Source organism: Cibotium barometz, chromosome 62, assembly GCF_041138505.1.
Source record: "Cibotium barometz isolate CiBa-2024 chromosome 62, ASM4113850v1, whole genome shotgun sequence".
Classification (NCBI taxonomy): domain Eukaryota; kingdom Viridiplantae; phylum Streptophyta; class Polypodiopsida; order Cyatheales; family Cibotiaceae; genus Cibotium; species Cibotium barometz.
Genome location: NC_141107.1, coordinates 24,521,519 through 24,593,607, shown reverse-complemented (window position 1 = coordinate 24,593,607; position 72,089 = coordinate 24,521,519).

The window sequence follows — 72,089 nt, the reverse complement described above, 5'->3', positions numbered from 1 at the left end:
CGTGTTCTAGCATGATATACTAGGTTACTGGCGAGTTGTGATAATGCACCTCAATGTGCTTCGTGTTCTAGCATGATATACTAGGTTACTGGCCAGTTGTACACTACTCATGTTGTCACAACCTTCTCCCTCTCACAAAGTGATAATGCACCTCAATGTGCTTTGTGTTCTAGCATAATATACTAGGTTACTGGCCAGTTGTACGCTACTCATGTTGTCACAATATATGACAACTGCCCTATCCACGAGCTCTCCCATGTCACCAAGTAGCTTCTGAAACCAAGCTACCTCACAAGCTGCCATAGCAGCACCCGTGTACTCTGCCTCTACAAGGCAACTGTTGGCTGCTTCTTACTGCTCCAACTCACAGCAGCACTCCCAAATGAGAACATAAAACCATTGGTAGATCTCTTGTCTGCAATACTACCAGCCCAATCAGCATTTGTGTACCTATGCAACTGTATCTCTGTACCAGCCTCATAGAAAAGTCCATAATCAATTGTGGACTTTATGTACCTGAGGATCCGTCTAGCCGCATACAAGTGTGGCTTCCAAGCCATACTGCCTCTGCAATAGCAAAATGCCATGAGGTGATCTCACCACTTCTATGCCCAAGAAATATCGCAGCTCAAGATTGTTTGTTGACAGAGGATAGGCTATATAGATTGGCAGCTAGCTTGTTGCCAAATAACCACACAAAGCATAGATTTTGGATATTTTTATTAATGGTAATTTGCAGAGGTTGAAGGATTCACAAATCCCTTAAAAGTGTGTAATAATTACTTTTCCTATCTTCTTTGATATTTACAAAGCACTCTATTTTATTTGAATAACAATTTCAATGGCAACATAACAAATGCAAGTCTATTCAGGGATTGGGTTTGAAGAGAAATCATATGACATGAGATTGGAGCGTAGGGTGTAGTCTTCCTTTTAGAAGTATCTAAAAAGTACAAGGTAATTTTTCCAAATACATTCTTGGATGACCTCACGATCTTAAGAGACTGTATTTTGGGAAGTTGTTTGAGGAAATTGTGGGATCCCTAATAAAGAAACAAGGTGTAGATTCCTCCTAGTTAACTATCATAGAGATACATATAAGTGTCTCTTTATATTTTATGTATTGGCAAAATCATAAAATTTTTAAACTTTTTTAAGAACGTTCTGAGGTTAAAACAACTATTCGCTAGAACTCTCTCTACAATCTCAAAGGCAATAGTCAAATAAATGGAATGTTTATAGCTTATATAGCTAAGCACACCAATATTGTAAATTGTTTAAACGTGGTAACACACTCAATGAGATTAAAAGAGAAAATTTAGAGAATTTTTTAATGTGCTCTCTCTCTCTCTCTCTCTCTCTCTCTCTCTATATATATATATATATATATATATATATATATATATATATATATATATATATATATATATATATATATATATATATATATAGCTCTCGCTCTCTACCTAGCCAACCATACAATAGACACACAAAAATGCCAACAAAGAAATCAACCTCAAGTTGAACAGAGAATTGGATTCGAATCACCAGCTTTGATGCTATCGTCCTTGTGCTTCCTTCTACACAAATCACACGAAAAAACCAAAAATAATAATAAACTTATGATCACTCTATTTTTCTAATCCAAATACACAATAAAACGTAACAATAACTATTTGTGTATTACATGATTGTATGGGACAAAGAGAGAGAAAGATAAACAAATAGAGAGGGAGAGAGATAGAGAGTGAGAAAGAGACATCCATCAATAATCTAAAAGCTTATTACATTATCTTTACCAACTTCCTTAATGGAATGCACTTTAGAAGTTCACAAAAAATGAAACGCTTTTCCTCGGAGCTCCTACATCTACTACCCACAATGTAAAAGCCATCTAGTAATCCCAATGCCTCTTTGATTAAGAGGAGATTGAGATTGTCATCTAGCCTATAAGGATCCAAGACTATATAAATATACCGAGGATTAACATCATCATCAAATCCAAGGACTTCCCATTTTAGGCTAGGCTGGCATCCAAAAAAGCCTAAATGTGGCATCTCCTCAAAGAAGACAGTATCTGACAATTTATTATTATCATAAGTCAACTTTAAGATATTTAATGACATGTCTCTCCATAAAACATAATCAAACTATACATTAATAATAACAATCATGAACTTTTTTATATTTAGCAAAGGGAGATTATAAGAAAAGAAAGAAAAAATAAATTCCATTCAAATACAAAAAGCAATCTAGAACCGAATCCATTCAAGAAGAACGCAAACAAATTTATTTTTGGAGGAGCTTATGCTTTGGGATACATTTAATAACTTCATCAAATACTTGTCGTACTTGATCTCTTTCAACATGGACAATAGAGTCTATTTCATAACGATCAATCAAGCCGAGGATTTCTTTAATAATCATAAGCGTAATATTTTCATCTAATTTATCTAAATCTAAACGTATTTTAATTTGATAAACATCGTTCCATCCAACAACTTCAACCAGCCATGGTCCAGACCAAGTTGGACTATGAAAAAAATGATGCTCAAATTTAGTAGCCAAATTCACCCTCTCCTTAAAGGAAAGAGTACTCCTCATGTGCTCAAAAAATATGCAAGTAACTTCTTCCATCTCTGTCAATCATACATACATACATATAAGTAGATGCATGACTACTATGTGCGTGAGTGTAAATTTTAATAGTAACTAATCTATACATGCACATCGGTGGTGTAAATAAACAAATTGCAACTACTATGTGTATGCACATGTGTGTTTGAATTAATACATGTAAGTTAAATCCTTTCCTCGGTGCATGTGTGTGTATAAGAAGTTAAACTACTAATACATATACATATAAGAACATAATTGGCACAATGTATACTACAAAGTTAACGCACATACTAACTACATGCAATTCAAATCACAATCCCACACATACACTTCCACCCCCACCCACGCTTTTTCCATTTGGATGACTAAAATATTTTAAAACATTTCCACTCTATCTCTTTCTCTCTCACACACACACTCACACACATCCACACAATGTATATAATAGGCCTTGTACCTACAACAGAATTAATTTAAAAACACACACACACATACACACACAAACTTTTTGTATTTGAATAACTAAAATATTAGTGTCTTCCAAATATACACTTGCTATTCAAATTATTAAACATTCTGTAAGATTCCTCCCCCAGCCCCTCAAGATGTCCAATCTCTCCCCTTGTAATCATTCCCCTTGTCAAAATATTAACAGATCTTGTTTCTACCTATTTTGGCTTAGAGAGAGAAAATATTCTAGAGAGAGGTAATTCAGTTTCTAGATATCTTTGGACGAAAAAATATCCCTTCTTATTAAAATGATTTTCCCTGAAATAGAAATTTAAAAATAATATTAACAGAATATTAACAGATCTTGTTTCTACCTATTTTGGCTTAGAGAGAGAAAATATTCTAGAGAGAGATAATTCAGTTTCTAGATATCTTTGGATGGAAAAATATCCCTTCTTATTAAAATGATTTCTCCTAAAACAAAAATTCAAAAAGAACTTTCCAGTGTACAATTGGAATAAATTAAAAATAGGTAAAAAGGACCTTAGCCTGAGGGTCCAGATTTTTTTGAAAATTTTGGATTAAGGTTCCTATGGACCAATAAGATTAATCCAAATATAGGGAGGACACATAAGATGAAGAGTTGACTAAGGACAAGGTTATTAGTTAAAAAAAGAAGAGATATTTAGAGGAAATGATGCATTTTTGACACCTCAGTGTGGGGGAATTCCCCTCATGAAGGAGACTCCTATTTCACATGTGTGGATGAGTTTTAAACTCACAAACAATGAGATATTTTCATCTCTCCTCTCTCCTATTTTTCAACTAGAAGCAAAAAGTAAGCTAAACTGAACTAAAAATGGTCAAAAAGTGACCAAATTGATTTGAAAATTTCTAGAATTAGTTTGCTTGGTTAGAGGCTCACTTTTTCCTATAAATAGAAGTCTCCTCCTTTGTAAAAGCTTAATAGTTTTTTATGCACTGTTACTCTACTCCACCCCAGAGCCAAAAACATTGAATTCATTAATAATTCACTTGTTTTTGACTATTTCCTCTACAAAGAATTGGTGGCCACTCTTGATCCAAGCAAGAGTTTTTCTAATTCTATTCTATGGTTTTATGATTTCTTGCTTCTTTTAAATTGAAATTGGATGTTATGCCTTGATGGAAAGGCTTCCCCCTTCTCTTCATTGAATTCAGCCCTTCTTTATCCAAGATGTGTAATCAAATAAATAGAGTTAAACTTTTCGTATTGTTTTCTCTTAAAAAATGGGAATTGATTAAATTAGAGTGCTAAATTTATCTTGGGGTAAATTCGAATTAGATTTAGAATGTAAAAATTGAGAAATGATCAGCCATACAAAGGAGGTTATGGCAAAATTTTCTTAAATTTTGTGGAAATAAGTTTTATTTTTATGTTATTCAAAAAGAGTAATCACCTCCGTTTGTGTATTCTAAAAGTGTTATTTTTATTCTATGCATAGAAAGATACATATTGGAAATATTTTTATTATGAAAGTGTTATTTTCATTAGAATTAATTTCTATGCATAGAAAGATGCATATTGGACATATTTTTATTATAAAAGTGTTACTTTCACCAATATTGATTTTTATGCATAAAGTGATGCATAAAAGAATTTTTTTATTAAAAAAGTGTTACTTTCAGTAATATTGATTTTTATGCATAAAGTAATGCATAAAAGAATTCTTATTATTATAAAAGTGTTACTTTCACCAATATTGATTTTTATGCATAAAGTGATGCATAAAAGAGTTTTTTATTATTATAAAATTGTTACTTTCACCAATATTGATTTTTATGCATAAAGTGATGCATAAAAGAATTTGTTTTTATTATAAAAATGTTACTTTCACCAATATTGATTTTTATGCATAAAGTGATGCATAAAAGAATTTTTTTATTATAAAAGTGTTACTTTCACCAATATTGATTTTTATGCATAAAGTGATGCATAAAATAATTTTTTATTATAAAAGTGTTACTTTCACCAATATTGATTTTTATGTATAAAGTGATGCATAAAAGAATTTGTTTTTATTATAAAAGTGTTACTTTCACCAATATTGATTTTTATGCATAAAGTGATGCATAAAAGAATTTTTTTATTTTATAAAAGTGTTACTTTCACCAATATTGATTTTTATGCATAAAGTGATGCATAAAATAATTTTTTATTATAAAAGTGTTACTCTCACCAATATTGATTTTTATGTATAAAGTGATGCATAAAAGAATTTTTTTTATTATAAAAGTATTACTTTCATAAAAAATGATTTTATGCATAGAAAGATGCATAAAGAATTTATTTTTATTTCAAAAGTATTATTCTCATTAATTTTGATTTTATGCATAGAAAGATATATAAAGGAATTTATTTTTATTTCAAAAGAGTTATTCTCATTAATTTTGGTTTTATGCATAAGAAAGATGCATAAAGGAATTTATTTTTATTTCAAAAGAGTTATTCTCATTAATTTTGATTTTATGCATAGAAAGATACATAAAGGAATTTATTTCTATTTCAAAAGAGTCATTCTCATTATTATTATTTTTGCATAGAAAGATGCATAAAGGATTTATTTTTATTTCGAAAGTGTTATTTTCCTTAAAATTAAATTTATGCATAAATAAATGTATATAAAAGGATTTTTATAAAAGTGTTATTCCCACTGAAGTTGATTTTTATAAAAGAATGAATGGATGGATAGATGTGAGGTGAATCAGATAAATGTTAATGAATGGATGGATAGATGTGATGTGAATCAGATAAATGTGAATGAATGAATGGGTGGATAGATGTGATGTGAATCAGATAAATGTGAATGAATGGATGGATAGATGTGATGTGAATAGAAGTGATGAGATGTCATGCGAATCAGGATGTGATGTGGATGTATGTGAAAGGATGGATGTGGATGTATGTGGAAGAATGGATGTGGATGTATGTATGTGAAAGGATGAATGTGGATGTATGCGAAAGAATGGATGTGGATGTATATATGTGAAAGAATGTATGCGAAAGAATGGATGTATATATGTGAAAGGATGGATGTAGATGTAGGTGAAAGGATAGATGTGGATGTGTATGTGATAAGTATGGATGTGGATGTATGTGGAAGAATGATATGGAATGTGAATGAATGTGATAGCCTGTGAATTGGAATGTGAATGATAAGGGATGTGAATGAATGTGATAGCCTATGAATTGGAATGTGAATGAATGATAAGGGATGTAAATGAATGTGATAGCCTGTGAATCACGATGTGAATGAATGATAAGGGATGTGATGGCATGTGAATCGGGATGAGAATGAATGGTATGGGATGTGAATGGTGATGTCATGTGAATCAGGATGTGAATTATGATATGGGATGTGAATGGATGTGATGGGATGTGAATCGGGATAGATGTGAATGAATGTGATGTGGTCTGAATGAGATGTGACGTGAGGAGATGTGATGTGAGTGAATGTGATGTGGTCTGAATAAGATGTGATGTGAGTGAATGTGATGTGGTCTGAGGATGTGACGTGAGTGAATGTGATGTGGTCTGAATGCGATGTGATGTGAGTGAATGTGATGTGGTCTGAATGGATGAGATGTGAATGAATGTGATAAATGTGATGTGGATATGGGTAAATGCGAGTGGATGAGTAAATGCGAGTGGATGAGATCTGATGAGGATCTGATGAGGATATGGGTAAACGCAAGTGGATGAGTAAATGCGAGTGGATGAGATCTGATGAGGATATTTGAGGAAAGAAGTGATGAGATGAAAAATGATGTGATGGATGAGAATGGGAATTTATATGAAATGAATGTGGATTAAGTAATGTTGATTAATGTGGAAAGACGAGAGTTCGTTATAGAAATTGTATTTATGACCTATTTTTAAATGACTGTTTTATGTCAAGAATGCTGGGGAAGAATTTTGACCGTCTTGTGAAAGAGGTCGTGGAGACCTACCTGATAAAGTTGCAACAGCTGACGGAGAGTCAACGGAGGACGTCTCACGTAGCAAGGTCGGTCGAGGTCTTGACCAGCCTCGGTTTGATTTAAATGATGAGCTTCCGGTATGGTGGATGAGGGACCAAGGAAACGGCCTATGAGTGAAGCGCTAGGTGACCTGCGAAGGATCCTAGAGGGTGCTAACCATACGGTGCTCGGGCTCTGGGCTGTCGAAGATACCCACAAGTATGTCAGGAAAGATATTGAATAAGTACGTCGGGGAAGATATTGAATAAGGAGTAAGAGTTGTTTTCTGAATTCGGGCATGGATCTGGTTGATTGACCTTGCTGGTCCTCAACGGATGAGTCTATGGTTCTTTTATATGGATCCGTTGGTTGGTCTTGCTGATCTTCAACGGAGATTCCATTTTGATATGTGAATATATTGCCGGTTACTATGAGCTAGGAACTATCCAAAAGGCCCCTGAGTGAATAGGTGGAGCATTCTGGTTGCCAATGATGCCATAGGTACACCGATGAAGGAATGATTGGAAATAAGGATTTAACCAGAGATTTTGAGGATTATGATCAGTGACACCATGGTTTCATTAAATGATTGTTTTTAAAGATAGTGAAAAAGGGAATTTCATATTGGGTGTGTAAGTGGTGTGACTAGTTTAAGTTTACATGAATATCCGGCTAGGGGGCCTGGGAACTCTTTTCCCTGGTACCTAGGACAAAACCTAACCAAATTCCTAATTGGATCCCATCACTACAATGGTTGGGTGCTAACCCATGGGACTGGACGGGGTTAGACTGATGGATTCCTAAATTGAGACTCAATTCTATTATGGTACGATAGATGAAGTAAATCCCGGACAAAAATTGTTCTATGGAAAAGAATCAACGGCTGTGCCTCTCAATGAGGAAATAAGCATTGGTCTCTATGATCCAAGTGCAATCTTTTCCCTAATCTGACTATGGGACTTACAGGCTCGTTCAGATTAGTTCAGTTAATTAAGGCTTTCGACTACGTTAGAGAAAAGTTATCCTGGAGGAATCGCCCGTGCTTTTCGGGCAAGGGAAGTTTTTCCGGGTTCGGTTTTGGAAGAATCTATGGATTAGTCTTATCCGACTATCCGTGGGCGAGGCCCCGAGTGTGGGACCCTGCCCCACGCAAGAAGTGCTACTTCCGCTGCTAGCACCCCTGAATTCGTTGCGCGGTGGGGATAGGGATCTCACACATTCAAAACACTTTCAACATCAATATGAGGACTCTCTCAAACACACACGGCACACACATGCATTGAACTCTCTCTCTCTCTCTCTCTCTCTCTCTCTCTCTCTCTCTCTCTCTCTCTCTCTCTCTCTCTCAGTATAAAATTATGGAGCCTCAAAGCAAGGCTTATCTGTGAATGTGTGGGAGAGGTAGGGCTTGTGCTCTTGGGCAGGTGACTCGTCCATGCACTTGGGTTCAGGCTCTCCTATCTCGAGGTTAGGAGTTTCTTGTCCCGTTCTAGGGTGGTCTTTGCTTTCACTGGTGTTTTCCAAGATAAGCATTGTTTGACTCCACGCGGTATTAACCAATGGGTCTGATCTTATAAGCAAGGGAGCTTTGGGAGAGTTCATGTCGTCAAAAAGAGGGTTGTTTTGCACCAATTTACTCGAGCATAGGTGCATGGAAAAGTGGAATTACTATGTAGAATCCTTGTGTGAAAAGTTTGTTTTGTGTTTTTTTTTGTGGGAATGGTATGGTCGTACGCTTTGAGAAAGGTACGGATGTACGCTTTCTAAGCTGAAGGGAACAAGCGTACGCTTCTCAGAGGGAAGATGGCACATACGTTCACTTTTTGAAGGACACGGGTGTGGCTTCACAAAGGAAGGGGCATGCAATTTGAGATGGAGAAGGTACGAGCATGGAAGATGAAGGGTACAGGTGTGGCAAGACTACCACGGGTGTATGCTTCAGGCAAAACAACTAATACGGGCATTTACTTTGGACAGGACAAGTGGTATGAGGGTGGCACAAGTGGAATGGGCGTACGCTTTTGAAGCTAGTGCAAAAGAGAATGGCACGGGCGTGGCAAAACTTATACGGCTGTGGCAAACACAATGAATGCTCTGGGGGGGAACATGCGTACCCTTCAAGATCTTCCCAAGATTTGGCCAGATTAAAGGCTGGAGATCTTCCCAAGATTTGGCCAGATTAAAGGTTGGAGATCTTCCCAAATTTGGCTTGTAAAAATGGAACGAGTATGGCACAAGTGCCATGGTCATAGCACGTAAAGGAAACGGCCGTTCACTTCTCAGAACTACCTTCATAATGTGATTTTCGCCTAGTTTTTCCCTTAGATTCCTAGTGATTGATGTATCTTCTCACTAATTTTTTGGGGCTTTGATTCAATAGAGAGCTAGAGCTAGTCTCAAGCTATCTATTGATGCCTACAATGTTTAATGAAAACTAACTAATTAAGATTAATTTTTTAATTAAACTAAGGTGAAAACTTGATGAACAAATAACAAAAAATCAAAGAGTTGCATGAATGTCAAGGGCAATGTTTGAGCACTTACTTGCTTCTCCCATGCTCAATAAAGATCTCAATGCTACAATGCTCGATAACCTCACCCTCAAACGGTAAAGCGGGCCAATGGTTTAGGTCCTTGAAAGTTGAGGAGACAAGGCCACCTTTGAAGCCTTGAAAGAGGCCTTCAAGATAGGATATTCTCACCAAGGTACCAGATGGAGTCCGATGGAGCAATTGCACAATGTCAAACAAAGGGATGGTAAAACCATCCGAGACTATCTCAATAGAGTCAGATATCTCCATTCTCGCTGCAGTGTCAGAGACACATTCTATGATTAAAGACTAATCAGGAGAGTCTTGGATGGTCTAGATGGCGTATCCTTGCACAATTCATTATATGCCATGGCCCATACTTCCTTTGAGCAATGTTGTAGGAGTGCTATGGACTTTTGAGGACAGTTTCAAGGGAACACATTTCCGAGAACTTCATGAGGAGAGTTTCAAGGGAACACATTTTCGAGAACTTCATGAGGGCACATCAGAAGCCCCTTTCAAGACACTACAAAATCTAACGGAAAGAGCAAGGAGTCCACAAGAAGACAACAAGTTGAGAAGTTGGCTACTACATTAATGTAGCAAATGACCCAACATTGGAGAAGTGGCCAAGGTTGGCTGGGAAAGTCAGCCAACCCCATCTCTATCCAAAGAGGGAGCTTGTATGGTGCCCTGCTCGCCACAAAAAATGTGGAGTGGATGGAATCTTGACTTCCCTCTTCCCTTGAGTCTCGAAGCTCATGGAGGGGGATGGCTTCTGCGCTTGCCTTCATAGCAGTGAGATCATAAGCATTGGCCTCTTTCCAGAGGGGCTTTCAAAGGGGATCATCCACTTTGATTCCCTAGGAGGGTGGAGATTAGAGATACGATAGTGGTGCCCATCACCAATGCCTACTAAATCATCTGCAAAGTCATCAGCATTGCATGCAACCTCACCTCCTAGATTTGATTCATGGCATGTAGATAGGCTTCATCTAGGATAGGAGCATCCTGGATAGCATATTCACTTTTTGGGAGAGGTGAGTGTTTGGAACGCTTTGAGTGGAGGACTTAGTTGTGCTACTCCCTGAATATGAGAAAGCTTATATGACAAAGTGGATTGGTGGGCTTTCCTCGAGGGAAACTCCCCACCACCAGAGGACTGGGCTACAAGGCTTTTGTCTCGCAACACCCTAGTTAGATACTTGGGTTATCAAGCACCCTAGTTAGATACTTGGGTTATCAAGCACCCTAGTTAGATACTTGGGTTATCAAGCAGGGATTGATAATTTGCCACAGCAACAACTTTCCCCTCTTCTTGAGCATTCTAAAGAAGCTTCTTTACTTGAGTAGCATGACTCTTCCTTGTTGGGCGAGTGGTGGGGTCCAACTAGGTGATCTTGGCCACCATGTGGTACATTATTACTTCTTACTAGGCATTCTCCCATGGATGGCTTCAGACCAAGTGCAAGGTTGATTTATAACTTTCTTTGGGTAGGGACACACGGCCTGCTGTTTTGTGAGGGCCAAGGTGGCCTAAAGGTTTATTATTTAACTCTAGCATGATGGTGGGTTGGCCATCATTGATCTATCTATTCAGATCAAATCCCTCTTAGACAAGTTGGTTGTTAGAGACCTTTAGCTAGGGGGTGAGCCTTGGTAGGCTTTCCTTCTCGCTCGGATCTGGGCCCATTGATCACCTCCAAGTGAGCCTTCTAGCCAGAGCTATGAATCATCATTTGCCAGCCGCTTTCTTGAAGCATGGAAATCCCTTGTTATTAGGAAGAGTGGTGAGAGAACCCTAGAGGTGTGTCAATCCCTTTAGTTTGAGCCTTCAATCACCCTCTTCAATCCTCCATGACATAGACCATAGCTATGCTAGCAAGGTTGAATCCATTCCCCACTCCTAATCCAAGCATTTACAAGCTACTTAAATGAAATCAAGCATGCAGAAATAAACAGCACACACAAGAAATCCATCACCACATGCACACAAGAAAGCACAAGCAAGAAAGTAGAAGCTTTAGAGAAGAAGGAAGAAGGTTGTTCACTAGAAGATGTGTTCTTCACATTATTTGCCCGATTGCCCAACACTTATAAGGTGCCCAAAAAAGACTTATCATGTATATACAAGCCTTATATGGCCAGCAGCCTTCGGCCACAAGCCTAATGTAACATGAGCCACCTAAGCTAGGGTGGGGAACGACAAAAATGCAGATGAGTATGGATTAAGGGAACATCCCCCTGCACCTAGACGTACTTCTATCCTTGGAAGCTTCACCGCATTGCTAGTAGGGTGAGTAAAAAGTTACAGATGGCATCATGTTATAGATAAGATTGTTGTAACTGAGGATGTCACCATTGCAGAGGAGGTTGAACTTGTCTTCTCTTGACTATGTTTGTTCCTCATCTGAACTTTCTTCACCTTCACTTTTGGACTGTTCAAGGAGAAGGGTTTGCTAGGGAATGGGGGGCTTGGGCCAAGGATTTGCACTCGTAAGAGATGCGTGTGGGTAGTCTATATTTCTTTATCCATGATTGGTGCTTTTGTTGCTTCTTCTCCGGCTTCTTGAGCTCCTGTGCTAGGTCTTGTACCTTGATCTCTACAGTCTTCTTTTTCTCTTTAGTAGGTCTTGTACCTTGATCTACAGTCTTCTTTCTCTCTTCAGTTGCCTATTAGTTTCTTTGTTTCGTGGAGACGAGCCCACTAGATTATTGACCTTGGCATTGTGCACCTTTGTCTGTTTCTCTACATCTCCATCTTTGTCCTAGGTGGTCTCATCCTTGTTGGCCCCCGTGATCCTCCATCCTTATCTTTGTCTATATCCTTTTGTGGTTTCACTTCATCTTTCTTATCATCTTCCTTTGCTAATATGGCACTTGGTCAAATTGGTGATCCAAAAAAATTGATCGTTTACGGATTGTTGTAGATTCAAAGATCAGATTAACATCGGTTGGATCGCGAAACAATTTGAGGGGTTTTGTCATCGATCGAAGGTTGAGATGATTGGCAATGTGAAAGGCAAATTATCGCTCTGAGAGTTATCAAAGGTTTGAATTGATGAACAATTTGAGACGTAGGATGATGACGGCGGCAAGCCTTTGAGGGGGGTTCAGCGGGATCATAATCTTAGAAGTGAGATCGCACGATCAAGTTTCTTGGAATAGTTGTTGAATCACCATAATTTAGTTGCATGAATGATGGCAAGTGCACTAGTAAAAACAAAGTGTGCCTATTACATGTGCCTTGTAATATGACACCTTGAGATCCATAAGAGGATTGATTAAAATAGATATGCGATGCAAAAAAGAATTAAGTAGGGAGTTCTCAGGTGATGGGTCATACACTAGGCTAAGCGTAAAAGTACAACTCACTAGTGTCCCCCTATCTAGAGATGAAGCTAACTGGATTTTAGAGTCAAGAATTCTCCTTTTGTGAAAAGTGTGGTTTTAAGGACCATTTCGCCACTCCTTTGACTTGACTTAGACTTGATATTAAGGAGGTTATGGGAAAACTTTCCATAATTTTATGGAAAAGAAAGTTTGTTTTTATGTTATTCCAAAAAAGTAATTCCCACTATTTTTGCATCTAAAAGAAATATTCTAATTACTCCATGTACATATTCACCTATGAATATGCATGGATATCACTGATATTAATTATTAAAATTGATTTCTATGCATAGAAAGATGCATAATGGAAATTTTTTTATTATAAAAGTGTTATTCTCATTAAATTTGATTTTTATGTATAGAAAGATGCATAAAGGAATTTTTTTATTACAAAAGTGTTATTCTTATTAAAATTGATTTCTATGCATAGAAAGATGCATAATGGAAAATTTTTTATTATAAAAGTGTTATTCTCATTAAATTTGATTTTTATGCATAGAAAGATGCATAAAGAAATTTTTTTATTACAAAAGTATTATTCTTAATAAAATTGATTTCTATGCATAGAAAGATGCATAATGAATTTTTTTTTATTATAAAAGTGTTATTCTCATTAAATTTGATTTTTATGCATAGAAAGATGCATAAAGGAAGTTTTTTTATTACAAAAGTGTTATTCTTTTTAAAATTGTTTTTTATGCATAATGAAATTTTTTTTTATACAAAAGTATTATTCTCATTAAATTTGATTTTTATGCATAGAAAGATGCATAAAGGAATTTTCTTATTGCAAAAGTGTTATTCTTATTAAAATTATTTTCTATGCAAAGAAAGATGTATAATGGATTTTTTTTCAATTATAAAAGTGTTATTCTCATTAAATTTGATTTTCATGCATAGAAAGATGCATAAAGGATTTTTTTATTACAAAAGTGTTATTCTTATTAAATTTGATTTTTATGCATAGAAAGATGCATAAAGGAATTTGTTTTATTATAAAAGTGTCATTCTTATTAAATTTGAGTTTTATGCATAAGGAAATTCTTTTTTATTTTAAAAGTGTTATTCCTATTAAATTGGATTCTATGCATAAATAGATACATAAAAGGATTTTTATTTTATATAAAAGTGTTATTCCCATTGAAGTTTATTTTTATGCATAAATAGATGCATAAAGAATTTTTATATCAAAATTAGAATTCTCTTAAATTCTATGTTTAAATTCTATGAGTATTTGATAAATGAATAGTTAAATACTCTAAGAGAGAAATTTCTATCATTTTATATTCACACGGATTGTAAGAAGAAAATGCAAGAAATATATCAAGATAGAAATATTCAGATAAATGATTAATTTATTCCTCATTGGAATTCGTATCTAATTTAGAAATCAGTTAAGTGAATATTAAAAGAAAGAAATTTAGTAAAATAGTAACTGAATTATCAAACCTTTTCGAGAAAGATAGGTCAGGAAAAATCTTATCAGACTCGAACCTTGAATCAGACTATGACCAATACCAAACTCTTTCGTCAATTTCAAGGAAAGAAGGTCAAAACTCCCATCAAATCTGAAACTAAGTTTCAGACCCTTCGAAGTGATCTTTGGATCAAGGTTATAGAATTAGAGGAATTCTGGTACGAAATTCAGAATTTCGATTAAGAAGTTTTGGAGATACTAATTCAAGAAATACTTCTTGTAATCAAAAGAAAATCAAACTGAAAACTTGTATAGAAACCGTGTTTTCTTAAAGGACTGTCTTATGCCTGAATGGATGTGGATGTATGTGAAAGAATGGATGGATGTATGTGAAAGAATGGATGTGAATGTGTAAGTGAAGAATGGATGTAGATGTGTATGTGAAAGAATGGATGTGGATGTATGTGAAAGAATGGATGTGGATGTGTATGTGAAGAATGGATGTGGATGTGTATGTGAAAGAATGGATGTGGATGTGTATATGAAAGAATGTGATGTGATGTAAAGAGAGGTGATGTGACATGAATATATGTGGATGTGAAGTGATAGATATGAATGTATGGATAGATGTGGGTAGTCGTACATGTGAACGATTGGATGGATGTGGATGAATGAGATGAGATGTGGATGAATGAGATATGATGTGGATAGATGTGATGTGATGTTATGTGGATAGAATATATGTGATGGGATGGTGATGTGAATGAATGAGATGTGATGTGATGTGAATGGATGAGATGAGATGTGATGTGAATTGGGATGTGAATGAATGAGATTTGATGTGAAATGGATGTGATGTAAATTGGGATAGATGTGAATGGATGATATGTGATGTGAATGAATGTGATGAGATGTGATGTTAAACGGGATAGATGTGAATGAATGAGATGTGATGTGAATGGATGAAATGTGAATGAATGTGATGTGGATATGGGTAGATGCGAGTGGATGAGATCTGATGAGGATTAAATGAGGAAAGATGTGATGAGATGAAAATGATGTGATTGGATGAGAATGGGAATACATATGAAATGGATGTGGATTAAATCATGTGGATTGATGTGGAACAATGTGGAAAGATGAGAGTTCGTTATAGAAACTATATTTATGACTTGTTTTTAAATGACTGTTTTATGTCACGAATACTCGGAAAGCATTTTGACCGTCTTGTGATTGATGTCGTGTGGAGACCTAGCTGATAAAGTTACAACAGTTGACGGAGAGTCAATGGAGGACGTCTCATGTAGCAAGGTCGGCCAAGGTCTTGACCAGCCTTGGTTTGATGTGGATGGTGAGCTTCCGGTACCGTGGATGAGGGACCAAGGAAGTGGCCAATGAGTGAAGTGCTAGGTGACCTCCTGCGAAAGATCCTAGAGGGTGCTGACCATATGGTGCTCAGGCACTGGGTCACCGAAGATACCCACACGTGCGTCAGGGAAGATATTGGAAGAACAAGGAGTAAGAGTTGTTTTCTGAATTCGGGCATGGATCTGGTTGATTGACCTTGCTGGTCCTCGACGGATGAGTCCATGGCTCTTTTATATGGATATGTTGGTTGATCTTGCTGATCTTCAATGGAGATTCCATTTTGATTTTTATAAGTGAATATATTGCCGGGTACGATGAGCTAGGAACTATCGAAAAGGCCCCTGAGTGGACAGGTGGTGAGCGTTCTGGTTGCCAATGATGCCATAGGTACTCCGATGAAGGAAAAATTAGAAATTAGGATTCAACCGGATATTTTGGAGGATTATGATCAGTGATACTATAGTTTCATTAAATGATTGTTTTAAAGACAGCTGAATCTGTGAAAAAGGCAATTTCATATTGGGTGTGTAAGTGACTAGCTTTAAGTTTGCCTGAATATCCGGCTAGGGGGCCTGGGAACTCTTTTCCCTGGTACCTGGGACAAAACCTAACCAAATTCTTAAATGGATCCCATCACTACAGTGGTTAGGCGGTTGGCTAAGAGAAGCCGAAGGGATGGTGATGACGATGATGTCTTGTATACCTCTATTTTCTCAGATGCATTTCTGGTTACCACGGATGATGGTATGTCACAAGATTGGATTATTGACTCTGGAGCATCCTTTCATGTTGCTCCACACTAGGAGTGGTTTGCCTCTTATGATGCAGGAAGGAAAGGATGTCTGCGGTTGGGAAATGATTATGCCTGTGACATTGTTGGAGTGGGAGATGTGTATCTTTCACTTGCAAATGGCTTAGCTCTTGTGCTCAGGAATGTACGGCATGTGCCTATGCTTAAGAAGAGCTTGATCACAGCACTGGACAATTGGATGACAGTGGTTACCATGTTTTCTTTGGTAATCACTCATGGGAAAATCAGCAAAGGGTCTCTTGTAGTTGTTGGAGGTTCCAAGTCCGGAACTTTGTACTCTTTGCATGTGTCTGGTGTTAAGGATCATGTGATTGCTGTAACTGAGCTGCCATCTGTTTCATTGTGGCATCATCGGTTGGGACACATGAGCATGACAGGAATGAAGATACTTTCTGGTTTACAGTATGTTCCTGTGCTTAATTTTTCAGATTTTAGCGTGAGCATTGCATGTATGGGAAGCAAACACGGTCTTCACATTAAAAAATCTTTAAGCAAGAAGAGGCTTGAACCATTGGAGTTGGTTCACAGTGATGTATGTGGACCTATGCCTACTGCCTCATTGGGTGGTGCTTCTTACTTTGCTACTTTCATTGATGATGTTACACAGAAAGTGTGGGTCTATCCTCTTCGGCAGAAGAGTGATGTCTTTGATGCATTTCAGAAGTTCTTAGCATTTGCTGAAAATCAGTCGGGCAAGAAGCTCAAATGCCTGCGTACTGATAATGGAGGAGAGTATACCTCTCATGCATTTAAGAATTTTTGTGAGCTACATGGCATCAAGCGGGAGTTGACTACTCCTGAGAATCCTCCTTAGAATGGGGTTGCTAAGAAGATGAATATAACTATTCAAGAAAGGAATATAAGCATGCTTTCTAATGCCGGTCTACCTCATGGCTTTTGGGCTAAGTCTATCAAGACAGCAGTGCATCTTATCAATAGATCGCCTACCAAGGCACTAGATGGGCAAGTGCCACAAGAGGCTTGCTCAGGCAAGCCACCATCTTATGGGCATTTTCGTGTTTTTGGTTGTGAAGCTATGTTCCTAAGGAAAAATGCAGCAAGCTTGATCCCAAGTCAAGGAAGTGCATTTTTCTTGGATATGGTAATTCAAGCAAGATGGGATACCGATTATGGGATCTAGAGGCTAGGAAGATAGTACGCATCCCCATGATGTTATCTTTAATGAGAGGACAAGATGCACAAGAAGCCATAGAAGACTGTTGAGATACGCAGAGTGGTGTTTCAAGAGGATGGATAGCCACCATATGCGAGGCATGAACAGCCTGTTCCACATGATGCAGGGCATGGATAGCCAATAGATCGTGAGGTGGGAGAGCCACAGCCAAGTGAACAACCTCAGATTATGTAGGATATGCAGTTGGGACAGCCAGGAGCTCAGGTTGAGCTAGTGTTGAGACGATCTTCTAGAGTCTCACGTCCTCCACAAAGGTTTACACCATCTCTTGACTATGTCATGTTGACAGATTGTGGTGAGCCTTCATGCTATACAGATACTATGTCTCGGGATGACAAGCATAAGTGGGAGAAGGCCATGAAGTCAGAGATGGACTCCTGGATGAAGAATGCAACTTGGGATTTGGTTTCATTGCCCAAAGGCAAGCATGCATTGCCATGCAAATGGGTGTATAAGTTGAAGATGTCTCCAGCAGATGCATTGCCTAAGTATAAGGCAAGATTGGTTTCCAAGGGTTTTAAGCAGGAGAAGGGCATTGATTTTGATGAGATCTTCTCACTAGTGGTGAGGATGACTACCCTTTGTACAGTGCTTGCATTGGTTGCCAGAGAGGACATGGAGCTTGTCCATATGGATGTCAAGATAGCTTTCTTGCATGGGGATCTTCATGAGGACATCTTCATGCAGCAACTAGAGGCTCTGTTGTGCAGGACAAGGAATGCATGGTATGTAAGCTTCAAAAGAGCCTTTATGGTCTGAAGCAAGCTCCACAGGAGTGGTACCATAAGTTTCATGCTTTTATGCGATCCCAGGGATATACCAGGAGTGAGACATATCATTGCCTCTACACTAAGAAGGCATTGGGGATGGCAGCCTTATGATTTTGATCCTTTATGTGGATGATATGCTAATTGTTGAGAAGTCTACTCATGATGTGGATGCTTTGAAAAAACAATTGCATGAGCCCTTCGACATGAAGGATTTGGGTGATGCCAGTCACATTCTTGGTATGAGGATTGTCAGGGAGGACAGAAGCAAGAAAGTGCTCTCTCTGTCACACAGAAGGAGTACATTGGCAAGGTCCTTGAGCGTTTCAACATGGAGAGGAGGAAGCCCATAAGTACTCCGTTGCCTCCATATGTGAAACTCAGCCCCAAAAGGACAGCCCTAAGTGTCAAATGATGAGAGGGCTGAGATGGCGAAGATCCCTTATGCATCTGCAGTCGGTAGCTTGATGTATGCCATGGTAGCTACACATCCAGATATTTCTTTTGTAGTGGGAGTTGTTAGCAGGTATATGGCTAACCCTGGCGAGAAGCATTGGGAGGCAGTGAAGAGTATCTTGAGATACTTGATTGGTACAAAGGATTTGTGCATTTGCTTTGGGAGGAAGGATAAATCTATCCTTGGTTATGCAGATGCAGATTTTGCAGGGAATGTAGATAATAGAAGGTCTACGAGACAGGATATGTTTTCACATTCAGTGGAGGTGCAATTTCATGGGTCTCTTGTTTTCCAGCCTTGTACGGCTTTGTCTACCACACTGAGGCAGAGTATGTTGTAGCCAGTGAGGCATGCAAGGAATCTATATGGCTTACATGTCTAGTGGGAGACTTGGGCATTACAGGAGAGGTTCCAGTTTTGCACAGTGATAGTCAAAGTGCCATCCAGTTTTGGCACGGAATCCTGTCTTTCATGCTAAGACAAAGCATATTGAGGTGAAGTATCACTTCATTAGAGGATAAGTGCATTAGGCTTGTCAAGGTTCATACAATTGATAACCCTGTAGATCTTCTTACACGAAGAGTTTATTCTCTGAGCAGTTTGCACATTGCAGACTATTGATGGGCATCCGATAGCATGTCCACTGGGTTTTCTCCCTTAAAGGCCCATTGGCCTTTAGAGGTTGTTGGGGTTAAAGGCCCATGTGGCTGGAACCTCGTGTATAGTTGGATGTACCATTCATTTATATAGTGAATAGCCTGAAGATAAGGGTGATTGAGCACCCACCAAACGATGTGTTCTCTCTCTCTCTCTCTCTCGCTCTCGTTGCATCTCCAATCCATAAAAAAAAAGCATACCTTAGGTTATGACCCTAGTCTCTACACACTATCACATTAGTGAAACCATTTCTAGCTATTATATCGGGCATCGTATAAATGAAACCGCTAAGTAATGATTCCAAGATTTGCCTTTTGCTTTTTTTAAAATTAAGTTTTAGAAAGAACTTGATAAAAATGAAAAATTATGGCACCACTCTTGAGAGACCCAAGCAATGGCCTAGAGATCGCATACAAGAGTATCTAAGAACCACTAAAAACCTCTACAACGATAGTTTTTTTTTAAAGCTCTTTGTTTGTAGGTTTTTAGCCACAAGGTCCCATCCCATGAAGATCAAGGATACGTTCCCAAGTCTCCATCACTAAGAGCCAAAAGTGATACCTAGATCCCACATGGTGATGGTTATCTTCTTGGGTCGTCTTTTAAATTATTTTTATATTTTTTATATTTTTGGTTTGTTTCTTGTTTTTTGTTTTTTATTTAAACTACTTTCACTTTCACAATTTACTTAGAGGGCTCTATTCTAACTAAAGAGGGCTCTATTCTAACTAAAGAGGGTACACTAAGGAAGGTGGAGTACATGGCATACTCCTTTGGCATACTTTAAGGTTGATCTAAGAAAGGATTGAATTAGGACCAAATCTGAATGGCTATCCAAGTAATAACTAGAAAAGTGATAGAGAAATTAGAGAACAATGCAAGCAAGCACTCAAACAAAAAATGCAAGCAAGCACTCAAACAAACAATAACTGAAGAATAATAAACAAGATTGAAATTGAAAACAATAGTATTAGTTGAGGATGGGTTTATAATACACCTAATTTGTTATTTGGTTGGAAAGTCAGTCTTTCAAATTGTACTTGTGTTAACCACTCTGGTTAACATTACTTTTCAAGCATGGCTACGCTTATTGTATTCATCTTTTATAACCGCACAACGCACTTAATGGAAAAGAGACATGGGATGACCAAGCTTACCGTTTGTGTAACACCGGTCATGAGGAATAGTTGTACATAGACCTAGGAAGACTAGTTTTGGGCCCCCAATTGTAAATAGAGGCCAGCCATTGTAACTATGAGCTCTTGTATATAAGACATTTTATGAAATATGAAAAGGGACAATCCCATTAGTCTCATTGTAGTCTTGTCCCTCTCTTTGTCTCTCTCATGAGCTTGTGGTTGTATGCTTGCTTGTTGTGCTTGTATGCGTAATTGTTGGTGTGTGCTTGTGGGATGGTGATGCTCTAGCTTCTCTCTTTCTCTCCCCTCTCTACCAAGTCCCTCTTGCATGCATGTGGCATGAGGTGAAGGTTGAGCTTTTTCCATAGCTCCCTCCTTCTTGCTCTCTACCTAGCCATTGAATCTCTACTTGGGTGTGACACAAGTAAAGGTGGAGTGAGCCTCTAGCGGGTTCACATCGAGGAGTTAACCCTTATTAGGTTTGGCTAAGTGAAACTCTCCAGACTCGACCCTTGCATGTTTTCTCTCCTCTATTCTCTCTCTCTCTCTCTCTCTCTCTCTCTCTCTCTCTCTCTCTTGTGTGCAAGGTAGTATGTTAGGATTAGCATCTTTGGTGTCGCTACCGGGGAAATGCATTTAGCTTAGGGTCCTCTGCTTTGTTCATTTGCTAGAGTCATTATTTGAACCGGTTGGAGTGCAAATCCACCGGTTGGTTGCTTGGTTTCGTGCTTGTTTTTGTTTGTTGATGGTGATTCCATGGAGCAATGGAGGTTTATTGAGCATTGTAGCATTGAGATCTTCATTGAGCATGGGAGAAGCAAGTAAGTGCTCAAACATTGCCCTTGACATTCAGGCAACTCTTTGATTTTTTGTTATTTGTTCATCAAGTTTTCACCTTAGTTTAATTAAAAAATTAATCTTAATTAGTTAGTTTTCATTAAACATTGTAGGCATCAATAGATAGCTTGAGACTAGCTCTAGCTCTCTATTGAATCAAAGCCCCAAAAAATTAGTGAGAAGATACATCAATCACTAGGAATCTAAGGGAAAAACTAGGCGAAAATCACATTATGAAGGTAGTTTTGAGAAGTGAACGGCCGTTTCCTTTACATGCTATGACCATGGCACTTTGTGCCATACTCGTTCCATTTTTACAAGCCAAATTTGGGAAGATCTCCAACCTTTAATCTGGCCAAATCTTGGGAAGATCTCCAGCCTTTAATCTGGCCAAATCTTGGGAAGATCTTGAAGGGTACGCCTGTTCCAGAGCATTCATTGTGTTTGCCACAGCCGTATCAGTTTTGCCACGCCCGTGCCATTCTCTTTTGCACTAGCTTCAAAAGCGTATGCCCATTCCACTTGTGCCACCCTCATACCACTTGTTGTCCTGTCCAAAGTGAATGCCCGTATTAGTTGTTTTGCCTGAAGCATACACCCGTGGTAGTCTTGCCACACCTGTACCCTTCATCTTCCATGCTCGTACCTTCTCCATCTCAAATTGCATGCCCCTTCCTTTGTGAAGCCACACCCGTGTCCTTCAAAAAGTAAACGTATGTGCCATCTTCCCTCTGAGAAGCGTACACCTGTTCCCTTCAGCTTAGAAAGCGTACATCCGTACCTTTCTCAAAGCGTACGACCATACCATTCCCTCAAAAAAAAAACACAAAACAAACTTTTCACACAAGGATTCTACATAGTAATTCCACTTTTCCATGCACCTATTCTCGGGTAAATTGGTGCAAAACAACCCTCTTTTTGACGACATGAACTCTCCCAAAGCTCCCTTGCTTATAAGATCAGACCCATCGGTTAATACCGCGTGGAGTCAAACAATGCTTATCTTGGAAAACACCAGTGAAAGCAAAGACCACCCTAGAACGGGACAAGAAACTCCTAACCTCGAGATAGGAGAGCCTGAACCCAAGTGCATGGACGAGTCACCTGCCCAAGAGCACAAGCCCTACCTCTCCCACACATTCACAGATAAGCCTTGCTTTGAGGCTCCATAATTTTATACTGGGAAACACACAGTCGGAAGAGCTGCAACCTAGGGCAAGAGGTGTGGACCATCCACAAGAGGGTGAGCCCACACTGTCTCTAGATCCTAGAATGGAAATAAGGTAGAGCGAAAGCCATCAAACCTAGACTGAACCACCAGTTTGGAGAGCCATGCCTATTTCAGGAGTGGTTGGTTCTTACAGGGCCCAAAGACCTTTACAAAACCTAGGGCCAGGTCCATCTTCTCAAGGACCATAAATGTCATACCAACAGCGAGAAAGGGTCTACATAGGCCCATAACATCAACCCAGTCCACCTGTATACTAGCTGTACCCACCACAAGGAGCATACCCTAGGTACCACATAGGACCATAAGGGGCACAATCTAACCCACCTATGAGACAAGGGCCTCTAATGGTATATTATCCTTGTGGCCCTGCTCCTCTCCCAACCTTTCCTCAACCTACACTTGCTCCACCAGCCATGGCAAGGCTAACACCAGAAATGTTAATATTAGCCATGGAAATAGGGAGGGGGTGGTTGCAAGCATCATGCCCCAAACACCACATGGGACCACAAGGGGCACAATCTAACCCACCTATGAGATAAGGACCTCCAATGGTATATTATACTCTTTTCCTCGCTCCTCCTCCAACCTTTCCTTAACCTATACCTACTCCAACCATGGCAGGGCTAACCCCAGAAATATTAAGATTAGCCATGGAAATAGGGAGGGGGTTGGCACAGGCAACTTGCACCTGCACCCAGATTAGAGCAGAACAAACCCACCATCTCAAAGCTTTACTAAATTTGATGTGACTTGAGATCCCATCCCACATTTGGAGATGTTTAATCAAATTTGTGAAGCCTTTGGCCATGTAGAAGATCAGGTTAAGGTGAGTGCCTTTGGCCATGTAGAAGATCAGGTTAAGGTGAGTGCCTCACCCTCAAACGGTAAAACGGGCCAATGGTTTAGGTCCTTGAAAGTTGAGGAGACAAGGCCACCTTTGAAGCCTTGAAAGAGGCCTTCAAGGTAGGATATTCTCACCAAGGTACCAGATGGAGTCCGATGGAGCAATTGCACAATGTCAAACAAAGGGATGGTAAAACCATCCGAGAATATATCAATAGAGTCAGATATCTCCATTCTCGCTGCAGTGTCAGAGACACGTTCTATGATTAAAGACTAATCAGGAGAGTCTTGGAAGGTCTAGATGGCGTATCCTTGCACAATTCATTATATGCCATGGCCCATACTTCCTTTGAGCAATGTTGTAGGAGTGCTATGGACTTTTGAGGAAAGTTTCAAGGGAACACATTTCCGAGAACTTCATGAGGGCACATCAGAAGCCCCTTTCAAGACCACCACTACAAAATCTAACGGAAAGAGCAAGGAGTCCACAAGAAGACAACAAGTTGAGAAGTTGGCTACTACATTAATGTAGCAAATGACCCAACATTGGAGAAGTGGCCCCAAGGTCGGCCGGGAAAGTCAGCCAACCCCATCTCTATCCAAAGAGGGAGCTTGTATGGTGCCCGATCTGTTGAGCGAACCATACTAGCACGGAATGTCCACATTTGGAACCCTGTCCCAGCATCTACTGCACATATTGCCAAAGATGGGGTAATCAAGAAGCTACAAACTGTTATCAGTAGAGGGCTACTCAAGCCCGTGCTCTATCTCAGGGCCTTCCCAGCCAACCCAAGGCAACCACTAGCTTTTCTAGCACCTGCTCATCATAATGCACCTCAACCAGGCCAAGAAGTGGCCCAAAGAGAATCATTAGGTACCTGAAATGACGTTACCAGTCCCGGTTCTCCCACCTTAACCCCCCTTGCCAAGAATCACACTAGTACATTAGTTAACCTTGATATAAATCTTTAAAGAAGGGGACGAGGGGGAAATTCCAAAAGTTTCTAACTACGAAACCCTAGAGCCAACAAGCCCACCCTCTTAAATTCTAAGTCACTATGTTATGGAAGGAGACCAAGTGTACCTAGTGTACTTACCCGCCCTAATGCCTAGGGCTAGAGACATGAATACAATGGCAAAAGACCACCTATGCAGTGCTATCATTGTGCAGGGCCTCATCTCGCGTGACGAGTAGTTGAGTGTCCTATCAAAAAGGGATGACGAGTACCTATGTAGGTGCTCTTGCATTAACTCCCTTGTGTGTTGGGTGTGGAATTGACCATATGTATAAATATTGTCCGCTAATACTTGGAACAACAAGGAAGGCTCGTGAAGCCAATCCAAACACCAGGATTGACTTGGTGAGTGTAAGAGATGGCTTCATCTACACAGTCCCTCTCAACAAAGGTCTCACAATGGGCAACCAGGGACCTCTTTTGTGATGGTCCCCAGCCAAGGTCAAAGAGATAAACCTGGCAGGCCCAGGTGAGGACCCGAGGGGCCAGTATACATTGTGAAGACCTCTCTATAGAGGAAGAGACCGAGCTCATCACTTTGCTTACAGAATTGCAGGATTGCTTCACCTGGAAGTACACATATATGAAAGGTGTAGCTCTCAAAGTAGTCAAGCACACCATCCCGATGGTTGATGGAGTAAGGCTGGTCAAGCAAAGGTCATATCCTATGAATCTAAAATATTCCAAGATAGGTCGTTACACTAGGTTTGATTGCTCCTTACCTTAGAGTCTTGGTTTCTTCTCCATATAAGCCAGACTGCCAATGTCAAGGGGGGTCGTTACACTAGGTTTCTAGAGAGTGCTAATTCAATATTGAGATATTTTTGGATATATAAATTCTACAAATATCAAAAATATATTTCCCTGAAACAGAAAATCAAAAATAAATTTTGCAAAGTGCATTATGAATCAATTAAAAATGATTTAAAAGACCATTAGCCTAAGGGTCAAGATTTTTTAAAAAATTTGGATTATGGTTCAATAAGGTTCCTATGGACCAATAAGATTAATCCAAGTGTTGGGATGAGATAAATCTAATGAATAAAAGAAAATACCCAAAAAGGAGTAAATGCCCACATAAGATGAAGAGTTGACTGAGTACAAGTTTTATTAGTTAAAAATTATGAAATATTACTAAAAAAATAAGATATTTTGGAGTAATCATACCATTTTGACACCTTGGTAAGGAAAGGGGGAGCCTTCAAGGAGGCACCTATTTCACACATGTGAAGGAGTTTTAAAATCAAAAGTATTAAGATATTTTTATCTCTCCTCTCTCTTGGATCAAACCAAATCAAAAAGGGAGCCAAACTGGTCCAAATCTTGTCCAAATTTAGCCAAACTGAAGCTGAAAAATTCTAGAACTTAGTTGGACTCAATTAGTCGCCTCCCTCACCTATAAAAAGACCCTCATTCTTTTGTATTCTCATCTGTGAACTAGACCATGCCAGTATTACTCTAAAATAAGCATATTTTCTATTATCCTCTAAAAATCCTCTACAATTTGGAGAGATTGGAGCTTCTCTCTCTCTTCAACCTTCTTTGGAGCTTTCCTCAACATACTAACTAATTGATTGGTTGGGGGCCTCTCCTAGAGAATCAAGCAAAAACAAGAGGTAAGGTGTGACTTTATGATTTTTTCTTAATCTTCTAAATGTTTTTCACCCCTCTCAAGCTTGAGAAGTATTCAATTAAATGGTTCTTCAATGCATATGAAGCTCTCTAATGAATTTTAATGATTAATCACATAAATTTTACATTTATGCTTAAATTAAAATATCTTTTAAGCATATCTCTCTCTCCCCCAAAGAATGGTCATTCCTATGACCAATTCTATATTCAAATGATGCTTCTCATGGAGCAATTCTTAATTCTAAAAGTAAACTCTATGCTAGTCAAATTAGAGGCCAAAGAAATGGCTTTTTAATGTTTTTATGTTACTTAAATTATGATAAACTTAGGGATTAAATCCATAAATTGGATATTGGTCCAAATGATAGTTATTCTATCATATTGTATTACTAAACCTTATGCTTTTCAAATTTATTGAAAATTATCAGTAATAGCTATGGCAAAATTTTTAGAAAAATTAACACATAAATCATTTTCATGCATAATGTGAAAAGAGGACTTCCTACCATATTCTAGGATTAGTCATCCTAGGTTAAATGAATAACTCTCATCACATCCATGGAAAAATTATTTTTAATGTTTATGCATAAATGGTTAATTAGAGAAAAAGAGAAATTTCTAGTAATTTTATTTTTATGATTGAAGAGAAATTCCCATGGCAATGGAAATCCAAACATTCCAATGGAGAAAGAGAAAATTTGGAATACTAAAATAATGGATATTTTATTTAAAATTAAAGAAGAATTTTAGTTAACTTTATTTTTATGCATAAATAAATTTAAATGATGAAAGAGAAATTTCCACCATAATTGGAATTCACTCATTTAAATGAGAAAAGTGAAATTCTTAGTATAATGGAATTAATGGATATTTTTATTTAATTTTAAGAGAAATTTTAGTTAAATTTATTTTTATGCATAAATAAATTTAAATGATGAAAGAGGAATTCCCACCATAATTGGAATTCAACCATTTAAATGAGAAAAGTGGAATTCTTACTATAATGGGATTAATGGATATTTTTATGTAATTTTTAAGATAAATTTTATTTAAAATTATTTTATGCATAGGAAAATTTTAAATGATAAAGGAGGAATTCCCAACATATTTGGAATTTAATCATTTAAATGGAAAAAGAGAATTCTTGGAATATTTAGAATATTGAATATTTTTAGAGAAATTTTAGATAGATTTAATTTATGATAAAAGAGGAATTCCCATGATATTTGGATTACACTCATTAAATGAGAAAAAGGAGGTATTTCAAGTTTATTAAAAAAAATAGATATTGGAAGAAGATTTTTAATGATATTTAAGAAAAGAAGGATTTGAATTACTTTTTAGTGTCAAAAGAAGAATTTCCACCATAATTCTACCTACGAAATTAAGGATAAGAAATTAAATGGTAGAAAGAATATCTTTAGATATTTTATTTGGTTAAATCACTAAATTGATATTTACCCAAAAATAGATGTTTATCTGAAGGGAATCCTTAGTAAACCGAATGAATTTGGTTAGACTACGAGAGGGATGGATAGTAAACCTACTTGTCCATCTCTCGATCTGAATAAAAAAAAACTTCGTGATGACCAATTCCAGTTCCTAAATACAAAGAATAGACTACCGTTGAACTAAACTAGTTTTCCTTGACTGAAATCACCAAGAATCTAGTTGGATAGTCAGTCAAATGATGGGTAGATTACCCTGATGAGAGATCAAGGATTCTCATTATGAAATTAGGAATTATGGGAAAAGGGGTTTTGTGGAACCAATCTCAAAAACTGAGAATTTTACGTGTATTGGAACCTCTGTTTTTCATTTAAAGGACTGTTTTACGCCAGAAAGTTGCAGGAAGCATTTGGCATGTGTTTTACTAAGAGGAGGTTCGTTGTTGCAACAGCTTCCGCCCGCAGGGAGTCGTCGAGAGGGACATTGCTCGCGGCAAAGCCTATCGAGGTCTTGACCAGCCTCGGTATGGTTAAAGTGGTGCGCTTTTGGTACAATGGGCGAGGATCTACGAAGCGGTTCCTGAGCGAAGTGCTAGGATATCTAAGGAGGATCCTAGAGGGTTCTGACCAGGCGATGCGTGGGCTCGTGGTTGCTAGGACACCCATGCGTGCGTCGAGGAAGATTCAGATGGACTAAAAGGAAAGATTTTTGTGAATCAAATTTTGATACTGGATCTCGTTGGTTGGCCAACTGGTCTTCAAATGGAGAGTCCAGAGGACACATTTCGTAATACAAAGGACTCAGAATTTTGGAGGACGATGATCAGTAATATTATGATTTCTATTTAAAGCCAGCCAAATCTGGCAATTTCATATTGGGTGTGTACGTGGTATGGCTACCTTAATTTTGCATGAATCGCCGGCTAGGGGGCCTGGGAACTCTTTTCATCGGTACCCGGGCAAAACACAACCAAATCTTTATAAAGGAATCCCACCAATACAGTGGTCGGCAGGTGGTTGGCTAACCCATGGGCCGGTTGCTGGATCGGAGGATTCCTGCAAAACAATTAAGATGCAATTAGTTACGTTAGTTAGATTAAGTCTTGAGAAGACCTCGTTCCTCGTTCTATGGGAGGGGATCAGCGGATATACCTCGTTAAAGGAGAAAAAAAGCGGTGATTCCATGGACCAAGTGTAAGTCTCTTCTTGATCTGACCATGTGACTTCAAGCTCGGTTAGATCAGTTTAACTAGTTAAGACTTTGACTCGTTACAGTAATTCCCTCATTAGAAGATTTTCACATGGCGGAATCGCCCATGCCTTCCAGGCGAGGGGAGTTTTTCTGGGCTCAATTTTGGAGGAACCGCCCGGGCTAGTCTCTCGTCCGGACATCCCGTGGTGGGCAAGGCCCCGAGTGTGGATCCTCGTCGTGCGCAGGAGGCCAATGTTGCTTCCGCCGCCGGTGCACTGCGGAGGGGGAGTCTCACAAATCACATTGGTCTAGTCCTCGTTGGCCCAATGGGTGTGTCTCTAGAAATTTTGAGTGGATACGAATTCTCCTAGTTGTGACCCACCATATGATCAGTTACATAAATTGGTAGTAGATGCTCCTGTCCGTTTTGTGAATAGCATTGGTATGACCAATTATGCTAGGGACTATTGCAGAGGCACATTTTTCTTCCCCCTCTCTCCTTTTTTTTATCTTTTATTCTTCCCATTATAATTAAATAGCGAAGAAGGGGAGGGTAGAAAAGTTGAATTCTTGTGTGGTCCGAGAAGAGATTGACAAACTCATTGATGCCGGATTCATCTATGAAATAGAACATACAGAATGGGTATCACCCATTGTGATAGTGCCCAAGAAAAATGAGAAAGTCATAGTGTGCGTAACCTCAAAAAGGTCAATGCCGCCACCATAAGAGATCATTACCCCTTACCATTCACAGAACATGTGCTAGAACGAGTAGCACGAAAGAAGGCCTATAGCTTCCTTGACGGATTCTCTGGCTATAACTAGGTGTTGATTGACCCAAAGGATAAACACAAAATAGCCTTCGCCCCACGGAATGGGGCACATATGCATACTGTGTCATGAACTTTGGGCTGACCACCAATGCCCCATGGCACCTTCCAGCGTTTAATGTGCATGGATGACCTTTGTGCCTAGAAGGCACACCTTGATTGTTTGCATAAGGTGTTAGAAAGATGCAGGCTATATCGCATCTTATTGAACCCACTCAAATGTCAATTTTGGGTCAGACACGGAGTGATCTTGGGACACATTGTCTCCAAGCAGGGAATCTCCGCTGATGATAGCAAAGTGCAGCTCATCCTTGAGCTACCCCCACCCACCAACTTTTAAGGGAGTCCAACACTTCATGGGACATGTCGACTACTATCAACGATTCATTTTTATGTACGTTGATATAGCTTGATCTCTTTATGGACTCTTGATTCATTTTCAAGTGAATGGAGGAATGCCAACAAGCCTATACAATGCTCAAGCAAGCCTTGGAAAGTGCTCCAATTCTCAAGTCCCCCAAATGGGACATTATCTTTCATGTCCACATCAATGCCTTTGCTTTTGCTGTTGGATGTGTGTTGGCCCCAATCGAGTGAACACAAGATGGACTTCCCCATTAGCTTTGCTAGCTGCCAACTCAATGAAGCCGAGAGAAATTACACCACAACCAAAAGGGAAGGGTTGGCTATGGTCTAAAATGTTAAGAAGTTTCGCCATTATGTTATGGCGACCAAGTTCATTTTCTTCTTGGACCATCAAGCTCTTCTCTACCTGGTAAAAACAAGCCCTGTAATAACGACAGGTAGAATCACTAGGTGGCTGCTTATATTGCTTGAGTTTGACTTCACTGTCATGGTGAGGAAAGGCTCATAGCATGCGCTAGTAGACTACATGTCAAGGATCCCTAATGGTGAGCCGCTCGTGGGAGTAGAAGATGATTTACCAAATGCCGCTCTATTCCAACTATGCTTAATTCATGAATGGGTTGAGGAGGTAGCATACTTTTTAGCCAACAGCTTACCAGTGGACCCCCTCCTAAACAAGGACGGTGCCAGTTGCCTAATTAAACAGGATGCCCCCTACCAACTCATTGCAGTTCAACTCTTTCGGCAGGGAAAAGATGAGATTCTTAGATGTTATGTCTATGAAGACGAATACATCTTCCTTCTAGAACAAGCTCACTCTGCCTGTGCAGGTGGGCACTTTGCAGCATATATCACTACATGCAAAGTCCTCACAGCTGAGTTATAGTGGCCAAACTTAATGGCGGATGTAGTAGGATATGTCAAGCAGTGTGATGAGTGCCAACGTGCAGTAATTCCCTGCTTTAACATGTCCCTAAACCCTATGGTGTCCTTGCAACTAGTTGAAAAATGGGACATAGATTTCATTGGACCCATCAGTCGAGCAGCCAAATACACCCAAGCTAGATATATATTGCTGCCCACCACCACGGACTATTGCACTAAGTGGGTTGCTACCCGTAAAGATGATGCACGATTGACTGCCAAATTCCTTCATGAATCAGCCCCCATCACACGCTTCGGTTGCCCCCTTGAGCTTGTGAGCAACAATGGGACACATTTCATTAATGAGGTAATCCAATTCCTCTTGCAAGAGTTCCTTGTCACTCACAAAAAGTCATCCCCCTATTACCCCCCCCAAGTGAATGGCCAAGGTGAGAGCACGAACAAGGTTTTGTGTGCCATTCTGACTAAAATTGTGAAGGCTAGACGCAACGATTGGGAACAAAAGTTGCTGATAGCACTTTAGGCATATAGAACTTCCTACAAAGCAGCAACCAATGCCTCCCCTTCAGTTTGACCTATGGAATTGAAGCGGTCATGCCAATGGAGTTCTTGGTCCCTAGCTTATGCATTGCAGTACAAGAGAAGCTCACGTGAAACATCTTAGGCTGTCGCTTTTTTGAGCTCGAAACACTTGATGAAACATGCCTTCTAACCGTATACAGCATGCTTGTCGAAAAACTAAGGCGTAAACAATGGTTTGACAACCAGCTCAAACACAAATAGATGAACTAGGATGACATGGTCCTCCTATTAAGCATGAAGATGCACAAAAAGAAGCTTAATCTCAGAGGCTTATAACCCTTTCTAGTCACTGCTGAGATTACCCCACAAGGTGTCGTGTGCATAGAGACACTTGATGGTGTCGAAATGGCTAGTTATTTTAACGTTAGAAAATTAAAATGCTACTATGGCCCACTCACTGTAGCCACCCTAAGAACCATCCACGATAAGAAACAATGTAAAAAGGACCACGAGAATATAAAACAAGCCGCCCAACAAGAGGCCAAAGCGAGGCAAGGCAAGCTTGACAGAAACAAATCATGGTCAACATGGTCCAAGTGGTTGACCTCAAAGAGGAAGGAATGGAAGGTGAAGCTTGCCCGATTATGGCTAGGAATAACCACCCCAACAAGCTTCATCCAAAAATTAGCTCTTTTAGACACAGGGGCTAATTACAACCATCCCTACAAGCACACACCAACAATCAAGCGTGCAAGCACAACAAGCAAGCATACAACCACACACAAGTTGCCAATGTTGAGGGTATATCATTGGTAAGGTCCGTTGGCACGGTAGAATGGGGGTTCGACGAGTGTCTTTGAGAAGCTTCTACTTTCCTTTTTCCTAGGCAGTCTTTGTGGCAGAGGCCACCTTGGGTTTCCATTGAAAGGTCGGTGATTGCTAAGTGACACGAGGTGGGAGTTGGGGTTGGGGTGATTTGGGGATCCAAATATGTTGATTGCCCTCGTATAAGTGTTGGGCTTGCAGTAGAGGTTTGGGGATCCACTTGAATGTTGGGTTTGGGCACGACTAAGGATTTGATGGAGGATAGGGGTGCTGTGGAGAGCGTTTGGGCCTGCGTCTGTCCTGTACCCTGTAGTCTTGTGGTTGGCAAATTGGTTGCCAATAAGGGGGATGAGGAGCTTTGGGTGCCGGTGGATGAGCGTGGGATTTGGATGCCGGTGGATGAACGTGGGATTTGGATCATCGAGGGATCCACAATGTAGATGTGCCCTTATAAAAGCCCTATGTTGTTAGAAGCTTCTTAGGCACCCAATGAGGAGATGGCATGCCTTGTGTAAGTGTGCTATTTTGGTTAGAAGTATTAGTATGGTTAGTTTTTTGTGGTGGGTCTGCAGCTTGAGTGATTGTTGAGTTGTGGGAGTTGGCTGCTGCTGCTGTCGCGAGTGTGGTGGTGAGGAAGGTATGAGAGGCAATGATGTGGGTGGAGGTGACATTGGCCTCTTTTTGAGTGGGATGGACTTATGGGGATGTGAGGATGGAATGATGATGGGAAGTGGAGGGATGACTTCTTGGCATGTGGGAGCAGTGGGTACGGGCTCTTCATCTGTCTCATGAGGACTGTAACTTGTTGGCCGGAGGCCAGCTGTAAGGTCAGCATCCTTACATCCCAATCAATTTTTCACATGTTATGTCCCATCTAACCCTGTTGAAGGAGTATTTCCTCGCGCATCATTATTGCAAGCATCACATAGAACTTCCCTTCCAAGGGATTATTTCCAATGTGGAATAAAAGCATGACGGTACCTAAGTAGTGAACCTTCTAAGCATCACATAGAACTTCCCTTCCAAGGGATTATTTCCAATGTGGAATAAAAGCATGACGGTGCCTAAGTAGTGAACCTTCTATGATGCCATTGTTGTGACTGTGGTAGGAGTATCTTTTAGTGCAGGTCCAAGAAGGGAATGCCATGTTTCACGAGACATTATAATTTTTAAACTTTAAAGATGAAACTAGAGTCTAGAATTTACAATAAAACCAAAATAAATTTCAAACTTCAAACTTCAAAGATGAAAGTAAGGACTAGAGTTTTTTTTTGGTGAGAAGTTGATCAAAAACTTAATTGTAATCATGAGGAAAGGCACTAGTTCATGAATTGATTATTAGGATGCCTTTTCTCATTAGAATGAAAGAAAACCATGCCGATTCATTGCACCAAAGTCTTGCTCTTCCTAGCACAAAGAGGATACATATATAGCTACTAAAAACGATTACTTGAACACTGATTTGACAAGTAAGTGGAGCCAAATGAGGCTACAATTTCGGCATTACCCATTACTTCATCCTTGTGAAAGGCAAATGTGGGCATGTGTTCTAAGTCTCATACTAAAAGGTGGGAGTTATACTTGCTTACTAATTTTTTGGATATGTGGCTCCTAAGTATACTAGTACCTATCTTTTAAATGAGAGATATAGTTTTGTTGTTCCCCTTCTTGAAACCCCATCATAAGGTAAAAGCACGTATAGGTGGCTGCTTTTGGTACTTGAAAGCACCGAAAAAGTGGTTGTGTGGCTAAAAAGTGTGTGGTTTCTTTGTTGTGATTTAGTTTTAACAAAAATAATAGAAAAGAATAAAAAGAAAATACTAAATGATTCCTAACAGCTTCGCCAATTCCCCCCCACTATGCACATTTTTCATCAAAAATCCCTCCTTCCCTCTCTTCAATTAGTCTTTACTTGCTTGTGTCTTTATGACTTGTAGGTACAAATCTGTCTACTTCTCTTTGTGTGGATTAGTGTCTACTCTCTTTATGTAGGGTTTAAACATCTCCAAAGGCACATGTTGGTGGTGTTTAAATGTGTGTGGGTGTGTGTGTAGGTTTCTCTCTCACATATTGTGCATGCCTATTTCACTCTAATATGCTTTCTTTCTCTCTAACTAAATGTTAGTTTGTGTTTCATGTTTCAGCAACAACAACAACAAGGACTTCTAAAGCCAAGAAGAAACCTTCTCCGCATAGTCTCAAAGGTAGGCTAAATGTAGCTATTCAAGTTTTACATTGCACTTGATAGTTAAGTGCATACAAGAAAGGAATTTCTTTTAGCACCTAAAATATGTACTGTGTGTGTGGTCTTCTAGTGAAAAAGGATTTTCTTTTAGCACCTAAAAGATGCACTCTACATAGTGTCCCAAGATCATGTCCATTATACCTTTGTAATGAAGATACACCATATTTTTTGATATATATAGATTCATTCTATCTTTGTAATGAAAATATAACATATTTTATATCAAAATGCGGTGTGTTGGAAAGCTCCTAAAGTTAAATTTCCTCGAGAAACTCATTTTTTCATGACAAAATAGGAGTTTCATGAAGAATATGGGCTAGTCTTGATGGTAAAGACCCCATGTAGGATTCCTCCCCCAACCCCTCATGATGTCCATATTCTCCCCCTGTAGTCAAATCCATCTTCAAAAATATCAAAGATCTTGTTTCTACCTGTTTTGGCCTAGAGAGAGGTTATTGAGATTTTCGTATTCTTGGATGGAAAAATATCTCTTCGTATTTAAATAAGTTCCCCTGAAATAGAAGTTCAAAAAGATTTTCAGAAGGTGCATTATAATCTATTCAAACGGCCTTATCCTGGGGGTCCAGATTTTGAAAATTTTAAATTAAGGTTTTGAGGGGCCAATCAGATTCATCCAAATGTGCGGAGGAGATAAATGGAAGAAATAAAGAAAATCCACCCAAAAATGAGTAAATACTCACATAAGATGAAGAGTTGACTAAGGACAAGGATATTAGTTAAAAAAAGAAGAGATATTTAGTGAAATGATGAATTTTTGACACCTCAAGATGGGGATTCCCCCTCATGAAGGAGGCACCTACTTCACATGTGTGGTGGAGTTTAAAATTATCAAAAATTGAGATATTTCATCTCTCCTGTCTCCTAATTGAAGTCTAGATTCAAAAAGTAAGCTAAACTGACCTAAAAATGGTAAAAAATTGACCAAACTGATCTGGAAAATTCTAGAATCAGTTTGCTTGGTTAGAGGCTCACTTTTTCCTATAAGTAGAAGCCTCCCCCTTTGTTGAAACTTAATAGTGTTTTATGCACTGTTACTCTACTTCTCCCAAGAGCCAAAAACTGTGAATTTACTCATAATTCATTAGTTTTTGACTTTTCCCTCTTCTAAAGATTGGTGGCCACTCTTGTTTCGAACAAGAGTAGATCCCTCAAACCATCAAGCCAAAGGAAAGCTCTCAAATTCTCCTTGTAAGTTGGAGATTCTTCTCTTTTCTATTTCATTTTATGGTTTTTATGATTTTTGTCTTCTCTAAAATGAATATGATGTTATGCCTCATTGAAAGAAGGCATTCCCCTCTCTTCTTTAGTAAATCCAACCATTCTTTATCCTAGATGAATGATTAATGGATAAAATCAAGTTTTTCATAATGTTTCTCTTAAATAAGTAGAAAATGTACATTAGAATGATTTAAATACTCTTGGTGAAATTCTAATTAATTTTAGAGAGTTAAAAATTGAAAAATGGTCAGCCATACAAAGGAGGTTATGGTGAAGTTTTCTAAAATTGTGAAAAATAAGTTTTACTTCTTTTTATTTCAAAAAGAGTAATTCCCATCGTATATGTATTCTTAAAGTGTTATTTTTCATCCTAGGTATAGAAAAATGCATACTAAAAATATTTTTATTAAAAAAGTGTTACTTTCTTTAGAATTAAATTCTATGCATAGAAGGAAGCATATTGAAATTTTTATTTTGATTATAAAAGTGTGATTTTCATCATAAATGAAAATGATTCTTATGTATAAATGGCATAAAAGAAATTCTTTTATATTAAAAGAGTGATTTTCATCATAAATGATTTATATGCATAAAAGAAAGTTTTTATTTTAAAAGAGTTATTTTCATTGGATTTAGTTTTTATGCATGGGAAGATGCATAAGAGAAATACATTTATTCTAAAAATGTAATTCTTAGTAAATTGGATTTATGCATAGAAAGATGCATAAAGAAATCTATTTTTATTTCAAAAGAGTTATTCTCATCAATTTTGATTTTATGCATAGAATGATGCATAAAGAAATCTATTTTTAATTCAAAAGAGTTATTTTCATTAATTTTGATTTTATGCATATAAAGATGCATAAAGAAATCTATTTTTATTTCAAAAGAGTTATTCTCATCAATTTTGACTTTATGCATAGAATGATGCATAAAGAAATCTATTTTTAATTCAAAAGTGTTATTCTCATCAATTTTGATTTTATGCATAGAATGATGCATAAAGAAAATCTATTTTTTATTTCAAAAGAGTTATTTTCACCAATTTTGATTTTATGCATATAAAGATGCATAAAGAAATCTATTTTTATTTCAAAAGAGTTATTCTCATCAATTTTGATTTTATGCATAGAATGATGCATAAAGAAATCTATCTTTATTTCAAAAGAGTTATTTTCATCAAGTTTGATTTTATGCATATAAAGATGCATAAAGAAATCTATTTTTATTTCAAAAGAGTTATTCTCATCAATTTTGATTTTATGCATAGAATGATGCATAAAGAAATCTATTTTTATTTCAAAAGAGTTATTCTCATCAATTTTGATTTTATGCATAGAATGATGCATAAAAGATTGATTTTTATTTTAAAAGAGTCATTCTCATTAAAATTGAATTTATGCATAATTAGATGCATAAAAGATTGATTTTTAATTCAAAAGTGTCATTCTTATTTAAATTGAGTTTATGCATAGGAAGATGCATAAAAGATTGATTTTTATTTCAAAAGAGTCATTCTCATTAAAATTGAATTTATGCATAGGAAGATGCATAAAAGTTTGATTTTTAATTCGGAAGTGTTAATCTCCTTAAAATGGAATTTATGCATAAATAGATGCGTAAAGAAATCTTGTAACAAAAATAAGAATTCTCTTGCATTCTATAAATGATGTGGATGTGGATGTATGAATGTAGATGTGGATGTGGATGTATGAATGTGAATGTGGATGTGGATGTATGAATGTGGATGTGAAAATGGATGTATGAATGTGGAATGTGGATTTGGATGTATGAATGTGGATGTGGGAATAGATGTATGAATGTGGATGTGGATGTGGATGTATGGATGTGGATGTGGATGTGGATGTGGATGTGGATGTATGAATGTGGATGTGGATGTGGATGTATGGATGTGGATGTGGATGTGGATGTATGGATGTATGGATGTGGATGTGGATGTATGGATGTGGATGTGGATGTGGATGTATGAATATGGATGTGGATGTGGATGTGGATGTGGATGTATGAATGTAGATGTGGATGTGGATGTGGATGTATGGATGTAGATATGGAATGTGGATGTGGATGTGGATGTGTATGTTTGAATGCGGATATGGATGTGGATGTATGGATGTGGATGTGTATGTGGAATAATGAATGCGAATGTGTATGTGAAACGATGTGACGATGATATGAATGAATCTGATGTGATGAGATGGAAATTGATGATTGGATGAGAATGGGTACACATATGAATTGAATGTGGATGTGTATGTATGAATGCGGATATGGATGTGGATGTATGGATGTGGATGTACGAATGTGGATGTGTATGTGGAATAATGAATGCGAATGTGTATGTGAAACGATGTGACGATGATATGAATGAATCTGATGTGATGAGATGGAAATTGATGTGATTGGATGAGAATGGGTACACATATGAATTGAATGTGGAATAAGTAATGTGGACTGATGAGGGACAATGTGGAAAGACGAGAGTTCATTATAGAAACTGTATTTGTGACTTGTTTGTAAATGACGGTTTTATGTCAAGAATGCTGGGGAAGCATTTTGACCGTCTTGTGAATAAGGTCGTGGAGACCTAACTGATAAAGTTGCAACAGGTGACGGAGAGTCAACGGAGGACGTCTCGCGTAGCAAGGTCGGCCGAGGTCTTGGTGACCAGCCTTGGTTTGATTTAAATGGTGAGCTTCCGGTACGGTGGATGAGGGACCAAGGAAGCGGCCTATGAGTGAAGCGCTAGGTGACCTGCGAAAGATCCTAGAGGGTGCTGACCATACGGTGCTCGGGCTCTGGGTCACCAAAGATACCCACTCGTGCATCGGGGAAGATATTGGAACAAAGAGTAAGAGTGTTTTCTGAAACCAAGTATGGATCTGGTTGATTGACCTTGCTGGTCCTCAACTGATGAGTCCATAGCTCTCTTATATGGATCTGTTGGTTGATCTTGCTGATCTTCAACGAGGATTCCATCTGGATTTTTATAAGTGAATATATTGCCGGGTACTATGAGCTAGGAACTATTGAAAAGGCCCCTGAGTGGACAGGTGGTGAGCGTTCTGATACCATAGATACTCCGATGAAGGAATCATTGGAAATTAAGATTCAACCGGATATTGGAGGATTGTGATCAGTGATACTATAGTTTCATTATATGATTGTTTTAAAGATGACTGAATCTATGAAAAAAGCAATTTCATATTGGGTGTGTAAGTGGCATGACTGGTGTTAAATTTGCATGAATATCCAGTTAGGGGACCTGGGAACTCTTTTCCCTGGTATCCAGGACAAAACCTAACCAAATTCCTAATTGGATCCCATCACTACAGTGGTAGGGTGGTTGGCTAACCCATGGGATTAGGCTGGATGGAATTGGATGGGGTTAGGCTGGACTAAAGGATCCATAAAATGAGACTCAATTTATGTTTAGTATGTTAGATAAGTAAATCTTGGATAAATTGTTCTATGGAAAAGAATCAACGGCTGTGCCTCTCACTGAGGAAAAAAGCGTTGGTCTCTATGATCCAAGTATAGTCTTTTTCCTTGATCTGACTATGGGACTCATGGGTTCGGTCAGATGAGCTTAGTTAGTTAAGGCTTTTAACTACGTTAGGGAAAAGTTATCCTAGTGGAATCACCCGTGCTTTTTGGGCAAGGGAAGTTTTCCGGGTTTGGTGAAGAACTGAGGAATTAGTCACCTGTCCGAATATCCGTTGGGCAAGGCCCCTAGTGTGGGATCCTGCCCCGCGCAAGAAGTGCTACTTCCATTGTGCTAGCACCCTTGAATTCATTGCACGGTGGGGACAGGGATCTTACAGCTGGTATTAGAGCAATTTGACTAATGAGGATCAACCAAAAAGCCAAAAATGTCAAAAATTTATGTAGCAATATAAGATCAGAATTTTGTGATGAAATTCATACAAATTGTTATTTGAACTGAAATTCATAAATTAGTAATTGGGTCTTCAGATGGAAGTACCACAATTGCATGGAATCCCTGACTTGCTTGAGGCCTAGACATGATGGTCTTTACCTTATAGTTCCAAGGACCGTGACCTGTATATACCGAGGGTATAACTACAGCTCTTTACTGGCAGTATATACGAGTAAATCTAAGACTTGAAATTATAAGCATTAATGCTATCCAAATGATGAATTCGAATGTGGTTGATATTATTTTTAAATTCTGGTTGTGAACTGATGAGTTGATTTGGATTCTGATTGAAAAATGATGATTCATGAAATTTGGTTGAAATGTAATAAGCTGAGCAAAACCACAATAAGGATGAATGGGACGAGTCCCTGTGAGATGATGTTCATAACTGAAATGACGTTAATGACTTCAGCAAATCACTATGAGATTAGTGGATTGTGCTGGCAGATTACTACTGTTAACTTTTGATCAGTGGATCAAGTTAGGGGATGATAAATTAAAATTTTGAAAAATTGAAATCCCCATGGAGGACTGTTCAGATGAAAAAATTCAGTCTGATGGACCATTATTGTGTTAAAGATATGAATGAGATATTTTGAATGAATTGTTATCTGATAATGCATTCTATATGAGTATCTTTACCCCATGATTATGTGGGGAACCGACCTATTTAAAGAACCCCAGAATGAATCAAAAATCGGATTGAATCATAAATAAAGAAACTTAACAAAAATTTTCGTATTGATAGGAACATGGATTGAGGTCGTCGTGGTAGAAATGTTAACCCCCAACTCGATGAAGAAGAGCTCGAACTAGATGTTCGTAAAACTCTTCATAGTTCGCAGCCTGGTCCCTTCAAGGGTGAAGGGGAACAGTTAGGTGAAGTTGTAGAAAAGTGGATTGAGGCCATGGAGGAATACTTTGATGTAACTGGCTACAATGAGAGAAGCAAGATGGCTCTTTCCAGGTTAAAGATTGTGGAAATGGCCAGGGTTGCGTGGAGGAATCACTGCGAGACAAACCGTCTCGACGAGGTTCTGTCCTCCCGGCTTTTTAGAAACAAAGATGAACAAATTCTTAGAGTTAACCCAAGGGAGTAGAACTATTGAAGCATATCACAAGCATTCGCCCTCCTCCTTAGATACTCGCCTCTGCTGGATGAAGAACAGCTGATGGGCCAGGTTCATTCGGGGACTGAACAAACCTTTGAATATCCTGGTGAAGAATGCCAAGCCAGTTTCCATGGCCGAAGCAGTTCGGATGGCGAAGGATTTCGCCAAAGCCTTTGATGTCAAAGTCCCGCCAAAGCCAGCACCATCACCTTTCAAAAGGTTTTTATTCCCAGAAGGTGATTCCAACCTTCCTCTGCCCAAGAGATATCAGGGTCAAACCTAGGATATGGGAAGTTCCAGAATGGAAGAAATGTCCTTTTCCCGAAACTCAATCCCCTGGATTTCAACTTCAGAAGTTTCACCCTTGAACAAGAGAGTGAAATGCTATAAGTGTCAAGGATTTGGACATCGTAGTATGGATTGCCCAACTCCTTTTGGATCAAGGTTTTCAGGGCAGGGAAATCAGGGATCAAGATTCCAGACTCCATCCCCTTCCTTCCAGAGTAATCAGGGTTCTATCCGCCAAAATCAGGGAAATCTCAGAGGTAGACCCTCTATCCAACCTGCAGTTTCAATCCAAAGTAATGCAAGACCTCCACCTCAGAATAGGGAAAGTTAAAGAGAGTTATTCCCAAATCGACCGTCCACTTCCAAGGCAGTAACGCTGGAAGTGATTGAAGAAGAAGAAGATGATGAATGAGATCATACTCCACCTGCAAGATGAGGACATCTCGCGTTTTTTAAGTGGGGTAGAATGTAAGATTCCTCCCCCAACCCCTCATGATGTCCAAATTCTCCCCCTATAGTCAAATCCCTCTTCAGAAATATCAAAGATCTTGTTTCTACCTGTTTTGGCCTAGAGAGAGAAAATGTTTTAGAGAGAGATTATTCAGATTTTGGATATTTTTGGATGGAAAAATATCTCTTCATATTTAAATAAGTTCCCCCGAAACAGAAGTTCAAAAAGATTTTCAGAAGGTGCATTGGAAATAAATTATAATCTGTTCAAAAGGCCTTATCCTGGGGGTCCAGATTTTCTGAAAATTTTAAATTAAGGATTTGAGGGGCCAATCAGATTCATCCAAATGTGTGGAGGAGATAAATGGAAGAAATAAAGAAAATCCACCCAAAATGAGTAAATACTCACATAAGATGAAGAGTTGACTAAGGACAAGGATATTAGTTAAAAAAAGAAGAGATATTTAGTGAAATGATGAATTTTTGACACCTCAAGATGGGGATTTCCCCTCATTTTTAGGAGACGCCTACTTCACATGTGTGGTGGAGTTTAAAATTATCAAAAATTGAGATATTTCATCTCTCCTCTCTCCTAATTGAAGTCTAGTTCCACAAATGTAAAGCTAAACTGACCTAAAAATGGTAAAAAAATTGACCAAACTGATCTAGCAAATTCTAGAATTAGTTTGCTTGGTTAGAGGCTCACTTTTTCCTATAAATAGAAGCCTCCCCCTTTGTTGAAACTTAAGTGTTTTATGCATTGTTACTCTACTTCTCCCAAGAGCCAAAAACTGTGAATTTACTCATAATTCATTAGTTTTTGACTTTTCCCTCTTCTAAAGATTGGTGGCCACTCTTGTTTCGAACAAGAGTAGATCCCTCAAACCATCAAGCCAAAGGAAAGCTCTCAAATTCTCCTTGTAAGTTGGAGATTCTTCTCTTTTCTATTTCATTTTATGGTTTTTATGATTTTTGTCTTCTCTAAAATGAATATGATGTTATGCCTCATTGAAAAAAGGCATTCCCCTCTCTTCTTTAGTAAATCCAACCATTCTTTATCCTAGATGAATGATTAATGGATAAAATCAAGTTTTTCATAATGTTTCTCTTAAATAAATAGAAAATGTTTATATTAGAATGATTTAAATACTCTTGGTGAAATTCTAATTAATTTTAGAGAGTTAAAAATTAAAAAATGGTCAGCTACACAAAGGAGGTTATGGCAAAATTTTCTAAAATTGTGAAAAATAAGTCTTACTTCTTTTTATTCAAAAAGAGTAATTCCCATCGTATATGTATTCTTAAAGTGTTATTTTTCATCCTAGGTATAGAAAAATGCATACTAAAAATATTTTTATTAAAAAGTGTTACTTTCTTTAGAATTAAATTCTATGCATAGAAGGAAGCATATTAAAATTTTTATTTTGATTATAAAAGTGTGATTTTCATCATAAATAATTTTTATGCATAAATGGATGCATAAAAGAAATTCTTTTATATTATCATAAATGATTTGTATGCATAAAAGAAAGTTTTTATTTTAAAAGAGTTATTTTCATTGGATTTAGTTTTTATGCATGGGAAGATGCATAAGAGAAATACATTTATTCTAAAAGTGTAACTCCTACTAAATTCGATTTATGCACAGAAAGATGCATAAAGAAATCTATTTTTATTTCAAAAGAGTTATTCTCATCAATTTTGATTTTATGCATAGAATGATGCATAAAGAAATCTATTTTTAATTCAAAAGTGTTATTCTCATCAATTTTGATTTTATGCATAGAATGATGCATAAAGAAAATCTATTTTTATTTCAAAAGAGTTATTTTCATCAATTTTGATTTTATGCGCATATAAAGAAACATAAAGAAATCTATTTTTATTTCAAAAGAGTTGTTCTCATCAATTTTGATTTTATGCATAGAATGATGCGTAAAGATTTCTATTTTTATTTCAAAAGAGTTATTTTCATCAATTTTGATTTTATGCATATAAAGATGCATAAAGAAATCTATTTTTATTTCAAAAGAGTTATTCTCATCAATTTTGATTTTATGCATAGAATGATGCATAAAAAAATCTATTTTTATTTCAAAAGAGTTATTCTCATCAATTTTGACTTTATGCATAGAATGATGCATAAAGAAATCTATTTTTAATTCAAAAGTGTTATTCTCATCAATTTTGATTTTATGCATAGAATGATGCATAAAGAAAATCTATTTTTTATTTCAAAAGAGTTATTTTTATCAATTTTGATTTTATGCATGTAAAGATGCATAAAGAAATCTATTTTTATTTCAAAAAAGTTATTCTCATCAATTTTGATTTTATGCATAGAATGATGCATAAAGAAATCTATTTTTATTTCAAAAGAGTTATTTTCATCAATTTTGATTTTATGCATATAAAGATGCATAAAAAAATCTATTTTTATTTCAAAAGAGTTATTCTTATCAATTTTGATTTTATGCATAGAATGATGCATAAAGAAATCTATTTTTATTTCAAAAGAGTTATTCTCATCAATTTTGATTTTATGCACAGGAAGATGCATAAAAGATTGATTTTTATTTCAAAAGAGTCATTCTTATTAAAATTGAATTTATGCATAGGTAGATGCATAAAGATTGAGTTTTAATTCAAAAGTGTCATTGTTTTTTAAATTGAATTTATGCATAGGAAGATGCATTAAAGATTGATTTTTATTTCAAAAGAGTCATTCTCATTAAAATTGAGTTTATGCATAGGAAGATGCATAAAAGATTGATTTTTAATTCGAAAGTGTTATTCTCCTTAAAATGGAATTTATGCATAAATAGATGCGTAAAGAAATCTTATAACAAAAATAAGAATTCTCTTGCATTCTATAAATAGATGTGGATGTGGATGTATGAATGTAGATGTGGATGTGGATGTATGAATGTGAATGTGGAAATGGATGTATGAATGTGGAATGTGGATGTGGATGTATGAATGTGGATGTGGGAATAGATGTATGAATGTGGATGTGGATGTGGATGTATGGATGTGGATGTGGATGTGGTTGTATGGATGTGGATGTGGATGTATGAATATGGATGTGGATGTATGAATGTAGATGTGGATGTGGATATATGGATGTGGATGTGGATGTATGGATGTAGATATGTGCGCTTTTGCCGCACAGGTCGTAGCTGGGGACTTGCCGGACACCGTATGCGAGCCACAAATGGCTGCAAGCATACAACCAGGAAGGCAAGCTCAAAACAGAATGCAAAAGGTGTGTCACTCACCGCTTAACTGCCGCCTTAAAGGATTCCCGCGTCGCAGCCGTGAAGGAGGAGCCGCCGTCACCGCTCTACCGCCTCGCCGCCGCCGCCGTGCCGCTACACAGTGCGCTCGATCGCTCTCTCACTCTCTCTCTCTCTCTCTCTCTCACACGCAGGAGAAGGAAACCAAGGAGATAAGGCAAGAGCACTCTTGTATTCACAACACATGAGAATGAGGATTTTAGGGTTACATTTGACTCATATAGGTGACTTGGCCGTTCACACTTGGGCGCCCATACATGGCCGGCCGACCCTAACCCTTATCCTACTGATATCCAAGGTGCGCCTCTCATCGGCGATCACCCAATCCCTTCATCCTTAACATATGGTGCCGACAAGCCCGGCCCATGACTCAGAATATTTAAATTAATGACGTAAAATATAGTATGTCGCAATGTCCGCCATGGGTTAACAATGGATGTGGATGTGGATGTATGGATGTAGATATGGATGTGGATATATGGATGTGGATGTGGATGTGGATATATGGATGTGGATGTGGATGTATGGATGTAGATATGGAATGTGGATGTGGATGTGAATGTATGGATGTGGATGTGGATGTGGATGTATGGATGTAGATATGAAATGTGGATGTGTATGTATGGATGTGGATGTGGATGTGGATGTGGATGTATGGATGTAGATATGAAATGTGGATGTGTATGTATGAATGCGGATATGGATGTGGATGTATCGATGCGGATATACGAATGTGGATGTGTATGTGGAATAATGAATGCGAATGTGTATGTGAAATGATGTGATGATGATATGAATGAATCTGATGTGATGAGATGGAAATTGATGTGATTGGATGAGAATGGATACACATATGAATTGAATGTGGAATAAGTAATGTGGACTGATGAGGGATAATGTGGAAAGACGAGAGTTCATTATAGAAACTGTATTTGTGACCTGTTTGTAAATGATTGTTTTATGTCAAGAATGTTGGGGAAGCATTTTGACCGTCTTGTGAATAAGGTCGTGGATACCTAACTGATAAAGTTGTAACAGCTGACGGAAAGTCAAGGGAGGACGTCTCGCGTAGCAAGGTTGGCCGAGGTCTTGACCAACCTTGGTTTGATTTAAATGGTGAGCTTCCAATACGGTGGATGAGGGACCAAGGAAGCGGCCTATGAGTGAAGCGCTAGGTGACCTGCGAAGGATCCTAGAGGGTGCTAACCATACGGTGCTCAGGCTCTGGGTCGCCGAAGATACCCACTCGTGCGTCGAGGAAGATATTGGAACAAAGAGTAAGAGTGTTTTCTGAAACTGAGTATGGATCTGGTTGATTGACCTTGCTGGTCCTCAACTGATGAGTCCATAGCTCTCTTATATGGATCTGTTGGTTGATCTTGCTGATCTTCAACGAGGATTCCATTTGGATTTTTATAAGTGAATATATTGCCAGGTACTATGAGCTAGGAACTATTGAAAAGGCCCCTGAGTGGACAGGTGGTGAGCGTTCTGATACCATAGATACTCTGATGAAGGAATGATTAGAAATTAAGATTCAATCGGATATTTGGAGGATTGTGATCAGTGATACTATGGTTTCATTATATGATTTTTTTAAAGATGGCTGAATCTATGAGAAAGGCAATTTCATATTGGGTGTGTAAGTGGCATGATTGGTGTTAAATTTGCATGAATATCCAGCTAGGGGGCCTGGGAACTCTTTTCCCTGGTACTCAGGACAAAACCTAACCAAATTCCTAATTGGATTCCATCACTACAGTGGTAGGGTGGTTGGCTAACCCATGGGCTGGACTGATGGATCTGTAAAACGAGACTCAATTTCTATTTAGTACATTAGATAAGTAAATCTTGGATAAATTGTTCTATGGAAAGAATCAAGGGCTGTGCCTCTCAGTGAGGAAAAAAGCATTGGTCTCTATCAGTCTTTTTTCCTGATCTGACTATGGGACTCACGAGTTCGGTTAGATGAGCTCAGTTAGTTAAGGCTTTTGACTACGTTAGGGAAAAGTTATCTTGGTGGAATCGCCCGTGCTTTCCGAGCAAGGGAAGTTTGCCGGGTTCGGTTTTGGAAGAACGCTGGAATTAGTCACCTGTCCGGGCATCCGTGGTGGGCGACCCCTAGTGTGGTATCCTGCCCCGCGCAAGAAGTGCTACTTCCGCTGCTAGCACCCTTGAATTCGTTGCGTGGTGGGGATAGGAATCTTACACCCCATTGGTGAAGATTTCAATGATACCCAATAGCTTTCAGTGTGGGCTCAGAAGCGCCATAATGATGAGAAAGTCCACTTAAGGTCATTAAGAGTGAATCTGTATAGTATGAGGAATGCGTTCTACTTTACCACAAAGTCTACCAACCAAGAAGCCCCCTCAAACAATGAAGTCTCAGTGCATTTTTCTCTGGGATTTTCTTGGGAAAGCCCAAAGCCCTTCAAAGAAAGAAAAACACAAGGTGAAATGGGCTGAATTCAATGAGGGTGTCATCAACAATGTGATTCAGAAAAAGAAGTTGAATATGAAGAAGGATAAATGGAGAGTAATAAATGTCCCATGCTATCCCTTGATGATGCACCTCAATGCTTGGCACAGTTCACCTTCACACAAGCACCACCACCTTGATGATTCATATGTGTCAGATTATTTAAATGAAGAATTTCGATTTCAAGAGAATCACCAACCTAGCTTCAGCGGAGGTAGAAGATCTAGCTCTGATCAAGTTAAGGCTTAATATCTACACACATTGTAAGATTCCTCCCCAGCCCCTCAAGATGTCCAGTATCTTCCCTTGTAATCAATTCCCTCTTCAGAATAATAAAAGGTCGTGTTTCTACCTATTTTGGCTTAGAGAGAGAAAATGTTCTAGAGAGAGGTTATTCAAATTTTAGATATTTTTGGATGGAAAAATATCTCTTCTTATTAAAATAAATTCCCCCAAAACAGTAGTTCAAAAAGATTTTCAGAAGGTGCATTAGAAATAATTTATAATCTATTCAAAAGGCCTTATCCTAAGGGTCCAGATTTTTTAAAAATTTTAAATTAAGGTTCTGAGGGGCCAATTAGATTCATCCAAATGTATGAGGAGATAAATTGAAGAAATAAAAAAATCCCCCCAAAAATGAATAAATACTCACATAAGATGAAGAGTGGACTCAGGACTAAAGGAAATACTAAAAAAATGAAACCTCAAGAATGGCGATTCCCCCTCATAAAGGAGGCGCCTATTTCACATGTGTGGTGGAGTTTTAAATTCTCAAATATTGAGATATTTCATCTCTCCTCTCTCCTAATTCAAGTCTAGTTCCAAAAAGTAAGCTAAATTGACCAAAAATGGTCAAAAATTGACTAAACTGATCTAGAAAATTCTAGAATCAATTTGCTTGGTTAAAAGCTCACTTTTTCCTATAAATAGAAGCCTCCCCCTTTGTAGAAGCTTAATAGTGTTTTATGCACTATTACTCTACTCCACCCCGAGCAAAAAATAGTAAATTTATTGATAACTCATTAGTTTTTGACCTTTCCCTCTTCAAAAGAATTGGTGGCCACTCTTGTTGCAAAAACAAGAGTAGATCCCTCAAACCATCAAGCCAAGGAAAGCTCACAGAAATTCAAGTAAGCTAGAAATCCTACTTTTTCTTTTTAATGGTTTTCTAATTTTTGTTTTCTTTAAAATGAAAAAAATGATGTTATGCCTTGTTGTTTGAAAAGGCTTTCCCCCTCTCTTCATTCTTAAATTCAGTCTTCCTTTATCCTAGATAAGTAATCAAATGGGTAGAATTAAACTTTTCATATTGTTTCTCTTTTAAAAGTGGAATTTGATTAGTTTAGAATGCTTTAAACCATTTTATTTTTAAGTAACTTGTGGATAGAAAAATTTGAAAAATGGTAAGCCATACAAAGGAGGTTAAGGTAAAATTTTCTTAAATTTTGTGAAATAAGTTTTATCTTTTATTATTCAAAAAGAGTAATCCCCACCATTTGTGTATTCTAAAAGTGTTATTTTCATTCTATGCATAGAAAGATGCATATTGGATATTTTTCTTTAGTATAAAAGTGTGATTTTCATTAGAATTAAATTCTATGCATAGAAAGATGCATATTGGTTATTTTTTTATTATAAAAGAGTGATTTTTATTAGATTTACATTCTATGCATAGAAAGATGCATATTGGTTATTTTTTTAATAAAAGAGTGATTTTCATTAGATTTAAACTCTATGCATAGAAAGATGCATATTGGTTATTTTTTTATTATAAAAGAGTTATTTTCATTAGATTTAAATTCTATGCATAGAAAGATGCATATTGGTTATTTTTTTATTATAAAAGAGTGATTTTCTTTTGATTTAAATTCTATGCATATAAAGATGCATATTGGTTATTTTTATTATTATAAAAGTGTGATTTTCATTAGATTTAAATTCTATGCATAGAAAGATGCATATTGGATATTTTTTTATTATAAAAGTGTGATTTTCATTAGATTTAAATTCTATGCATAGAAAGATGCATATTGGAAATAATTTTTTATTATAAAAGTATTACTTTTATCAATATTGATTCTTATGCATAAAATGATGCATAAAAGAAATTTTTTTATTATAAAAGTGTTACTTTTATCAATATTGATTATGATGCATAAAATGATGCATAAAAGAATTTTTTTATTATAAAAGTGTTACTTTCACCAATATTGATTTTTATGCATAAAATGATGCATAAAAGATTTTTTTTAAAATAAAAGTATTACTTCCATCAAAATTGAATTTTTTTGCATAAATAGATGCATAAAAGGATTTTCTTTTATATAAAAGTATTATTTTCATAGAAGCTGGATTTTATGCATAAATAGATGCATACATAGTTTTTATACCAAAATAAGAGTTCTTTTTAATCCTATGTTTAAATCCCATGAATATTGGTAAATGAATAATTAAATACTCTGTGAGAGAAAATTCTATCGTTTCATATTCTCTAGGATGGTAATGAGAAAATTCAAAAAAACTATCAAAGTCAGAATTTTAGATAAATGATTAATTTATTCCTCATAGGAAGTCATGATTAGTTTTTAATTCAGTTAAGCAAAATACTCAATGAATAAAATTCAATAAAGTAGTAATTGAAATATTACCCTTCGAGAAAGTTAGTTCAGGGAGAACCTTTCCAGACTCAAATCCTGAATCAGACTATGACCAGGACTTAATCTCCTTCGTCAGTTTCAAGAAAAGATGATGTGACCAGTTCAGGTAAATTTCACTTAAATCACCCACCGAATTTGAAATCAAGTTAAGACCTTTGATTCTGATTTGAGGATCAAGGTTACAGAATTCAGGAAATTTTGTTGGAATTTTAGACCTGTGATCTAGAAGTATTGGGATACGGATTTAAAATATACCCATTGTATTCAAAAGAAAATCAAAACTGAAAACTTGTATAGAAACCCTATTTTCTTAAAGGACTGTCTTATGCCAGAATGCTAGAGGGAGCATTTGGTATATGTGTTTTTCTAAGGGAAGTTCGGTTGCAACAGCTGGGGCGGGGAGTGTTCAAAGGATGGCTCACGCGGCAAAAACGTATGTTGCTTGCAAATGAGGATCAATACCAATACCAGGATGCAACAAAAACAATACTTAGGGCTCTTGAAAAGAGTTCCACTTTGTAGATGAATGTGGGAGAGGGTTTGATAATAATCCCACATGGGGACTTATGGGAGTCCTAGAATTTTTGTATAAAAGGTGGCTCATTTGAGAGCTTAGACACACTTTTGGGCTTAGTTCATGCAAGAGCTCCTTTGAGAGACCTACTCTCCCTCTTCTCCATAGAGGTGAAGACTCTTCTCTCACCCCATCTACATCATTGTATGAGGTTAATCTCTTCATTGAATCATTAGCAATGTCATGAGTCTTTCTCATCCTCTTCTCTAATCATTTTACTCTTATGCATGCTTTTAGTATTTCATTTTTGAGTACATGGATTGATTTGAAGCTTTCATGGAAGCTTGATGCTTGAATGTATGCATGCTTGTAGGAAGATAGGAGTGGAGTGAGGTCTTTCTCTTTGCTTGAGTGCATAGTGATTGTATTCCTCTTGCTTGTATTTGTGAATGAATGGGTGTGTAGGAATGAGGACAAGTTGAGCTTGTGTGTATGCTTAGTCTAGTGTCAAGTGATGGTAGCCATGAGCATTCTCTCCATTTGTGGATAAGCTCTTGTGCACCGGTACGGGTCGAATCCCTAGCTCCGAAAGGGATGCAAATCCCATTGGAGTGAGCTTAGTGTGGATCGTACTCCTCTTACTACAAGAGAGAGAGTTTTCCGTCTCTCCATTGGCGCCGTTCCCCGGCAGCGGCGCCAATGGAGAGACGGAAAACTCTCTCTCTTGTAGTAAGAGGAGTACGATCCACACTAAGCTCACTCCAATGGGATTTGCATCCCTTTCGGAGCTAGGGATTCGACCCGTACCGGTGCACAAGAGCTTATCCACAAAAGGAGAGAATGCCCATGGCTACCATCACTTGACACTAGACTAAGCATACACACAAGCTCAACTTGTCCTCATTCCTACACACCCATTCATTCACAAATACAAGCAAGAGGAATACAATCACTATGCACTCAAGCAAAGAGAAAAACCTCACTCCACTCCTATCTTCCTACAAGCATGCATACATTCAAGCATCAAGCTTCCATGAAAGCTTCAAATCAATCCATGTACTCAAAAATGAAATACTAAAAGCATGCATAAGAGTAAAATGATTAGAGAAGAGGATGAGAAAGACTCATGACATTGCTAATGATTCCATGAAGAGATTTACCTCATACAATGAAGTAGATGGGGTGAGAGAAGAGTCTTCACCTCTATGGAGAAGAGGGAGAGTAGGTCTCTCAAAGGAGCTCTTGCATGAACTAAGCCCAAAGTGTGTAAAGCTCTCAAATGAGCCACCTTTTATACAAAAATTCTAGGACTCCCATAAGTCCCCATGTGGGATTATTATCAAACCCTCTCCCACATTCATCTACAAAGTAGAACTCTTTTCAAGAGCCCTAAGTATCGTTTTTTGTTGCATCCTGGTATTGATCTTCATTTGCAAGCAACACTCCCCCCTTCCTATTTTGCGCACGTCCTCGAGCGCGGTAGTAGCAAGAGCTGCAACAAAAACAATTGATACGAGTAAAGTCCTTTATTGATAAAAAGAAAAGAAAAGCAAAATCAGCAATAATAATTACACACGTGAGCATACAAGTGCAAGGCTGATTAAAGTTTTAATGAATACTAAAAGAGGTGAGTAAAAACTAGTCAAAGTGAGACTTAGGTAGTAGATAATGCTATGCAAAGGCAAGTGTCGTTGTACACCTCCGGTTATGACCGCAGTCTCAATGTCCTATCAGTATGTAAGTTACTCCTAAGTGGCAACCCTACTCCTAAGTATGAGCAAAGGTGATTGGAGCTCTCTCTTGTTGTTGTTTTTTTTTTTTTTTTTTTTGAGATGTGTGTAGAAGGTGATAAAGAGTAAGTTTCTATCCCCATGAGACCCAAGCAATGGCCCAGAGACCTCCGCCAAGAGAATCTAAAGACCGCTAAGTATCTCAAGGGCGACAGACCCTTTTTCTTTCTTTTATGACCTAAGGAGTACCCCTTGAAGATGAGGGCATCGGTCTTGAGGGCCCATAGTGTACCCCCGAGTCCTACCAACATCTATCAAGGCGATAGATTCCTCAAAGGTCCTCTATTGAAGCTTCTAGACATCAGTGTTCACCCCATAGAAATCAAGGCATCGGCCCCAAGGTGCTGAGACATCCCCAGGTCCTACCAAGCACTTCGCATGGCGGTAGACACTTCATGTCGCAATTCACCTTGTATATAGATATATATCTTTTTAGGGTATATTTTCATAAATTTTTATTACTCGTAGCACCTAGCTCATATTTAAGAGATAACTACCACTAGGGATAACTAATATACCTTGAAGACATAAGTACTTGGCATACTCCCTTGGTATATATCCTACACTGTCTTTGGATAGAAATATCTCTTACTAAGTTTTCTAAGACTCTAGAATGTACTCACCACATTTTAACTACTAATCAAAACTCAAACCAGCCAATATTGTGTACATGCAAACCATATATGCGAAAGATAAGAGCACTTAAAGAAATAAAGATTAAGATTTGCATACACCTGATGTAGTGCCCTGTTGATGTTGTTCGTTTGCCTTGATTAATTGCTGATTTTGTGCAGATTGCTCCTCCTTGATCTTTGTAAGCGTAGCCTATCTCCCCCCTTCCTAGTTTGTGTGCACGATAGGTGGACTGTAGGGGCGTATCTGATGCTCTTCTTAAGCTAAGATCTCTGCACAAAGTTTTATTAACAAACAAAAGAAAAAACAAAAGAATAAAATTTATTAGTGGTGCCAATCACCAAATATAGCCGAGGGGAAAAAACCCAATGGGAGAAAAGTGCCCTGGCTTGTCGATCTTATTGTGGAGTCACTGAGTTCACTCTTGCGCTGATGGTGGGGATCATCTCAAAAAGAACATAATTCTTTAAAGGCATAAGGAATTACACTATTCAAACATTGATCGACCAAAGAGCTTTAATTGTAGCGTTAATGCCTTATCTTTAGCTTTTGGTATATCCTTTTTAAGAGGTGGAGACTTTAGCAATTGTCTTGGAATTTGAGCAAGATAAGAGGATTTAGGCATTGAAGTACCAGAATCTATGCTCAAATAAGACTCATTTGGACTTGTCGTAGGTACACCAGTTGTTGGTTGAATTGTGAAACAAGGAGAAATAGGGGCAACAGGTGTTTCAATACATGTTTTAGGAAGATCAACACAAGTGGATTTGTAAGTGCTATCACAGCCACCTTTCCTTTCTTGGGGAATTTGTGTTGATTTCTTTTGCACCCACTGATATGGGCAATCAGGGGTGACTCTTGGAACCTTTCTGAAACACTCTTTTACCTTTTGCTCAGCATGGCATTTTGGAAGCCAAATTGATGTTGCACCCTCATAATAACCTTGTGCTTTAAGAACCCGTTTTGGGACCCAGCGAGTAACAATTCGAGATTTAGGCTTGGAAATGATGTGCTTCGTAAGAGGCTGAGCAACTGGAATAGATGGTACAAGTTTGTACGCATCTTTGGGTAGCCACATTGATGAATCCTTCTTGCCTGGCCTTCTTTGAGCAGCAACTAGAGTAGTTGGAACATGCCAGCCATGGCCCTCACTTGAGTACTCATCAATTATCCACATCATTTGTTTTGGTGCTTCAAGAGCAGATTTTGATTGTGGGTTGGGTAAGGTAGAAACATTACCTTTTGGACACGATAAAGCACGTGGTGTAGCAGATCCCAAGATGCAATCAGAATCAATTTGCAACTTGTATTGTCTATTCTTCCAATCCAATGAGCAATTGGTAGCACCTAACCACGATCTACCGAGAACAGCCTCTACTACTGCCTTGGACTTACATGCCACATAAAAGGGCACTGACATCTGATGATCTTGAATGGACATCATAAGGACGCATTTTCCCTCTATAGGGTTATCTTCACCTGAGAAGCTTCGTAGGTCCACAGGAGTGTGTACAAGTGTGGGTTGACCCAAGGCTATCCATGTTTCAAACGATAGAACATTATAGTCTGCACCAGAGTCAATTAAGGCAGAGACAAAGTAGGTAGTCTCATGAAGATGAAGGCATACTTGAATATTGAATGGATCGACATATGGCTCATCAGTAGCCAACTGTATGGCCAACACAGAAGCTTTGCGACGCTCCTTGGCTTTTGCAACTCTAACTTTAGCCTCCTCTTGAGCCTGACGTTTAAGTAGGTCAAGTGCTTCTTTTCGTGTTTGTGCAGCATGCATCTGTTGAAGCATGGCTTCAGTTAATGGTTCATTGTATTTTTTGAGACGACTTCCATTAATGAAGTTAGGCATTTGCTCACCTTCTAGTGTCTCCAGACGCACTGCCCCACTTGGAGTAAGCTCATTAATCACAAACGGTCCTAGGCCACGTTTCTTGAGCTTTCTCTTATGCTTCTTAAGTGTATATAAGAGCACCAGGTCTCCTTTTTTGAATCGGCCCGTTGTTACATTTCTATCATACCATTGCTTTTGTCTCCTCTTCTCAGCATACATCCCCATTACCGCCAATAAGCGGGTCTCATCAAGCTTTTCCAATTCATCAACACGTTGTGAAAGCTCATGACCAGTCCAATCCAATTGTTTAGCTACTCGTAGAGTAGGTACAAGAAATTCAATGGGAAGAATTGCATCTAACCCAAAAGCAAGTTCAAATGGGGTTGTGCCCACAGATGTTTTATAGGCTGTCCTATATGCCCAGAGAACAGAGTGTAACTTTTGCTCCCAATCAGTCCTATGTCCCTCAACAATCTTTGTGAGTGCTGTGCAGAGAATCTTGTTAGTACTCTCGGCTTGTCCATTGGTCTGGGGATGATAGGGTGCAGAACGCTTGTGAATTACCATAAATTCTTGAAGCAAAAATTCTATGACTTCATTTACAAAGTGTACACCTTGATCACTAACGATCTCAATAGGTAAGCCATAGCGTGTAAACACGTACTCATACAAGAACTTGGTCGTGGTTCTGGCATCATTTTTGACTGTTGCCTTTGCTTCTACCCATTTGGTCAAATAGTCGGTTGCGACTATAATATATTCTGCATGCGTGTTACGAGCTGGAGGTTTAATGGGACCGACAAAATCAATACCCCATTTTGCAAAAGCACGAGTGCTTAGCATAGGCCGCAATGGCATATTGTCCTTTGTGATGGGAGGTTTGGTCCTTTGACAGTCGTCACAACGTTTCACATATTCTTCGGCATCCATTTGTAAGGTTGGCCACCAAAGCCCAGACCACCTAATCAACTTTGCTGTGGTATTGCCAGAAAAGTGTCCACCCCCAACACCTGCATGTGCATGAGTTAAGATTTTCAAATAGTCAGCTTCACATACACACATACGTAAATTGCCATCCTTTCCTCTCTTGTAAAGTTGGCCTTCTATCAGCATATAATTTGCCGCTTCAATTTTAATAGCATGCTTTCGATGTTTAGGAATTTTTGGATCCAAATGACCATGCTGAAGATAGTTCACAATATACTTACTCCAACTTGGTGTAGTTGAAATTTGGAATAATGTGACATTATGAATTGGCTTCTGAATTTTACATGAAGCACAGTTACGAACAAATTTCTCAGCATCTGCATGCATGGTAGGCCACCATTGCCCATCCTGAGATATACGTCGCACACAAGTGGTAGCTGATGCATGGATTCCATCAATACCTGCATGGGCCCATTCCAAGATCTCCTCATATTGGTCGGGGTTAGGTATAAGCCTCAACACTCCATCATTACCCTGACGATATAATCTCCCTGAGATTAGCTTGAATGGTCGCCATAGGTCCACATTAGGACCTGCTAGTTGTATCTGCCCACCAGTCAAAATTTCTAAAATGGATTCAGACCATCTAGGGGCTGTCTCTACAAGGAAAAGTGTTGAATCTAACATATCATCATCCACACCCACAGGAGCTTCTCCAGAGGTGATTCGAGACAAGTGATCTGCCCTTAGATGAGTTGTTCCTTTCCGAACTGCAACTTCAAAATCAAATTCAAGAAGGATGATAAACCACCTCACAATTCTTCCAGTTGCACAAGGTTTATTCACCAAATATAGCAATGCTTGATGGTCCACAAAAAATATGAACTTGTTTGCCAAAAGGTAATGGCGAAACTTTTTCACTGCATATATCATGGATAATCCTTCTCTTTCTGTTGTGGTGTAATTCTTCTCAGCATTGTTCAACTGTCGACTAGCATATGAGATTGGGAAATCCTTATTGTGTTCTCCCGACTGAGCCAAAATACATCCAATTGCAAAGTTGGAAGCATCAATATGGACATGAAAGATTTGGTTCCAATCTGGTGCCCGTAAAATGGGTGCAGTCACTAATGCTTGCTTCAACTTTTCAAAGGATTCCTCACACTCATCCGTCCAATTAAACTTTACAAGAAGAGCATATAACGGTCTGGCTAGGACAGCGTACATGTAGATGAATCTACGGTAATAGCCACAATGTCCCATGAATGTTTGTACCCCTTTAGGGTTGATAGGCCGAGGTAATGAGACAATGACATCTATTTTATCCATATCTGTTGAAATCCCATTGCGAGAAACAATATGGCCCAAAATTTTCCCTTGTCTTACCATAAATTTGCACTTGTCAGGATTCAAGCATATACGATAAAGTTGACACTTTTGAAACACAAGTCTCAGGTGTTCTATATGATCATCACGCTCTTGTGAGTGAACACATAAATCATCCATGAAAATCTCAAGAAATTGTCGAAGGTACTCCTTGAATACATGACTCATTAACCGCTGAAAAGTTGCTGGTGCATTTGTTAGACCAAATGGCATAACACGATAAGCAAAGATGCCATCCTCAGTAGCAAAGGCTGTCTTGTGTTGATCCTTTGGATCAATTGACACTTGATTGTACCCGGAGAATCCATCCAAGAAACTATATGCCTTTTTCCCTGCAACTCGTTCCAGAACATGATCCGTGATTGGAAGTGGGTAATGATCACGCACAGTAGCTGCATTTACCTTCTTGAGGTTGACACATACTCGAAGTTTCCCATTTTTCTTGGGCACCACTACAATAGGGGAGACCCATTCAGTGTGTTCAATCTCATAGATAAATTCTGCCTCTAAGAGCTTGTCTATTTCCTCCTTTATCTTCCGTGCAAAATTTTCATTGTAAGTATAAGGACGTTGCTTAGAGGGTTTTGCATCCTCTCGCAATGGTATTGTATGTTGACATATGCTTGGATCAACTCCTTTGAGGTCTTTATAACTCCAAGCAAAAACATCACGATACTCCTTTATGGTTTGTATTAATAACTTCTCCTCATCTAAGGACAAGTCTGTGGCAATCCACACATAGCGAGGCTCTTCTCCTGGCTTAGCAATATCAACCTTTTTTGCATCTTCAGGACCATCGTATGAAATCCCTGGCATGCTTGGTTTTTGTCGCATGGGCTGTTGAAGAACAATCTTCCGATCTTGAAGAGTGTACTGTGTGAAATTGGGAGGAACATTTAGACCTTGTTCTTGTTCACTTGAGTCTCCGCTCATGGAAGACCATGCGGTTTTGAGTTCTCCTTTGCCATCTTGCATCGGATTTTTTTGTTTCACCGTTGTCTTTGCACTTCCCACACTCTTTTTTGAATCGGTGTTAGACTTGAGTTTTGGTTTTTGTTTCTTCGTTCTTTTACGATGTTTGCTAACAGTTGTTAGCTTTTCCCTTGCTTGGAATCCCTCTGATCGTTTGACTTGGTCTTTGATACTATCTTGTGCTTGGACATAGTATAGATATCCGTTCTTTCCTGAGAAGTGAGGTGGTGGTCGAGAGTTTTCACTCTTAGACTCCTCCTTTTCTTTTTGTAGTCTCTCACGTTGTTCCCGCTCGTCTTGTCTACTGATTCTCTTATGGCTCTTACAACATTTACGTTTAGGTCGACTTCGAGGGATTTCTACCTGAATCTCCCTTCCTCTCAAGAGTAGGCGTGCCTTTCCTAACTCGTTCTCAGGGGTTGTATCTTCATTATCGAAATCAGATCCCCAGCCATCTTCCTTATCAGCATCATTAGCCGATTCGAGTGTCAAGTCCTCTACTGAGACTTCCTCGACATGCATAGCTGTTGTGGATGTATCCCTATAGTACCAATCATCCAGAAGGGCACGTGGTTGTACCATTCTTAGAGGAATAATATCATATCCACAGAGTCACAAAATTGAATTGGCTTTGGTAAAGCACATGTCGATAATGTTGCAAGGACATGACTCCATTCTAATGGATCAATTAAATGCTCAGGGAAGGGTTGTGGAATGTATGCCTCGTCAGATACACTTCGATTACCCTTAAGTCTCTCAGTGTTGAAATCCCTACAGGAGGCTCCACACATCCATAGATCTTCTCGCCCATCTGACAATGTAATTTTTGAGCCCTCAGATGAAGCAGAATCAAACTCATCTATTGGAGACCTTGTTACATCACAATACGAGTGATTCCTTAGGTTGACCCTTGTGATGACAGAATCATGTCTGAGGTACAAGTAATTGTATCCCCAATCTTGAATCATTTGAAATTGTCGCATGAATGGTCTACCCAATATCACTTCATAGTTTGGATGCTTTCCAAAATCCACCACTGCAAAGGTATGCTCATATTCAATCCCACATGTGGTGACCAATATGTTCTCAAGCAGCCCAAGGGGATGTTCTAAGCTTCCATCTGCTAGCTGCAAACGCATCCTGGTACTCCTAATAGCTGGTTTGCCCCATTTCTCCCAAATGGACCTTGTCACAATGCCCACTCCTGCGCCACTATCAAGTATTGCAGTTGAAGATACTTTTCGCACTTCCAATGGGAGGGTAGCATTTCCCTGATCGTCTTCACAAAATTTTCCAACTTTGTTGATAGGAACTGGCATTACATGCTTTGTCTCAGGGTGTATTGTACACTCATGGGGACCCTTTTGTAGCAATACCTGCTCTGACAAACATGTGGCAATATCATTCCACAACTCAGGTTTAAGCTTTATCAATTCAAGCAAAGGTAAGGTACAAGCCACTGGTGCTGACAAAATAGCTTGCACCATACTCATATCTTTCTCCTTTGTCAACCTTTTATGCATGGAGGGTATCCTCAAGGTTTGAGAACAGTTCTCATATTCTCCCAGATAGGATGGTAAGGTTTTCATTGTATGCTTACTTCTAGGAGAAACAATTGTTTGTCCTTCCTCCTGGATGCTTGGGCGTCCAAAATTGTTTTCCGAATCTCTGGTAAAATCCACCTCAGAGAATGGAGGCGAACTAACAGAAGACATGTTCTCATTAATTTTCTCATTTACAGCGGCCCACATGTCATTTGCCATGTCCTCATTAGCATCAATAATTTCATCATTGCATGGGAAGACAAGGCTAGGTGATGGTAGACTTTCTTCTTTCAATGGAGTGTCAATTGGTGTCGATCTTTCGCTTTGAGCTTGTGAAATGAACTCACTTTTCATTTCCCTACTTGATGACACTTCCGGTATAGTTTCTAATGTTGGCTTAAGAGAGGTTGGGCCCCGAGGAATAGGTGGTGGTGGTCCCTCAAGTATCGACTGAGCTTCCCTAATGATTTGCTGATGTACAGCTAGATTGATCTTCTCCTCACGAGGGTTTGGGTATTCTTGAAGCTTCTTGGGTAGCTCTGATAAGGCTGCAATGCGACTTCTATGAGCATCAATGATGGCCTCTAGAGTCTCATTCACTTTATCCACAAAAACAGAACCCCCAGAACTATCCTCAGTCGTACTAGCCTCATTTTGTTTAACACTAGGCTCAGGTTGAGGTTGATGTTCCTCACGCACTTCCTGGGATGTAAAAGTTTTATCCCTTATGTCTTGTTTAGAGGATTCCTGAGAACTAGAAGTGGATGCACTTTTAGTTTGCTTGTTTCGGTTCTTCTTCCTCCTAGTGGTTTTTTTTCTACTGGACTGTAGGGTCTTGTCCACTAGATTTGTCTTTGCGTCCCTAGTTCGAGGTGTCTCATCAGTTTGTATTTCAGCGTTTCGTGTTTGTGATCGAGTCATGACTCTAAGTGGCACGACATCCTCATTCTCAGATGAAGGTGGTGATGGAATTGCCCCTACAAGGTTAAGTGAAACCTTTGGTTGAGAGTTGCCCTCCTCATGTGGTTTCAACAGACAATCCTTCGGGAAGTGTTCGACACAACACCCTAGACAATATCTTTCTATTGGGGGAAATTGTTGCACTGTTGTATTTGTCCTAGATGCTTGCCTTGAGCGATGTGGACAATCACGAGCCCAATGGGGTTCTCCACACTCATAACAGGGGCCCATTGGTTTGGCCTCTACTTTCCTTGGCTGCCATTGACCTGAGGGGCCTGGAGTCCTAGGTTGGTAGCCGCCTAGCAACATTAAAGAGTTTTGTTCCCCTGGTTGAATCTCCACCAGTGCTTGGTTTGGGTATACGGGACTTTCAAAAATATTTTCTTTGGATGAATATGATACATATTCCTCCTCCACATAGCCTGGGTTTACCAAGTCTCTACACACATTTGGATTGTTATAGTCCACAATCCTTACAGGAGCCGTCCCTGGAGCAGGAGGTTGAGCACCAAGAACAGGTCGTGCTTGTTCTTGTGTCATCGGTGGCTTACGTTCAAAATTTGTATATTGTTGATACATTTGTGGAGCCACTCCACCCCGCGGTTGCTCACGTTCCTGTCTCATTCTCGCAATGCGAGTACAATCCTGGGTGGTATGAGTAAAGTTCCAAGCACAGGCTTGGCACCACTTCTTTGTGGGTTGGTTTGTGACTAGAGGAGAAAAGGTATTACAGTCCTCTGTTTTATGGTCACCGCCACATGCTCCACAAAGATGAGGCCCTGTAGGAAGTACACTCCTCACTCTCTGCTGCTGTTGTTGTGGCTGCATGGGTGGACGATAGGTTTGTCCTAATCTCCTTAGCACTAGGTTGGCTATTTGGTCTGGATTTACTAGTGCGCTAGACCCTGAACTTTGGTCATCACCCCATTGATTTCTAGGTTTCACCTCAGGGCCAGAACCATCCTGGAACTTGAAGTTATCGGTGAAATCCATAGCATCATGGCAACACTCATTGAAACTTGTATGTTTCTTAGCATAGAGATGTGTATGCAGTGTCGAATTTTTGAGGCCTTTTAAGAAGAGAGAAATTAATCGACTTTGAGCGGGCTTCTCATCTTCTGGGCATCGGTTAATGTACTGCTTCATTCTATTTACACAGTCTCTAACACTCTCATTCTCACCTTGCTTGAAAGAGTAGATGTGTGCTACCGTGTCATGTTGAATTCCCATCAAGGAAAAAGCAGCAATGAATCTCTCTTCCAAAACTCTTAAAGAAGTTTTGTCTGAAGCCTCTAATGCCTGAAACCATGCAAGGGCTTTTCCTTCAAGAGTGAGTCCAAACCCTTCTATTTGAGTATGCTTATCAGCAACTTGCTCAGCTCGAACTGCTTGCCTAAAAGCTGCTACATGGTCGTATGGATCTCCCGACCCTTCATATTTCTTTACCAGTTTCTGAAGAGTTGATGGCCTTACTTGTCGTGAATACTCATCGTAGGGTCTACGGCCTCTTACTCTTAGTGGGAATTGTTCCTCTCTTTGGAAAGATGGTCCACATGTTTCCAAAATTGGTGTGGGTGCCCTATTACCAGCCTCACCAAACCCCTCTAAAGATCTTGTCACCCTCATTTCAGGAGGTGCACTTATAGGAGGCCGAGTTGGCTCCCCTCTCATCCGATTGTCATAGTGGGAAAGATGTTGTTGTGGTGTGACCTGTGGTCGCACATTTGGTGTAGGACGATATCGTGGTGCTAGAGTTGGGCTACTAGCAGTGGTCCACTTAGATGTTGAAGGTCCCTCTCTAGTGAACTCTCGTAGGGGAGGAGCAACAGTTTCTCCAAGAAAGGCTGTCTCTCCTGGTTTGGCTGTACGTGTTGAGAACACTTCCATAAATAAAGGTTGTCCTTTCCACGTGAGTTCCCTAATCTCTTTCCAATCTAACGTTCGATATTCATTGGCCCATTTATCAACTATTCTGTTCATGTGTCCTGCACACTTCTCAACTACCACTACATAAGCTAGAGGAAGATCCAGCTCTGGCAATTTAGTCGTGGCATAATATCCCTCTAACGAATCTTTATAGACCTCTTGAAGTGGGTCATCCTGTAAGACCTTTGTCACAGGAATTTGTCGTACAAACTCCCATTGGCTTTCAGCCCCCTGATTCTTTTTACACTTGCCTTTCCTATCCTTGTCCAAATTTAGATCTACAAGAAGTAAATCATCTCTGGTGGATGGCTTTGAGGATTGGGCATTGGAAGGTCCAGGCATGTCCGGCTCGATGAGCCAGTCATCTCGAGACTCCCTCGCTCTGGAAAGTTGTGATATGTCTAAAAACTCTGTTTTAGAGAGCTCCCCTAATTTGTCTACCTTTTCTGGATGGTAGGTGACTTCATAGCGAACACCATCTCCACCCATGTACATGTTACCCTGGTCATTGACTAGAGGTGCTCTATCAAGTTCTGAGAATATGTCGGCTATCTTAACAAGATACCGTTGTTGTGGGTCCCTAAAGATCTCAGCTCCTTGAGCATTTGTGTAGACATATTGGAGTCGCACATTGAATGTTAACCCCATGGTGTCGGCCTCGAATGGATTAAAGGATCGTGTGGGTGTCCTATTTTGGGCTACGGGATAACTAGTTGATGGCCCTAGATTGTCCATGGACAATGAACTACTTGTTCTAGAGGAAAGGGTATCGGATTGGGATTCAGAAAGGGTTTCAGCAATATCTGCCAAGTTTCCTATCGATTGGGTCCCACTTTCCTGAGTAGGCACTCTAGATGGTGCCCTAGGCCCTATGGCAGAATCTATCAGACGTCCTGACCGTAAGTGCATACGGTCAAATTTTGTTTTGGTTTTTGGGTTTTTATGTGTTTTTGTTTTTGTTTTGGTTTTGGTTTTTGTGTTTTGTTTTGTTTTTTTTTTTTGATAAAAATATATATATATATATATATATATATATATATATTTCCTACCTAATCACTAACGGCAACTAAAAAGAAAATGTGTGGCGTAACTATCTATCCTATTTTTTTATTTTTTTTATTTTTTTATTTTTTTTAATTTATTTAATGATCTTATGATTTTATGATTTTTATTTTTTTATTTTAATTTACACAGAAATTATGAATCACACTAAAAAATACTAACTATGCACAAAGTTACAAAAATTAAAAAAAAATGCAGGTTACACTAATTATGCAAAAAATAAAAAATAATAAAAAAAATGAAGAACTGCCAAATATGCAAAAAATAATAGACTCCTTAAAAAATCAAAAATTTTCTTTTGTTTGTTTTTTCCTCCTTTTGTTGGTTTTTATTGTTTGTTGGTTTGTTTGTTTGTTTGTTTTTTTTTAATAAAATGAATGAATTTCGTGTCAAAAATAAAAAATTATAAAAATACTAATTATGCATGCAGTTAAAAAATTCTAAAAAATGCAAGCTACTTAAATTATGCAAAATTTTGTACAGAAATTTCAATGGATTCCAAAAAATAAAAATTATTTTTTTCTTCTTTTTCTTTTTTCTTTTTGTTTTGTTTTGTTTTTAAACTACTAAATTTCGTTGCCTAATTACAAAAAAAAATATAAATCTACTGATTATGCAATAAGTACAAAAAATTCTAAAATGCAAACTACTTTAATTATGCAAAAATTTAAATGATGAACAATGGTTTCAAAATACAAAAAATAAAAATTGTTTTTTTTTTCTTCTTTTTTTTTAATATATTACAAAAATTTAAAACAATGCAAATTATACTAAATATGCTAAAAATTACAGAAATGAAAAAAAAATAAAAATATGCACACACTATGGACTCCTAAAAACAAATAAAAAGATTTTTTTTTAATTTTAATTTTTTTTAATTTTTTTCTTTCTTTCTTCTCTCTATTTTTTTTAAAGATTTTCCACTATTTTTTTTTTCTTTTTTTCAAAATCTCTTTTTTCTTTTTTTCTTCCTCTTTTCTTTTCTTTTTTAATCTCTTTTTTTTTTGTCCTTTTTTTAAATGCCTTTTTCTTTTTCTTTTTTTTTAAAAAAAAATAAGAAATATTATTATTTTTTGTTTGTTTGTTTTATTTAAAAATACAAAAAACTTAAAAAATTAATAAAAATAAAAAAATAAAAAAATAAAAATTTTCACCTACCTTATCCTTTCGCTCGCCGCTCGCCGCCCGCATTCGTCGTCGCCGACTCCACGTGCTCGTCCACCTTGCTTCCACACGCCTTCAACTCCAGCAGTTGCCGCCTTCCCTGCCCGCTTCCTTGTCTTCTTCGCCAGCTACCAAAGCCGCAGCCCCCGCCACACCACTCGTTAAAAAAAAAACACTTATATATATATATAATGTTTTTTTTTTGGTTAAAAAAAAATCGTTTGCAGGCTACGCCCCCTGCTGCAAGCCTTCTGCGTAAATGTTTTATATATATATATATATATATATAAAACATTTACGCAGAAGGCTTGCAGCAGGGGGCGTAGCCTGCAAACGATTTTTTTTAACAAAAACAAAAACAAAAAAAAACATTATATATATATATAAGTGTTTTTTTTTAACGAGTGGTGTGGCGGGGGCTGCGGCTTTGGTAGCTGGCGAAGAAGCAGGGGGCGTCGGTAAGCTTGGAGGCGGTAGTCTGCACACAGCGGGCGCAGCCTGCACAGACGACGGCTGAAAGAAGAAAAAACGAAGAAGAAGCAGCTGAGGCGGCTGACAGAAGAGGAGGCGCAAAAAGAAATAAGTATATATATATTTATTGATTCGTTGAAGCGCAGTTGCTGGGCGGCCGGCAAGAAGCGGGTGGTGGGCAGTAGCAGCCGGCAGAAGCGGGTGGAAGAAGGTTGTAGGCGGCAGAAGCTGGCCGAGTCTGCATCGTGTGCATCGTGTGCTGCACACTGGTGGGTGACGCCTGCAGTGGGAGTAGCTTGAAGCGTGGAGAGGCCGTCGAAAAGAAGCACCTACAAGCAGCTCACGTGGTCGAATATAAAGGCACAACAGGCCGTTGAGAAGCAGTAGGTGAAGCAGACGACAGCGAAGAACTGCAAGCTGGCAGCACGTGAGGACGCCGGCGAGCGGTGCGGCGACAAATCCGGCGGCGAGCGGCGATCGGTGCGGATAAGGTAGGTGAATTTTCTTTTTTTTTATTATTTTTTTTTTAAATTTTCATTAATTTTTTATGTTTATTTTATATTTTTAAATTTAAAAAAAAAGAAGAAAAAGAAAAAGGCAATAAAAAAAAAGAGGAAAAAAAAAGAGGAAAAAAAAAGAGATTAAAAAAGAAAAGAAAAGAGGAAGAAAAAAAAAAGATTTTGAAAAAAAAAATAGTGGAAAATCTTTAAAAAAAAAATAGAGAGAAGAAAGAAAGAAAAAAATTAAAAAAAAATAAAATCTTTTTATTTGTTTTTAGGAGTCCATAGTGTGTGCATATTTTTATTTTTTTCATTTCTGTAATTTTTAGCATATTTAGTGTAATTTGCATTGTTTTAAATTTTTGTAATATATTTAAAAAAAAAAGAAGAAAAAAAAACAATTTTTATTTTTTGTATTTTGAAACCATTGTTCATCATTTAAATTTTTGCATAATTAAAGTAGTTTGCATTTTAGAATTTTTTGTACTTATTGCATAATCAGTAGATTTATATTTTTTTTATTTTTGACACGAAATTCATTCATTTTATTTAAAAAAAAAACAAACAAACCAACAAACAATAAAAACCAACAAAAGGAGGAAAAAACAAACAAAAATTTTTTTTTTGATTTTTTAAGGAGTCTATTATTTTTTTGCATATTTTGCAGTTCTTCATTTTTTTTTAATTAGTGTAACCTGCATTTTTTTAATTTTTGTAACTTTGTGCATAGTTAGTATTTTTTAGTGTGATTCATAATTTCTGTGTAAATTAAAATAAAAAAATAAAAATCATAAAATCATAAGATCATTAAATAAATTAAAAAAAATAAAAAAATAAAAAAATAAAAAAAATAGGATAGATAGTTACGCCACACATTTTCTTTTTAGTTGCCGTTAGTGATTAGGTAGGAAAAATATATATATATATATATATATATATATATATATATATATATATATATATATATATTTTTATCAAAACAAAAAAAAAACAAAACACAAAAACCAAAACCAAAACAAAATTTGACCTTATGCACTTACGGTCAGGACGTCTGATAGATTCTGCCATAGGGCCTAGGGCACCTTCTAGAGTGCCTACTCAGGAAAGTGGGACCCAATCGATAGGAAACTTGGCAGATATTACTGAAACCCTTTCTGAATCCCAATCCGATACCCTTTCCTCTAGAACAAATAGTTCATTGTCCATGGACAATCTAGGGCCATCAACTAGTCATCCCGTAGCCCAAAATAGGACACCCTCAAGATCCTTTAATCCATTTGAGGTCGACACCATGGGGTTAACATTCAATGTGCGACTCCAATATGTCTACACAAATGCTCAAGGAGCTGAGATCTTTAGGGACCCACAACAAAGGTACCTTGTTAAGATCGCAGACATATTCTCAGAACTTGATAGAGCACCTCTAGTCAATGACCAGGGTAACATGTACATGGGTGGAGATGGTGTTCGCTATGAAGTCACCTACCATCCAGAAAAGGTAGACAAATTAGGGGAGCTCTCTAAAACAGAGTTTTTAGACATATCACAACTTTCCAGAGCGAGGGAGTCTCGAGATGACTGGCTCATCGAGCCGGACATGCCTGGACCTTCCAATGCCCAATCCTCAAAGCCATCCAGAGATGATTTACTTCTTGTAGATCTCAATTTGGACAAGGATAGGAAAGGCAAGAGCAAATTGGATCAGGGGGCTGAAAGCCAATGGGAGTTTGTACGACAAATTCCTGTGACGAAGGTTTTACAGGATGACCCACTTCAAGAGGTCTATAAAGATTCGTTAGAGGGATATTATGCCACGACTAAATTGCCAGAGCTGGATCTTCCTCTAGCTTATGTAGTGGTAGTTGAGAAGTGTGCAGGACACATGAACAGAATAGTTGATAAATGGGCCAATGAATATCGAACGTTAGATTAGAAAGAGATTAGGGAACTCACGTGGAAAGGACAACCTTTATTTATGGAAGTGTTCTCAACACGTACAGCCAAACCAGGAGAGACAGCCTTTCTTGGAGAAACTGTTGCTCCTCCCCTACGAGAGTTCACTAGAGAGGGACCTTCAACATCTAAGTGGACCACTGCTAGTAGCCCAACTCTAGCACCACGATATCGTCCTACACCAAATGTGCGACCACAGGTCACACCACAACAACATCTTTCCCACTATGACAATCGGATGAGAGGGGAGCCAACTCGGCCTCCTATAAGTGCACCTCCTGAAATGAGGGTGACAAGATCTTTAGAGGGGTTTGGTGAGGCTGGTAATAGGGCACCCACACCAATTTTGGAAACATGTGGACCATCTTTCCAAAGAGAGGAACAATTCCCACTAAGGGTAAGAGGCCGTAGGCCCTACGATGAGTATTCACGACAAGTAAGGCCATCAACTCTTCAGAAACTGGTAAAGAAATATGAAGGGTCGGGAGATCCATACGACCATGTAGCAGCTTTTAGGCAAGCAGTTCGAGCTGAGCAAGTTGCTGATAAGCATACTCAAATAGAAGGGTTTGGACTCACTCTTGAAGGAAAAGCCCTTGCATGGTTTCAGGCATTAGAGGCTTCAGACAAAACTTCTTTACGAGTTTTGGAAGAGAGATTCATTGCTGCTTTTTCCTTGATGGGAATTCAACATGACACAGTAGCGCATATCTACTCTTTCAAACAAGGCGAGAATGAGAGTGTTAGAGACTGTGTAAATAGAATGAAGCAGTACATTAACCGATGCCCAGAAGATGAGAAGCCCGCTCAAAGTCGATTAATTTCTCTCTTCTTAAAAGGCCTCAAAAATTCGACACTGCATACACATCTCTATGCTAAGAAACATACAAGTTTCAATGAGTGTTGCCATGATGCTATGGATTTCACCGATAACTTCAAGTTCCAGGATGGTTCTGGCCCTGAGGTTAAACCTAGAAATCAATGGGGTGATGACCAAAGTTCAGGGTCTAGCGCACTAGTAAATCCAGACCAAATAGCCAACCTAGTGCTAAGGAGATTAGGACAAACCTATCGTCCACCCATGCAGCCACAACAACAGCAGCAGAGAATGAGGAGTGTACTTCCTACAGGTCCTCATCTTTGTGGAGCATGTGGCGGTGACCATAAAACAGAGGACTGTAATACCTTTTCTCCTCTAGTCACAAACCAACCCACAAAGAAGTGGTGCCAAGCCTGTGCTTGGAACTTTACTCATACCACCCAGGATTGTACTCGCATTGCGAGAATGAGACAGGAACGTGAGCAACCGAGGGGTGGAGTGGCTCCACAAATGTATCAACAATATACGAATTTTGATCGTAAGCCACCGATGACACAAGAACAAGCACGACCTGTTCTTGGTGCTCAACCTCCTGCTCCAGGGACTGCTCCTGTGAGGGTTGTCGACTATGACAATTCAAATGTGTGTAGAGAATTGGTAAACCCAGGATATGTGGAGGAAGAATATGTATCATATTCATCCAAAGAAAATATCTTTGAAAGTCCCGCATACCCAAACCAAGCACTGGTGGAGATTCAACCAGGGGAACAAAACTCTTTAATGTTGCTAGGCGGCTACCAACCTAGGACTCCAGGCCCCTCAGGTCAATGGCAGCCAAGGAAAGTAGAGGCCAAACCAATGGGCCCCTGTTATGAGTGTGGAGAACCCCATTGGGCTCGTGATTGTCCACATCGCTCAAGGCAAGCATCTAGGTCCAATACAACAGTGCAACAGTTTCCACCAATAGAAAGATATTGTCTGGGGTGTTGTGTCGAACACTTCCCGAAGGATTGTCTGTTGAAACCACATGAGGAAGGCACCTCCCAACCAAAGGTTTCACTTAACCTTGTAGGGGCAATTCCATCACCACCTTCATCTGAGAATGAGGATGTCGTGCCACTTAGAGTCATGACTCGATCACAGACACGAAACGCTGAAATACAAACTGATGAGACACCTCGAACTCGGGATGCAAAGACAAATCTAGTGGACAAGACCCTACAGTCCAGTAGAAAAAAGACCACTAGGAGAAAAAAGAACCGAAACAAGCAAACTAAAAGTGCATCCACTTCTAGTTCTCAGGAGAACTCTAAACAAAACATAAGGGATAAAACTTTTACATCCCAAGAAGTGCGTGAGGAACCTAAACCTGAGCCAAGTGCTAAACAAAATGAGGCTAGTACGACTGAGGATAGTTCTGGGGGTTCTGTTTTTGTGGATAAAGTAAATGAGACTCTAGAGGCCATCATTGATGCTCATAGAAGTCGCATTGCAGCCTTATCAGAGCTACCCAAGAAGCTCCAAGAATACCCAAACCCTCGTGAGGAGAAGATCAATCTAGCTGTACATCAGCAACTCATTAGGGAAGCTCAGTCGATACTTGAGGGACCACCACAACCTATTCCTCGGGGCCCAACCTCTCTTAAGCCAACATTAGAAACTATACCTGAAGTGTCATCAAGTAAGGAAATGAAAAGTGAGTTCATTTCACAAGCTCAAAGCGAAAGATCGACACCAATTGACACTCCATTGAAAGAAGAAAGTCTACCATCACCTAGCCTTGTCTTCCCATGCAATGATGAAATTATTGATGCTAATGAGGACATGGCAAATGACATGTGGGCCACAGTAAATGAGAAAATAAATGAAAACATGTCTTCTGTTAGTTCGCCTCCATTCTCTGAGGTGGATTTTACCAGAGATTCGGAAAACAATTTTGGTCGCCCAAGCATCCAGGAGGAAGGTCAAACAATTGTTTCTCCTAGAAGTAAGCATACAATGAAAACCTTACCATCCTATCTGGGAGAATATGAGAACTGTTCTCAAACCTTGAGGATACCCTCCATGCATAAAAGGTTGACTAAGGAGAAAGATATGAGTATGGTGCAGGCTATTTTGTCAGCACCAGTGGCTTGTACCTTACCTTTGCTTGAATTGATAAAACTTAAACATGAGTTGTGGAATGATATTGCCACATGTTTGTCAGAGCATATATTGCTACAAAAGGGTCACCATGAGTGTACTATACACCCTGAGACAAAGCATGTAATGCCAGTTCCTATCAACAAAGTAGGAAAATTTTGTGAGGACGATCAGGGAAATGCTACCCTCCCATTGGAAGTGCGAAAAGTATCTTCAACTGCAATACTTGATAGTGGTGCAGGAGTGGGCATTGTGACAAGGTCCATTTGGGAGAAATGGGGCAAACCAGCTATTAGGAGTACCAGGATGCGTTTGCAGCTAGCAGATGGAAGCTTAGAACATCCCCTTGGGCTGCTCGAGAACATATTGGTCACCACATGTGGGATTGAATATGAGCATACCTTTGCAGTGGTGGATTTTGGAAAGCATCCAAACTATGAAGTGATATTGGGTAGACCATTCATGCGACAATTTCAAATGATTCAAGATTGGGGATACAACTACTTGTACCTCAGACATGATTCTGTCATCACAAGGGTCAACCTAAGGAATCACTCATATCGTGATGTAACAAGGTCTCCAATAGATGAGTTTGATTCTGCTTCATCTGAGGGCTCAAAAATTACATTGTCAGATGGGCGAGAAGATCTATGGATGTGTGGAGCCTCCTGTAGGGATTTCAACACTGAGAGACTTAAGGGTAATCGAAGTGTATCTGACGAGGCATACATTCCACAACCCTTCCCTGAGCATTTAATTGATCCATTAGAATGGAGTCATGTCCTTGCAACATTATCGACATGTGCTTTACCAAAGCCAATTCAATTCTGTGACTCTGATGGATATGATATTATTCCTCTAAGAATGGTACAACCACGTGCCCTTCTGGATGATTGGTACTATAGGGATACATCCACAACAGCTATGCATGTCGAGGAAGTCTCAGTAGAGGACTTGACACTCGAATCGGCTAATGATGCTGATAAGGAAGATGGCTGGGGATCTGATTTCGATAATGAAGATACAACCCCTGAGAAAGAGTTAGGAAAGGCACGCCTACTCTTGAGAGGAAGGGAGATTCAGGTAGAAATCCCTCGAAGCCGACCTAAACGTAAATGTTGTAAGAGCCATAAGAGAATCAGTAGACAAGACGAGCGGGAACAACGTGAGAGACTACAAAAAGAAAAGGAGGAGTCTAAGAGTGAAAACTCTCGACCACCACCTCACTTCTCAGGAAAGAACGGATATCTATACTATGTCCAAGCACAAGATAGTATCAAAGACCAAGTCAAACGATCAGAGGGATTCCAAGCAAGAGAAAAGCT